General features: G+C 50.7%; 6 protein-coding genes and 1 long non-coding RNA gene across 18 annotated transcripts in view; 3 read left to right on the top strand and 4 right to left on the bottom strand.

The window, feature by feature from the left end:
* Positions 1–4,580, bottom strand: part of TFRC (transferrin receptor) — a 16,352-nt gene extending 11,772 nt beyond the window's left edge. Inside the window, exons 1-4 of one of the 4 annotated variants that reach the window (XM_015637221.2) lie at positions 4,515–4,580; positions 2,964–3,034; positions 762–975; positions 1–177 (exon numbers count right to left, since the gene is read on the bottom strand). The exon at positions 1–177 is cut by the window's left edge and continues 43 nt beyond it. In XM_015637221.2, the coding sequence (XP_015492707.1) occupies positions 1–177; positions 762–975; positions 2,964–2,996 (424 nt within the window). In that variant the 5' untranslated portion in view covers positions 2,997–3,034; positions 4,515–4,580. Of the gene's footprint in view, positions 178–626; positions 726–761; positions 976–1,184; positions 2,844–2,963; positions 4,264–4,514 lie in introns of those variants that run through there. The other 3 variants (XM_015637223.3, XM_033516866.1, XM_015637224.3) reach the window with 3 other exon arrangements.
* A 4,767-nt stretch (positions 4,581–9,347) lies between these two features.
* On the top strand, positions 9,348–21,368 carry SLC51A (solute carrier family 51 subunit alpha). Of its 4 annotated transcripts, XM_015637226.3 has the most exons (10): positions 9,384–9,465; positions 18,113–18,834; positions 19,033–19,127; positions 19,508–19,662; positions 19,779–19,852; positions 19,924–20,082; positions 20,213–20,324; positions 20,426–20,572; positions 20,772–20,877; positions 21,000–21,368. In XM_015637226.3, exons 2-10 carry the CDS (start codon positions 18,800–18,802, stop codon positions 21,134–21,136), a joined length of 1,020 nt encoding a protein of 339 aa, XP_015492712.1. In that variant the 5' UTR covers positions 9,384–9,465; positions 18,113–18,799; the 3' UTR covers positions 21,137–21,368. The 4 variants fall into 4 exon arrangements, 3 of the variants coding, with proteins under 3 accessions (XP_033372759.1, XP_015492712.1, XP_015492713.1); XM_033516868.1 differs by lacking the exon at positions 18,113–18,834 and having other exon boundaries at positions 9,348–9,465; XR_004498802.1 differs by lacking the exon at positions 9,384–9,465 and having other exon boundaries at positions 15,032–18,834; positions 20,426–20,604; positions 21,000–21,115.
* Positions 10,286–13,880, bottom strand: LOC117244891. 2 transcript variants are annotated; one of them, XR_004498804.1, is made up of 2 exons: positions 13,778–13,880; positions 10,286–11,465 (listed from the first exon to the last, which is right to left on the bottom strand). It is a non-coding gene; the product is annotated as an uncharacterized LOC117244891 (long non-coding RNA). The 2 variants fall into 2 exon arrangements; XR_004498803.1 differs by lacking the exon at positions 13,778–13,880 and adding an exon at positions 12,969–13,075.
* A 1,027-nt stretch (positions 21,369–22,395) lies between the features above and the next one.
* Positions 22,396–41,840, bottom strand: PCYT1A (phosphate cytidylyltransferase 1, choline, alpha). Of its 4 annotated transcripts, XM_033516867.1 has the most exons (10): positions 41,786–41,824; positions 38,996–39,251; positions 34,930–35,070; positions 32,103–32,202; positions 30,492–30,608; positions 28,401–28,552; positions 27,539–27,617; positions 26,696–26,838; positions 25,494–25,682; positions 22,396–24,936 (listed from the first exon to the last, which is right to left on the bottom strand). In XM_033516867.1, exons 3-10 carry the CDS (start codon positions 35,044–35,046, stop codon positions 24,730–24,732), a joined length of 1,104 nt encoding a protein of 367 aa, XP_033372758.1. In that variant the 5' UTR covers positions 35,047–35,070; positions 38,996–39,251; positions 41,786–41,824; the 3' UTR covers positions 22,396–24,729. The 4 variants fall into 4 exon arrangements, with proteins under 4 accessions (XP_033372758.1, XP_015492692.1, XP_015492694.1 ...); XM_015637206.2 differs by lacking the exon at positions 38,996–39,251 and having other exon boundaries at positions 41,786–41,840; XM_015637208.2 differs by lacking the exon at positions 41,786–41,824 and having other exon boundaries at positions 39,198–39,219.
* A 2,538-nt stretch (positions 41,841–44,378) lies between these two features.
* TCTEX1D2 (Tctex1 domain containing 2) lies at positions 44,379–49,525 on the bottom strand. The gene is made up of 5 exons (XM_015637205.3): positions 49,396–49,525; positions 48,753–48,886; positions 47,103–47,172; positions 45,438–45,501; positions 44,379–44,830 (listed from the first exon to the last, which is right to left on the bottom strand). Exons 1-5 carry the CDS (start codon positions 49,461–49,463, stop codon positions 44,783–44,785), a joined length of 384 nt encoding a protein of 127 aa, XP_015492691.1. The 5' UTR covers positions 49,464–49,525; the 3' UTR covers positions 44,379–44,782.
* Positions 49,526–53,863: 4,338 nt separating this feature from the next.
* PDCD1 (programmed cell death 1) lies at positions 53,864–59,175 on the top strand. 2 transcript variants are annotated; one of them, XM_015637121.3, is made up of 5 exons: positions 53,864–54,108; positions 56,130–56,462; positions 56,747–56,902; positions 57,468–57,502; positions 58,312–59,175. In XM_015637121.3, the coding sequence occupies exons 1-5, from the start codon at positions 54,000–54,002 to the stop codon at positions 58,528–58,530; spliced, it is 852 nt and encodes a 283-aa protein (XP_015492607.1). In that variant the 5' UTR covers positions 53,864–53,999; the 3' UTR covers positions 58,531–59,175. The 2 variants fall into 2 exon arrangements, with proteins under 2 accessions (XP_015492607.1, XP_015492608.1); XM_015637122.3 differs by having other exon boundaries at positions 53,924–54,108; positions 56,750–56,902.
* Positions 59,176–66,129: 6,954 nt separating this feature from the next.
* The window catches only part of LOC107208585 (receptor-transporting protein 2-like), a 2,464-nt gene continuing 1,035 nt past the window's right edge, over positions 66,130–67,558 (top strand). The window contains exons 1-2 of the mRNA XM_033516853.1: positions 66,130–66,376; positions 67,443–67,558. The exon at positions 67,443–67,558 is cut by the window's right edge and continues 1,035 nt beyond it. Of these exons, the coding sequence (XP_033372744.1) occupies positions 66,231–66,376; positions 67,443–67,558 (262 nt within the window). The 5' untranslated portion in view covers positions 66,130–66,230. The remainder of the gene's footprint in view (positions 66,377–67,442) is intronic.

Here is a 67,558-nt window from a genome sequence, read left to right as displayed (position 1 = left end):
ACATGTTTCTGAGATCAGGCCAGTATAAGATACGTGGTCCAGAAACCTCTTCTTCCTCTGTTCCATCATCTGAGAAGTAAGATGCAGTAGGAGTCATCTCGCAGTTGCCACTTCCATCCAGACACCTGTTAACCCTCTGCATTCGTCCACGATAACTCAAGTAGCCGACCAGAAATCCTGTGGAAAGAATAGGTGTTTTTTTGTGCTGCAGAAAGATGATTGAACCCCACCACACAAGCTTCACAGCTTAAGATGCATGCTCTCACCATTTTTGATGAGCTGGCTTACCCAAGGACAGATAGAAATATGCAGCCTGACATTTTGCCTGAGCTGGCATGTTTTAAGGGCACTGTAAATCTGATCCTGCACTTGGCAGCTCCTCCAGCACCACTTGGGAAGGAGAATGCTCACTTTAGGCCAATGGCATTGTTAAAACCTTAAGAGACAAGTACCAAAGGCTTTACTCATCTGTTGACCTGCATCTCTACAGACGTGTTAGGAGTTAATGGAGGGAAAACCAAAACTTTGACATGGACCAGTTTTCCCTTTAGCTAAGTCACAGTTGCACTATCAAACATCACAATTCTTTGTGCCAATGCCGTACCATAAGTTTGAGCTAGACATACTTGGTGACAAGAGGCTGTGGTCTGGATCCCAGTTGTTGAATTATGTCCCAAAACAATACAGATTCATATCAACAACCTCGGATTACGTTCAATTCCAGAGTCCACTTCATGAAGTTGTCTCCCTCACTTCCTTACCAATCAAAAGGAGGAGAACAGCTGCCATGATTATGAAGCAGAGGTTCTTGCCATTCCTCCGTGGAGGAGGCATGTTGGCATGCAGGTGGTCTGGTCTCCCAATTTCCCCTCCTTCCTCCTCATCAGCGGCCAGCTTCATCTCCACGTGGCTGTTGTCTCCATCCATTTGCCGGGCAATGCTGAAGCGTGTGTATGACGTTGGCTCGCCACCAAACTGTGGAAAGGCAGTCATGTGATGGAAGAGTTGGCTATGCCAGCCTTCAGTCCCTGCTCCTGTGCTCCAGCCCAAACTCTGCTGGTCCATCTGCAGCTGCTCCAGTGCAGTGAGCCTTTGGTCTATCAGTAAATCAAGCTGGATGCTTTAAACACGGTTAAGACTCAGACACACTCAGGCTCTCCAGAATCAATTTAGATTCCACTTACCCTACACAAGTTTGGAGCCACACTGATCAGAGTCTAGCCTGGAGTCTGTTACAGAAATGAAGCAGCCAATGGCATCGGCATTTCCCATGTGACCCCACGGCTGAGGCCGATTCAAGCAGAAACTCCTGGTCTCAGTCAGCAGAGCACAGTTCAGACTTGAATGTGGACAATTTACACTTTGATGAAGACAGGAAAGGGGAAGCAACCGTCCATGGCTGTGCCTTTCAGCCACATCCACTTTGATGTAAATACTCTCATCCAACACCCAGATAATTTTGTATTAAACTCCCTTAAGGCTACCCTTAAATTACACTATTACACATATGGTAGTATTACAGAGCAGCCAGGCTGAAGAGAGATGACCCATGGGCATTATGCTACCTCAGCTAACATGAAAACTGAGGCTACATCTCTTGCACCAACCAACAACTGGCACTGTTTGACAGGTTTTTACCAGTGTCCAAGCAGAGCTTCCAGTCTGGAGCCCACTTTTCTAAACAGGTGCAAGGCACAGCCCAGCCCCCTGCAGAACAGCAGCCTGTGCACAAGGCAGCTGCTCAGATTAACTCAATTCCAGGCATAGCCAGCCACTGGCTGAACCACTCAGCTTCCATTAGAAACGCTGAAATTGCCTGCAGCCATGGTTGTGCTGGGGAGTAGAGTGAAACTGGCTAAAAGGCCAAAGGAATAGCTTTGGGAACAGCACTCTCCTCTATACTGGAGAAGCAGCTGGTAACAAGCTAAACCCTGTTACAACCTCAGCAGCTCATCCACAGTTCTCAGCTCACTCTCAAACTGAGTGTCAGAGCTAGAAGTGAAGAGACCAGTTATCTGCTTGCCCATTTGCTTGGACAAAAGAAACCAATGTTGTTTCAGACCTGCAGCTCCACTCTGACCCACACTACCCACAGTGAAGCGGCTGCCTGCTCGTATTTTGGAAAGGGCAACACCGAAGTCTGTCCTAACACTCCCCCTGCTCATCTGCTCCACAACTTGGCTTCCCTCACATGCCACTTGAGGAGGCATGTCCTAACACAGAAGACATGCTCCAACCCCACATATCCTCTCCATTCTTGTTCAGAGACCAAACCACCACACTTGCAGTCCTAGCCTCGGGTCATTTCACAATCCAACTTCTCTAGGACCTGCAGGCTTGGCTGAACAAGTTCAGAAGTATCTCCTCCTGCACATTTGTTTCAAGCACAGGTTGCTTTCAAAAGGTGGACTTTTGTTTGAATTCCCACCGCCCAAGTAACAATAGAACACATGCTGATTGTCCCAGCAGACATTTGAACGGCTTCCTCAGCAGCACTTCCTTCTGCAACTTTGTTCAAGGCCTGCCCCCCCTTTCTTACCAGCTCTCAGAGATCCAAAACACGATAGCAGTTGATAACCCCACCAACACTGAACTGCTTGAGCCACTTCCTTATCATGGCCAGCTATTTGCAGTGACATTTGTCTCACCACCCACACAGCAGCACCTAACACTGCTTTGGATTCATCATCTTCTCCAATACTGATAAGTAGTGATATTTTTTGAATAAATATAGCTCACTACTCATCAAGTATCTTTCATACACTTCCATCAACACAGCCACCTGTTGCACAGGATAGCTATACTCAATTCTATAATCCATGCATGTTCAAGTAGGTAATGAGCTACAAGTAAAAATATAAAAAGAATATTAGACAATCTCATACACAGATGTTATTGAACCTTTCTTCTGCAGTATCATCAGCCCACCAAGAGACAAAAACCATTGGGATATTATGTCTTACCAAGTTAAAGATTGCTGCCCTGGCATGGTCCATTGCCTTCTGGAAAAATGCAAACCAACTTCACCAAATCCCTAGAAGTTCAGAATATAACAAGTCAGGTTAGGCTGTTCTCCCACCACCACATTACATGGCTGAGGTCAGTTACTGCCACTGGATTTTCTGTACAAACTTCCACATAAGTCACTACATTAGTGAACCTCCATCAACTTGAACACAACCTGAAAGTTCCCACGGCAATTATAAGCTCCAATGAACACATCAACTCTTTCTGTTGAACTCTGGGCAGTGACAGGTGTATAAATGAGGAATACAGTCTCCAATGGCTAACTTCAGCCACGGGTCTTATTAATGGTGGGAACATCTCCATTCAGGGAGTGCTGGCAAGAGGCATTTACTCAACTGTGACAATGAACTCCAGATATCTAGGGTGTCTGGGGTCTGTCTCAATGTCAGGAAGAGTCCAATTGGCAAAAAGAAGTGGCAGAAGCCCAAAAGGCAAAGCAGCACAAACTCCAACCCTGACCAAACACTTTTAACATGAACATCCCTCCTACATGGCTATGTTCTGTACAACTTTGCAAAGGCAATTTCTGTTTTGAAAAGTCTCTGAAAATCACTAAGTGCATCTCTCCAAAATAATTTCAGCAACTTTTAAAATTCTAAGTTCCGTTCTCTGTAAAGGCAAACATATCTGAAAGATGAATTGCAACTGGTTTACTTCTCCATTTCTTCCTGAAAAGGGTCTGCAATTTAGTGAGTGACTAGACAGATGTTGAGGTTGAGAACAAGCAACCCGAGTATGCCCTCAAGCAGCGCTGCTAAGTAATGGCTCTGGTCTTCAGGTGTACGTGGATTAGCTCTACACCTGGGAGTCTGCAAGGTTCTATTCAGAGATCAAAGGTTAGCAGTGGCCATTTCTTCTTTCACCTTTTATTCAGTGCAAGAACACGTGGAGATGAAAAAGCCGACAGATTTGAGAAGCCTTTCCCAAGTGACAACCTGAGGCCGCAGGCCCCCACCAGGGCAGGAGTGGACCGAGCATGTGGAGGGTCTGCCGAAAGGAAACCCGGGAGGGCGCAGGGAAGCACAAAGGGCCTGCGGGCATCGCACCTGGCAGGGATGCTGGCCGAGTACACGATGCCTCCCCGAGGCCCTCCAGCCAGGCCCCAATCTTTCAGAAATAAGGCAAGGAGAAGAGAGAACAGCGATCACGTTTGAGCAGCCGCACCGCGAGGCTGGGCGGCCCCGATATCGCTCACAGGGCCCAGCTGCGGACCGCCAGATAAGCGGTGCGGGCGATACGCGGCCGGCGGCGGGCACGTCTGAGCCGCGGGCGATGCGCGGGGCCGCGCTCCCCTCAAGGTCAGCGGGCACCGCCACATGCGGCGCGGCCGCGTGCCGCCGCCAGGGCCCCTGCGCCCGCCGCCGCTCCTCCGGCTCCGCGCCGCCTCTCCGCGTCCTGCCCTCCCTCCGTCCTGCCCTCCCTCCGTCCTGTCCTGCCCTCCCCGCTCCCCGGCCTGCCGCTCCCGCCGCGGCCCCGTGCCCGCTCACCCGCAGCCGCTCCCCCGCCGCGCCGGGCTCGATCTGCGGCGCCCGTAGTGTCAACGCCTTTCGCGGCCGGCCCAGGCCCGGCCCACGCCGCCTGGAACGCCCCAATCTCCGAGATCGGCAGAGCCGGGCCCCGCCTCCCCGCCCCGCCACTCGGCACACTGCAGTGGGCACGTCCCTCTCCCTGCGGCCGCGGGTCCATGTGCATGGCCGCACTGCCCCCTCAGCCCTGCGCCCTGCCTGCCCGTGCTGCCGACAGCCACGCAGGGGAGCACAGAATCATAGAACAGACCTCCAAGATCATCCAGTGCAACCCAGCACCAGATCCGGGCACCTTTTAAGCACTTGCACGGATCATGACTCCATCACCTCTCTAGGAAACTTATTCCAGTGCCTGACCACCCTAACAGTGAAAAACAATTTTCTAATACCTAATCTGAATCTCCCATTTCAGCTAAAGGTCATTTCCTCTAATCCTCTCACTGTAGGCACGATAGAAGAGACTGGTTCCCTCCTCACTATGACCTGCTTCCTTTATAAAGAATGAAGCTGAATACTTTATAATTTGCCTTTAGATACCCTTGGTACGGTGGAGGAGCCGCTTGCTAAGTGGCATGTGTTTCACTGGGTGCACTCCAAATCCCAGCTTCCCCACAGGAAGGGCTGGAAGTGGGGCAGAGAGATGAGGTTAACAGCTCTTTGTGGGAAGGCATGCTTGTACCGCAGTAGGAGTGGGTCACAGAGTATTCCCATCCTCTCAGCATTTTGAGGGATGAGGACAGGAAAAATATTTTCCTCCCTGGGTGGTGCAAACCAGACACAGAACTTGCTCTGGCTTGGGAAGCTCTCAGCATCCTCAGGTCCCAGCAAGTCACACATGCTCAGGGCTGCCTTTTTAGATCTGAATGGGCAGAGACGCCTGAGGTGCCTTTCCTTGTGTTGCTATTTTATATTATATATTATTGCATGGCAGGTATTATGACTTCCAGCCCCTAACCACAAGAAGTATGGACAGCCCACATCAGGACACAGGCTGCCTGTGGCCCACTGTGAGAGAAGGTCACTGCTTCCAGCCTCAGTCCTTCAGCTCAGAACATCCCTCAAAAGCATGTCACAACTCAGGAATGCTTCAAGGTTCGTGTGTGCACGTGTCCTGCAGTACTGTGCTCATTTGTTCTTTGCTCATTAGAAAAATTAATCAGTAGGCCCGGATTATTGCCTCAAATCCTCTCCCAGGAAAGAAGGATGGGAGCAGAAAGTTTGTCGTTTGGCAGAACACATGATTGCAAAGAGGATTATGTTTGGTGAAAAGCAATACATTCCTGTGCTGATAAAAGGGGGATTAACTAGACCTGAAATTCGGCGTGGACGTCTGGAGACACGTCTGTAAAGCGTCTCTCAGGCCAGATGTGCTGGCAGACCTGCTAGTTCTGTTTACCAGAGGAGGTCTGAGCCAGTGCCCAGGCTCTCTCTTCTCCAGATTCATCCCTCACCAGCTGTGGTGATGCCAGTCATGGGAGGGAAAACTCTTGTCACTTGGCATGTGGCTGGCCCGTGGGACGTAGTGCTGGCTGGTGCCTTGGTGGAAGCCCAAGGTGTAAGAGGGTTCAGAACGAAGTTTAGATCAGTCCTGCAAGCTGGATGCTCTGATCATTTCTCATCCGGACAGCCTGGAAGCAGCCTGCTGCTCAGCAAAGTTTAACCCTGGGAAAGCAGCTCTGCCCTGTATTTTATGTTCCTCCTGGGCTCCCCACACCAAACGCTCACCTTCCTTTACCTGTGCACACCGTGCCAGGCGCAGGGCAGCGATTCCACACCGAGGTCCTGCCAAAGGAGTGACACCTGCAGGAAAGCTCAGGCTCTGGACGTTCCCTGGAGCAATGCCGCAATGCAAGCAAGGAAGGCGGCAGTCGGATTTGTTCCTCCCCGTGGCCTCGGTTCGCTGTGCCTCCCTTCCGGCTATAGCAGGGGAGGTGCTGCGCCGCGCCAGCCCCGACCTGCCCTGGCAGAGACTCGCTGCAGGTGTTTTCCGTTCCCGATCACAACGTGCGTGTGCCGAGCAGTCAGTTCCCCATTTCTACACGTGCCAGGAAAAAGAGAAGAAAGCTGACATTCTACAAACTCAGACATTTTTGCACCTCAGCTGGTGTTGAAAGTGAAATACCTTAGAATGAGGTTTCTTCAAAGGCCATGTTGTTGTACCCGTGAGCAGTGGAGCACCCTTCACCTTGCAAATGACTGGGACTTGGCTGATTATCGGTGCTTGGTGGCTGGTGCCACCTCTCTCAGGGACACCTGCTGTTCACACAGCGGTGCCTCTACTGCTGGTGATGCCGAGCCCAGGTGCTCAGGCTGTCCAGACCAACCAAAAATTTTTTGCTCTCCCAGAGAGCAAAAACTGGGAAATAGATGAAGAGGAAAGAGGATGTAGGATTGGTTACTGCTGACTTCTGATCTGTCTTCCCAGCATCAGGGTGTTCCTCCTCATTGTGGCTTGGCTTGGCTATTTTAGGAGATGTCCTTGTGTCTCCTGAACTCCTGGTGGGCTTGTGAGTCCTCTGACTCGACTCAAATGACTCCACATGCTTTTGTACAATATCTCATGATATGCCAGTGTCCTTCCTCTGGGATTAATGCTGAGAACATGAGATCAAAATGTGGGAAGGAAAACACGGTTTCACTTCAGTTTTGCAGCATGGGGGACCCTTGTGTGACCAGTTGTGTAACCCATGTTAAAAGCAGCCAAAACACATGCAGCTCTGAGGTTAGCTGGTTAGAGAATGGTGCTAGAAATGTCTAGGTTGTGAGTTTGATCCCTACACAGGCCATTCACATAAGAGTTGGATTTGGTGATCCTTGTTGGTCCCTTCCAACTCAGAATACTCTCTTCTTTTCCAGCAGCTTATCATGAACAATGTTGTGAGGTGATTTGAGCACTTCTTTGGTAAGAAATACTGCAACTAACATGACTCTTCAGTCTGGAAGGGATGGAAGAGCTGAGGACCAGGTGCTGGAGTGTGGTGCTAAATTGGATCTGCTGTTGGGCTGAGGCCAAGGGTTGTGGGACATGCAGTGGTCTGTGGGGTCACAGGCACAGGGCTCCCATTGGCAGTGCACTCCATGGAACAGGGGCTGTGGTGCGTTCCCGGCACCCCAGGGTACAGGGCCAGAGAAGCAACAGGCATCTGGGGACAAAAGGAAGACTTTGATCTTCTGCCCTGAATGGCAACTGCTTCCTCTGGATCCCAGCCACTCAGAGGAGTGGCAGTGCCAGCTCCTGCCTTCCTGGGAGCAGGTTTGAGGGATACACTGTGCTCCCTGGTCACCTCATGGGTTGCACCTCATGGGTGCAGTCACCGATTACAGGTCCCAGGAAGCTGAGAAATCTAGTTTTATTTCACTGTCAGAATAATCCCTCTACTACCCTAACCTTCCAGGTTAGGGCTGGCAGGCATGGCTCCCAGGAGAGCCTGCCCTCTCAGCTCCTGTCTCACCAAGCCAAGACTGCAATAGCCAAGAATTTCACAACACCACGAGTACCCCCATCCTCTGGAGGACCATGTGCTTTGGCCTTTGCTGCTGCATTTCTCAATTGCCCTGACAAAAAGTGGGTGAAGTAGTTGGGTATGACCTTTTCAGGAAAAGCCATCATGCTGCCTTGGAGGATGTCATTCCATCCTGCCCTCTCCCAGCAAACACAGCCATGCTTGGGAGCTGTTGCTCCTTGGCCACAGCCCTCACATGTGCTGCCATGCAGGCTGAGGAAGGACAGGGATTGTGACAGGCACTGGCATCTGGGAGAGGATCTGCTGCCTCTTGTCCTGTAGCAAAGAGGCTGTGCAGGAGGTGAGGGAAAAGGCACTTGAGAGGATGGAAACGCAGTGGGTAAAGCTGGCCACGGGTTTGTTGTCCCTTCAAAATAACAGCCATCTTTGCATCCTTCCTGGGGAAGCACCTGGGGCTGGCCTGGCTCTCCACATTTTCCACAGCTGGCCTGGTGCTCCAGCCAGTTAGCTGCAGAGGAGACAGAGCACCAAGTACCTGGAGGAGAGATGTGGGGCTGAGGACTGTGTGGGATCTTGCTCCTATAAAGATGCTGAGCTGGGGTATCCCATGGACCACCCTCTCAAAGGCCTCGGGGATTTTTTTTTGCCTTCCTGCAATGTGGAGGCTCATCTCCCCATCTCTCCCATCACACAAGGAGGGATGTGGATGCAGTGATGCTCCTTACTGCTGCTCTGCTTGCCAGGGGCTGGCATGGAGGCCCAGCAGAGAGGCTCATGCTTGGACACTGCCCCAGTGGGACTAAAACAGTCTGGCTTTTTTAACAGGGCTTCCTTTCTTGCAAACACTGGCTTTCCCTGGGATTTTAACCACCAAGTCCTGGGGACCCCTCTGTGCTCCTTGCACAACCCTACCTTACCTACAGGGAGGAGGGTGGATGGTTATCCCGCTTTATGCCTGCCCAGAGGGCATGGAGAGATGAGGTGATGATCAGAGAGCATTTGAGTGTTGCCTCTCGCCTGGCAGTTACCTCTTTTGGCAAGATGCTGGCCCTCCCCAGATGCAGCTGAGGGGGAGAGCAACAGCACAAGGACATCCCTTGGCGTGCATGGCACTGATACCGCTCCTGCCAACAGCCCCAGTGCCCTGGCAGCCCCATGGCAGCAGCCATGGTCTGTGGGGATGTTGTTGACCTGGAGCCTTCACCCCTGCGGGGTCGGCTCCTGCTATCTTGGCAGCTGCACCGTTTGTCCCTGCTCTGATAGCAGCTCTGCCCCGTGAGCTCTGCTTTTATCTGGGGGTCAGGGCAGCTGTGGCTGTGGCAGGGGGGCTGCGGGGCTGGGGTGCTGCAGCAAGTGTACAAATAAGCTCAGGATGTGAACACAATAGCCAAGGACCGGCCTTTGAAAAGCAGGGGGATGCAGCGTGGCCGCCCTGGGACACATCAAAGGTCTGTCTCACTCTGCACTGCTGAAAAAGCCCGTGTGTTTGATGGCTACCCATGGACTGGCCCCGGCACAAGGGGCCAAGGGTTTGAGCGAGGGGAACTGGAAAGGGAAAGAAAAGCAGCAGGGAGAGAATACAGGAGCTGGGACACAGTCATGTGGATCTCTTCCTCAAAAACGTGGGCCTCTCATGAATTCCCTTGTCTGTTTTGTTCAGGCTCTTGCTGATCTGTATCTGGATTGCAGCGCACAGCCTCTCTTTCTCCTTCTTCAGTGTACCACCAGGCAGGCATTCCAGGTCACTTTTGCTGAGTGCTTCATGTGCAATTTTGCAAGCACTTCTCTTGAATCAGCATTTGCCACAGTTGAAGGCTGTTGGGGTTTTTCCCTTCCAGACTTGGTGGTTAGAGTCCTAGAAATCCACAATTTGTGGTGCTTTCCTCAAGAAGCATATGTGGCCAGCAGGAAAGTTACTGTTACTTAACAGGCTTGGAAACAGCTCTGTGCAATGCCTGGACAGAGCCATGAAAGGACATGAAGGTATGGTGGAAGCGATCTGCTTGGTATGCTGGACATGTCCCTGCCCAGCTGGGTCCTGCAGGGCCTGCTGTACCTCTCTAGCAGGATCTGGTCCTGCAAGAGTCCCTGGATACTCAGTCCTGTGCTCCCAAAAGGACCTGGAAAGCCCAGAAATATTTTGTTTCTGATTTGCTCTGCAGCGTTTGCATGTGCTGCTTTTGGATAAAGAGCCTGAGCCTGCTCAGTGGGAGCTACCCTCTGTTGATAAGGGCAAATGTTGACTTAGAGATTAGAACCGTCCACTGCTTTGTTTTTTTATAATGTGCATTTATTGGCATAAGAGCGGTGCAAAGGACAAAGGAAAAGCACAACATAAAAAAGCCAGTACCCTGTGCAGCATTGCAGGCTCTGAGGGGAAAAAGGTGTCCCTAAGAGGGCTGGATGATAGTTCAGCTCTTAGGAAGAGGCTGCAGCCTGCAGGTGCTTCTGGCCCCAGGCATGTGGGAGCAGCAGGCAAAGCCGTGCCTCCTCTGTGAATTTGTGATTGAAGGGGTCTCATGGCCCTTCTTCTCTTGATGCCATTGTCAGGGTAATTAAATGCTCCCAGGCAGGTGCCAGAGCCTTTTGCAAACTGAGAGTTGGCTTTGTCTTGTTGACCTGCTGGAAATACCTTGTTTTAGGGTGAATTATTCTCTCCTAGCAATATCTGAAAGCAAAGAGGGGGCTTTAATTGGGGCAGGATTTGCACAATGGGGGCTGAACAGGGAGAGCAGGAGCTTTTTCACTACCTGCTAATTGCCTCTTCTCTGCACTGGTGGCAGCTGTGACACCTGTGCCTGCCTGCTGTGTGCCAGCTTTGTGCCATGGGGACCCAGGGGATGCCATGTGCCTCACAGGTTTATTTATGGAGCAGAGGGTGAGATGTGGTGTTCAAACCAAGGTACCTTAATTTGTCTCTGGCAGCCAGGGATGGAATGCTTTCATCACTCAGGTGCTTGACATGGCTCTGGGGTGTTCACGCCTTTCTCTTGGGCTGTTGTGGGTCCCCAGTGGCTGAGCTGAAACCCATGGGCTGCAGTTTGTAGCCAGCCCCCACTGCCAGGCATGGGCAGACAACAGACATGGTCGATATAAAAGTGAGTCTGGACTTGTTTTCCCTGGGACAGTAGAAGCAGGTCAGTGCCTCAAGGGCAAATCCCCTGGGAGGTGCGTGCTTGGAGAAGGCCTGTGGCTCTCCCAGCTCTTGGAACAAGATAAAGCAGCTGCCTCAGCCAAATTGCTGACCTTCCCATGCCTGCTGGTCTGCCCTGCAACAGTGTCCTGTCCCTGGCAGGCACTGTCCCCCCGGTCCCCTTCAAGGGCAAACGTCCATGGTGGGCTATGATGAAGAAAAACTTTGCCTGTTCCCCCTTGTCTTGGCAGGCACCTTTGAGATGCACACATGGCAGGGCTGGGCCCTTACTCACTGGTAAAAGCTAGTTTAACCCTAGGGGGAAAGAAAAAAAATCAGTTTGTATTTTTGTCTGGTCACACTAATGGAAACAACTTCCCCTGCTCTCTTCCTCACTCCTCCAGTGAATAGTGGGCTGTATTTGGTTTTAGCTCCTGACTTTTAGTCATCTGTGGTCTGTAAAGGAAAGGTCAGCAGGGACTGTTTCCAGCACCAGCCTCTCCTTTAGCTCTGCTCAGTATGTCCACGAGAACTGCCCTGGGGGCTGCTGAGCCCTCTGTGCCAGTGCAGGCTCCCTCCTCAGCCTCATGTCATCGCAGAGTTTGCTCAGTGCCATTACCCCTCTCTGGCAGCTTTCTTTGCCTGTGCACATCCCTGTGGCTTTCATGGCAGATAAAAATTTGGAGGTTTTATTTATTACTCAGTGATGGAAAAATGGCACATGGGCCCAGCGTGATGTTCACCTCTCCTAGTGCTGCTCCAGCCCTCCATTCTCTTCCTCATCATAGGAGACTGGGGCTGAAAGGCCTTGTCCCTTTGCTTTATCCCACAGCAGGGACTTGGGGAAGAAGTGACACCCAGGAGAGGCTTGTCCAGGGCTGAGTATTGCTTGGCTGTCAGCAAGAACTGGTGATGCTGGGCCCCTACCACCCCCTGCCTCAGCTCCCTGCACCCCATAGGATGCTGTGCTCACAGGTGTGGATGCCAGCCAGGTGGATAAATATGTCCCACACATATACATCACAAGTTTGGGCACACACATGTGTATATGCACATGTACACCCCTACCCACTCCTGCACCCAACATGAGTGTGCCCACCTCTCCAGGCATGCCCATCCTCTCCCATCCCTCTGCCTCCTTGCCTGCCAAAGCAGGAGGGAGCAGGCAGCAGGTGGGAGTGCTTGCCCAGCACCCTGGTGTGGACCTGGCACTGGTAGATGTGACAGAAAGGAAAGGTGTTTTTCTTGGTTCCCATTGAGCTGCACTTGGGATGCTTTCCCACCTGCGATGGGAGGCAGAACCATCAAGGGACAGCTGAAGAAGTCCCACTGAGGGCTGAAGCTTCCCTGAGCAGGTGGGACTACTCCCTGTGCCTGACTCAAGGGGTTGTGGGTGACCCCATGGGGTGGCCGAGGCTGGTGGGTGGGTGCCATGGAGCTGGGAAGGCTCAGGGTCATCAGGGGAGCAGCACCTCCCTTCCACAAACACACTGTGTCTCTGCCGGCTCTCTGGGAAAATATTTGTCCATCTGACTTTTTAAAACCTCAGCATTTTCACCTGTGAGCTTCTTGCAAGACAGACGAGTATGAAAATAAAGCTCCTGACCAAAGCAAACGCTCACAGCCCACTCGGAGGGTGTGTTAACCTCGTCATTCACCAAAAGCAAACATCAGCAGTGACGTGGCTATTTTAGGTAGCTGTGGTAGAAAAAGGTCCCTCTGTTTTTCAAACAAGGTGCCTTTTCATTCAGAGTTGGGGGTGGCTCTGAGAAACCAGAGGCATGTCACTGGGACACCCACTGGAAATGCAGATGTTACCTTACGGCAGGAAAATACTTCTTTGCGTCCAAAGCCCTGGCACGGAGCGCGGTATTTCCGCAGGATCCCCCCAGCTGGGCTGGGACTGCTGGCCGTTTGTTCGTCCCCTTTGAAGGACACAAAGCCCTCATCATGCTGAGCCCCACAGCTTGGTCACTTCCCTTCTGGCCCAGTGCAGCGCCATCAGACGTGGAGCTGCTGGGAGGAAAAGCAAACAGAAAGGGGGCCAGAAGGACTGGACAGAAGATGGGGGTGTTATCAGGTACCCCATCTGTGAGGCTCTGTTGAAACAGGAGGAGAAGGCTGGGGCCATCAAAGCTTCTCTGATGGCCTCAATCCAGACCATAGAAAGGTTTCATCCAGCTTCCGTTGGGCTTCTTTTGTCTCATGGTGGGTTCCCCTTCCTCCCAAACCAGTGACAGGCCCCACCATCCTCTTCTCTGTCTGGGGGATGACTTGTGGAATGCTGGGCATTGCAGAGGGAAGCCCCCTGCCCTGGGGAGCCCCTTTGGTCATCTGTGGGGCCGGGGGACCCTTGTGTGGGTCAGTACCCCAGGAATGGTTTGGAAGTGTGATTGAAGCTACGGCATGGGCAATGAGTCAGCCTGTGGGGAAAAGCTGTTCCACTCGTGTGTGCACACCCATCCCAGCTCATCATGGTTTATATGCACTGTACAAGATCCTAGATAGTATAGAAAGTCACATACATATTTATAGATGTGTGTGTATATGTTATGTGTGGCTTTTCTATGAATATATGCACATGGTTACATGGTCTCAGCAGTTTTGGGAAGAGGTGTCATGCTGACCTGATCTGCAGCTGGGCTGCTGAGGGCTCACAAGCCAGTTCCCTGTGGGGTGACCCCTTTAGGTGCTCTGGGACAGACACAGTGGCATCCTGGTTGTGCCAGTGTCTCACTTCTCTTCCCAGCCTGGCAGCATGGAGGCCTAATCAGGACGGCAGTGTCCGTGGTGGTAGCTCCCAGATCTGTATGGGCAGGAACAGGAGGGTCTCTGGGCGTGTCGCCAGGGCTGTGAGCAGGATCTGGTCCCCCAGCTGTGGCTGAGCAGCTGTTTCTGAGAGGTGGAGCATGGGGAGATTTTGCCCACACACCCTCTGCAGCACTTCTGCTTCCCGAGAAGGTTAGACATCCGGGGCTGGCTTTTCTGTGAAACAGCGAGCTGTTCTGGTTAGCAAAAATCCCCAGCTCTGCCCTGTGCTCCCCTGTGTGCTGCACTCCCCTGCTCTCACCCCACCATCACTGCCCCTCCTGGGAATGTCCCATCATTCATGGCTGCACAGGAGACTTGAGGGCTGGGGTCTCTGACAGGAATGATCCTTATTGCCTTGTGCTGAGAAAAGGGGATTTTCCCTGCCCAGAAGGGGTAGCTGCAGCTGGAAGGACTCCTACCCCAAACCCCTCTGGGGCCAGCATTTTTCCTGGTGACCTTGAGACAGAGTGGAGGCAGCCAGCTGGCTTCCAGGGCAGTATCCCCCTCATCTGAAATGCCAGCTTGGTCTATGAATAACACCTGGCATGGATCTTTCCCCAAGGAAAAGATTCTTTTTCTCTTGCACAGAGCAATGAGAGACTGAGCCCTCTATACCCTCATGGTGTACTCACACCCCATTTTACAGCTGGGGAAACTGAGGTGTGGTCCCTGACTCTGCCTTGCAGCAGGGTCGTGATGCAGCCCCTTGGGATTGCAGGGCACTGGGAAGTATTTTCCAGCAGCAGAGGACTGGTCCCCACTGGAAAGGGGAGGATTTGTGGGAGGATGTTGCTCTGCCAGGGGGTCCACACTTTCTCCTACCCCAGGTGTGCTGTCAGGGCAGCCAGGGCACCTTCACCTGCCCAGAGAAGGGACCCAGTGGGGCCCAGTGTCTCACTCCCCTGCAGTAGCCTCCCTGCCCTCATCACTCACTGCTCCCTCCTGGCCATATCTCCCAGGAACGGTGGCTGCCACCCCATCAGCTGCGTCCCAGGGCAATCAGTGGGGCACACTTGGGCCTTATCTATGGGCCAGCCATGGGAGGGGCTCCCTGCCATCCTTATCAGTGGGGCTCCAGACCTAGGGCTGAGGGGAGCCAGCCCCATTCCTGCTGTGCTGGGGCCAGGGCTGGGGGTATTGTCACTGTCCCACACTGACCATTGCAGGGGGGTGCTTGAAGTCCTGGGACCCCTCTCCAGCCTGGTAGCCAGTGTTGCTGTGACACTGACAGATTGGCAGGGGTCCAGCCAAGGCCATCGAGCTGGGCAGTTGTGGGTTGTGTTGGAACATTGGTGGCAACAGTCTTACTAGTGCCAGCAGGGTCTACACCCCTCATCCACTACCACCAAACTCAGCAGCAATTTCCTTACCATGGTGATGCTTCCAGGGTTGAGGTGGGCTTAAAAGGGCCAGCACTCTGTAAAAGGCTTTCCTGCCCTTTCACAAGTCTGATAGACCTTAGTGTTTTATTTATTTCTCAAGTTGTGCCCACCCTCCTGCTCCCAGTGTCTCGGCTGCTGGAAAACTGGCAGGGTGGGTGCGCTGACTCTCTCCTAAACCCCAGGAGTGTAGGAAACAGGATCATCTGTGGCCATGCAAAGCATGGGCATCCCTTTGAAGAGGTGCCTGTGGAGTGTGTTTTTCCCCAGAGGTGGGTTCCAGAGATCCCCCCATGCTCTGGGGTGCCAGTGCTCTCAGGGGGCTGCTCCTGCCTGGCTCAGGGACTGGGCAGTGTGGGAAGTCCCTTGGGAGAGGGGGCGTCCTGGCTGCTCTGACCCGCTGAGCAGGGTCTATCCCCCTGTGTCCTGTGACAGCAGTGACCACGGATCACCAAAAGCTCAGGGTGCAGATCTTTATTGTCCACTTGTGTGGCCAGCCCACAGCCTGGGCTGGGTGTGGAGTTCTCACTCCCCAGCATCCAAATCATCCACCGTGGCCTCAGGCTCTGGGTGGGAGAGTATGAGAAGGAATGTGTTTTGGTCTCCTAGCAGCTCCACCAAGGATATAGATGAGTTTTTTTCCCTGCCATGTCCTGGCCATGGGGAAGCTGGTGATGGTCAGCTGGGAGTGCACTGTGCCCACTGAGGTCAGCCCTTCTAGCCATAACCACAGGGAATTAGAGATGGGTGGAAAACTGTCTAAACCCCATACAAATATTTGCATTTTAAGGGCTTTTCCAAGTATTGGGGAATGCTGACACATCAGCAGTGTGGGCGAAGCTGGCATGCTGAGAGGGTCTGCTTGGCTTTATTTTTGAGGGGGAACAGGATTTCCACAGTCAAAAAGTTTTGTTTAAAATAAAATTAAAAAAAAAGCTAAATGAGCAAATGGGGAGAATTTTCAGCACTGCTGCAGATTTCTCTGCCAGCTCCTTGGGGCAAAACAGCCACCCTGATGCTGAGTGGACCACAAACCTTCAAACCACCTCTTGTTCTGGGCTGGTGGGTTTATGGCTCCCATCTCTGTGATCCTTCCTCCTTCCCTGCTGAAAGGGTTTTTGGCAGGAAAGGGAGTTCCTGTGGCTGCTCTGCCCTGGAGCATCCTGAAGGTGTGGGGCTGAGGTAGAACTGGTGGCAGCTTGGCCCATCTATTACCCCCATGGCCATGGCAGGGGATGCTCACCTGCCAGCTTTTGGCATGGTAGCAGCCTATGTGGAGAAGGCTGACTGGGGGACAAGGGTGGCTGTGGACCCTGATGGCTTCAGGACCGTACATCCCAGGCACAGACAGGGGCTGGGATAATGGAGAAGTTGGGGGGACTCTGGTCTATCCCATCCCACTGCATTCCCCCTCTTCACACCCATTTCCGCCAGCTCCTGGGGCAGGTTGAAGCAAGCAAATCACAGGCATGTCCTGTCCTGCTGGCACAGGGAGGGCTCAGCACCTTGGGCTGCAGGGGCCAGAGCCCTCTGTGTCCCCAGGGGACAGCTCTGGGGTGGTGACACTCAGACCCCAGCACAACAGGGTGTGGGTGTGTCCTGGCCCCATGTGGGGTGCTCTTGGGCACGGTGATGGGGCTGGGGCTTGATGCAGGTAGGTCAGTGCTGTGGGTGTCACTGGTGCATCCAACCCCAGTGGGGAGCAGAGGGGAGCGTGCAGCAATGGTGCCCTCCTTGCACACTTGTGCATGTGTGCTGGCACTCACTCATGCAGGGCATCAATGTGTGGGGCTGCCCTCTGCCCTGGGCTTGGGGCCCAGCCATGTTCTGCATCCCCCCCATGGGCTGGCAGGTTGCTCCATCCCCCACATCTGTACCTTGCATCTCGGGACATGCTGTGCTTGGGGAACACAGGGGATCAGGGCTCAGTCAGGCTCAGGTGCTACCTGAGTGGCAAGAAGGATCAGCATGGTGCTGCAGCAGTGACTCAGGGACAGCCAAACCCAGGTGTGCTGAGCAAGAGGATCAGCATGTGCCCCTGTGCTGGCCCTGGGACTATACCAGGCAGGGGAAGAGGCTCCTGCATGCGTCTGGGCAGTGAAGCACGTGTGGCTGTGTGCTGGGGCTGGACCCTGCTTCCCTGGGGCCAGGGATACGTGCAGATCATCCCAGTGCTGATGGACCACAGAGGGATGAGCACTAGGTGGATGAGCAAGACAGCAGAACTGCCATGACATAGCCTGCAGTGACCGTCACATAGAGGCCAGCATGGCAGATGTCACAGGAGCTGATGTGTTCAGCCACAGGCAATGCTGGTGATTCAGAGGTGCCAGGTGGGGACCCCCATTGGTCCCATGCACCCTGTGGGGCCAGGAGCAGCCATGGTGAGGGGTCTGCTTGTGCAAGGTGTGTGTGTGTGTGAGTGCAGAGGGCTGGGTGTGCAGCACGCAGTGTGCCAGGCTAGGTTACAGCATATAGGGCAGGAAAGGGTGTGTACAGTGTGTAGGGACAGGGATATGGGGCTTGGTTAATGGGGCTGAGAGGAGGGGAGCGCCAGGTGTCCATAGGATCTCAGATATGCAGAGTCCTCACAGGACCCCCTCCTCCCCCATCCCATTCCTGTGACAACAGCAGCGTCCCGCTCCTCCAGCAAGGTGCAGAGCACCCATCTGGGGTCCTGGTGCCAGTCTGGCTGCAGCTGAAGCCCCCTGCCAGAGGGGCCAAGGGTAGTCCAAGGAAACCAGTATAAATCCGAACTAATTTTCCTTGAAGGGCTGGGAGAACACCCGGAGCCGTGGACACCCTGGGACCCACCAGGATTCTGGGGTACACTGCTCCCCCTGGCTAAGCCCGCAGCTCCCCACTCAGATTGTTCCCTCCCCAGGCCGGGGTGCTGCTGCTGTCCCGAGGCCAGGGCTCTGAGCTGGGCCAGCCCTGCCCTCTAGTGCCGTGGGAGCTGCTCGGTGCAGGGCTCAGCCCCTGGAGCTGAGCCGCCCAGAGTCCTCCCGGGGCCCTTCGGGCAGAGCGGGGGCTGCCAGGCTTCCCCCCTGCCACCCCGGCACTGCTGCCGAGGGGACACCAGGACACGTCCCGGCCCCTCCGTGGCACCAGCAGCCCGGCAGTGTCACCCCGGCACGGCTGCCCTGCGCCCCAGGCCTCGGGACACGCAGGGCTGCCGCTACGGGTGACAGTCGCCTTCCCGGCACCCCGGGTCGATAACCGGGTGGCCAAAGCACTCGCTGGGCCGGGACGGCACGGGGCCACGCCAATGGGTGCCCGCAGCTGCGGGAGAGGGAGGGAAGCTCTGGAGGCTCTGGTTAAACTGGAACGAGGCGCGGCATCGTCCCGCGGTCCCTGCCCTGGGGACTCTGACCCCGTGGGCCGGCCAGGGGAGCTGAGGCGGGCGGTGACGAGCAGCCCCACAGCCTCTGGGACCGAGCGAGCGAGGAGCCGAACAGGATGGATCCCACTTTGGAGCTGGCAGATGATCCCAGGTGAGTGCTGGAGATCCCCGTGCCGCTTTGCAGCCGGGCAAATCCAACGTTTTGGATCAGAACTTTGGATGATCCCTCTGTAAAGGAAGGGAGGCGCTTGGCGGTGAGGCAAGCCAGCCAGGGGACCGCTCGGACCCTGCGGGGCTGGCTGTCCCCGTGTCCCTGCGGCCCCGGGCAGCATCCCGTTCTGCTCTGCAGGTTCTCCCTCCCTTTGGTGGAGATGCTGATCAAGAACTTCAGCGTGCCGGCAGCCTGTTTCTCCCTGCCGCCCACCTCCCGGCAGCTGCTGCACCGTACGTGGGGGGACGGGGTGGGGAGGACCCTGCTGTTGTCGCTGGCGGGAGCAGGACAGGAATGAAGTGGTAGGGTGACCGTGGCAAGTGCAGGCATGGAACAGTCCCAGAAGTCAGCAACTGGGCTGGTGCCAGGGTCTTAGCCTCCCATCTCATAGTCCTTCCTCGAGGGATGGGGACAGCCCAGGAAGGGCTAGCACTGGGGCAGCTGTCATGGGACAGCAGTGGCACAGAAGGGCCAGCTCTGGCATAGACAGGCATGTCCAGGGCAAGGCACAGAGCTTCCTAAATCTGTGGAGTGCTGGGTCATGGAGCAGCTCCCTGCAGTAGTGGCCCCAGTGGGGACAGGATCAAGACAGCTTCTTACCCCTCCCTCGCAGAGCTGGACATAGCCCAACTCATCATCCTGGGCCTCTGCACCATCATGACACTGCTGTCAGTTGTGATCTATGTGGAAGAGGTTTCGTACCTCTTCCGCAAGATCCGCTGCCCTATCAAGATGAAGACCCTCTGCTGGAGCAGCTCAGCCCCTACGGTGAGCTGGGCTGAGGGGGTGCTGGGGGGCATCACCCTGGGGGTCCAGGGCTACCCAAGGCATGCCAGCCCACAGGAAGGGGGAATGTCAGTGTGCCAAGCACATGTGTCCCCCAGGTTGTGTCAGTGGTCAGCTGCTTCGGCCTGTGGTTCCCACGCTCCATGATGGTGGTGGAGATGGCTACCACAGCGTGAGTATCACCCACCCTTGGACAGGCCACCATGGAGCCCACAGGGCTTGACTTGCCTTCCTCCTCCCCAGGTACTTTGCTGTCTGCTTCTACCTGCTAATGTTGGTCATGGTGGAGGGCTTTGGGGGCAAGGAAGCGGTGCTCAGCACCCTGAAGGATGTGTCCATGGTGGTCAGCACTGGGCCGTGCTGCTGCTGTTGCCCCTGCCTGCCCCGAATCACCATGAGCAGGTGAGGGGGGCTGGGATAAACTTCTGCTTCTGGAGAGCTTTCACCCCCTGCTTCTGCTGGGCTGGAAGAGACATCCCTGGGCAGGGACTTGGAGAGCTCAGTGTGCAATCAGTCTCTCTCGCTATGCCAGGAAAAAGCTTAAACTGATGATCCTGGGGACTTTCCAGTATGCCTTCTTCAGGGCAGTCGCTGTCTTCCTGGGGTTGATCCTGGCTGCCGATGGGAATTACAACCCTGCTGACGTGAGTGCCAGAGCATAGGGATGGGCAGGTTGATGACCTAGACAGGAAACCTCCACCTGAGCTTTGTCAGCCCAGTAACATTTTCTGTGTGTCCTCCCCAGATTTCAGCGGAAAGTGTGGCCCTCTGGATCAACACCTTGGTTGGTGTCTCCACCCTCTTTGGGCTGTGGGCCCTGGGCATCCTCTTCCGGCAGGCCCGGCTGCACCTGGCTGAGCAGAACATGCAGGCCAAGTTCACCTGTTTCCAGGTGAGCCTCTGTCCTGCCCAGCTCCCTCCTAGGTGAGGGGCTCCTGCAGCACAGATGGGGTGAGGCAGCATGAGAGAAGATGGTGGGGCAGGAGCCACTGCTGGGTGAGAGCCCCGCTGGCTGCAGGACAGCGGGGAAGGTGAAGGCTGGGAGCAGAGCAGCAGCACGGCCCTCACCACGGGGGTGCTGGTGGTTGCAGATCCTGCTCCTCCTGACGGCGCTCCAGCCTGCCATCTTCAGCATCCTGGCCAACAGTGGCAGCATCGCTTGCTCACCGCCCTTCTCCTCCAAGGCCAGGTCACAGCGTAAGTCAAGATGGGAGAGCAGCACCACATGTTCCCAGCCAAGCTGCCTCCATCACGTGGCATGGCATGGGGGGTGGGCATGGTGGATGGAGGCACCTTCAAATGACCCTTCTGCTCTTCAGAGATGAATGTGCAGCTGTTGATCCCACAGACCTTCATCCTGGCGGTGCTGACGCGGATGTACTACCGCAAGCAGGATGACAAGCCTGGCTACCATCCCGTCGGCTTCGCACCCGCCGGCACCAACGTCAAGGCGTGAACAGCAAGGAGAGACTGGGGGGGCCAAGGGGCACAGTGGGGTGAGGGGCTGGTCTACCCTGCACACCCTTCTCCTCCCCTGACCCTGGGGAGCTGCTGGCAGCAGAAGAGGCAGAAGGGGAAAGAGCATCTTGGGACAGAATGAAAAAATCCATAAGCCAAGGTGGTCCATGGAGCCACCTCCAGCCTGGAGATTTTTGTCTAGCACTGAGTAAAGATAAATTTTTACTGGAGTCTTGCATTGGTGACTGGGTTCATATTATCTCTGCCTAGGTTGGGTGGGAGATGACTCCATCATCCTCCAGGATGGAGCCCAGATGAACACAGCCATGGCATGGGACTGCTGTGGGATGCCCAACATCCAGCTGTGTCACTGAGCTCTGGCTGCTGCTGGCTGAGGTCCCACAGCCAAGGCAATGGTGATTTCTCCCAGGACATCAGGATGGGTCTGACCTGTCCCTGTGGCCTGTTCTCGATGGCACTGGCTGCTCCTGAAAGCACACAGGGAGCATCCACACCTCCCAGTCAGGCGCCAGGCAAAGGAAATAGCCTTGAAGCACCTTTGTAACACCGGCAATTAGTTAATGCTGTCTTAACCAGACTTGGTCCAGTACCAGTATCTGCTCTAGACATGGGGATTAACATCAGGAGCAAAGATAATTTGCAGAAACCACTGGGTAATCTTTTGACCCCAAGTGTTCATTATAGACACCAGAAACACAACTCAGACCATGGTTTCAAATGAGCAGATCACATGTTTGAAAGTTGCAGCCACTCTCCAATGCTCTTTCTTCTACCACCATCCCTGGTACCTCTCAGTTCTGTCCTGTTGCTCATTTTCTTGGCCATCAGAAAATCCTTCCCCTGGAGCTCACACCCCAGATCTACTGAAGAAGTGAAGTAGGGCTCTTTCACGTGAGTAGATGCCTCTAGATTTGGCAGCATCAGCTCTGCAGGGTTCTTAACTGCATGGTAGTGAAGTTTTGTTTTTCCACTGTTTTTCCATCTTTTACTTCATGTCTCTTCTGAATGCTTCTTTTGAAAACTGAGGGATGGCTCAGAGGTACGCAGGACAGCCCTGAAGCAGCAGCACTGCATGTATCTGTGGGCATGACAGGATCCTGGGGAACCTGGTTCATGTTTTGCTGGAAGATCAAGCTCTTACCTACTCCTGGTAAAACATGACAGTCCTGGAGAAGACTGGTCAAGGAATCCAGCAGGAAAAAAAAACAAAGGAAAAAAAAAAAAAAAAGACTAGACTGGGATTTCAGTGTCCAATTTAATTTCAGTGCAAGGAGGAAGCAGAGATTATTGGTTACAAGAAACAGCTCTGTTATTCCAAGCTACATGTAAAACCACAGCTGGCTTCTTACCAAGCACCCCAGATTTTGCAGAGAGACCAAGTGTGTTAAGGTCTCTGCAGAACAAGCCACCATCCAAAACACCATGGTTACCCAAACTTACAGAACACTGTTGCATAACTTGTGTTTAAAACAGTAGTAAGGCTCTAAAGCAGCCTGGCCTTTGTGAATTGGCTCAGGGAAGCAACCGCAACATCCGTACTGAGGGAAGGGTGAGGAAGGGAAGATAAGGGAAGAGACAATGTGGGTGATACAAAGTAAGTGTTCTACCACTCATAAACCAGAGGATTAATAACTGGATTCTACCATGTGACTGTTATTTGCTCCTTACAGTTTAAAATCCACAGCAGCCAGCCATGCTCCCACAGCTGTGCACATCCCTGCTGAAAGAGGTCCAAGTGGCAGATTAGGGATCCCCAAAACACCCTTTCCCATACTGGTTCTGGCCTCAAGAGAAGCACAGAACCTCTGTCAAGCCCTTTGGGCAGCATGACAAAAGACCATTAAGACAAAAGCTGGAAAGAAGCTGCAGCCTGTTCCTACCACAGGGCCACCATGTGCTCTGGAAGCATCACAACGTGCCGAGCTTGTGGCAGCACTTGATGAGTTTCCTCCTTGCATCTGCTGCTCCCCAAGCCTCACATCCTGCTCTGGAGACCTCCCTGCAGCATTGCTGACAGGGGTCTGAGCTGTCCTCTGTTTCCAGCACCACAGGATACAGGCAACTCAGCCCAGCAGCTCCACCCAGAGACAGTGGGTAACAGAACCAAACCCTGGCAGAAAAGCTCCACAGCTACAAGACAGCAAGGCAAATTTCTCCAGTGCTAGCTGCAGAACAGGGTGCACCAACCTGCTCTGCTCAGCCATGGGGAGTGCAAGTCCCCTTGGGGACCCACAGGCCACAAAGCTCAGTGTGTATCACAGACATGACAGCAGGCACAACTTGGACCATGGACTCAAACGAGCACTGTGTATTTAAATAACCTTAAAAAGCTGCAGTACTCTCTGATGCTCCTTCCACCCTGCCTCATGGAGCAGAGTGAGCAGGCATGGATTTGTGCATGTACTACACAAGCCAGGTAACTGTCACACAGGACTGGGGCCCTTCATCTGTCCAGCTGCACACACTGACACGGGCAGCGAACTGGCTGCTTTGCCCTTAGAGCAGCAACTTCGTGGCACCAGTGTGAAGGACTCCTCCAGCCCCTAGAGCACAGCAACTGAAACACAAACACACACACAGCACAATGCTGAGGGACCATTTGGACAGACACTAAAACGTGTAACACACCACAGACTGGAACAAGGAATTTCTCAAAAGACTACACACATTCATTTCCTACCTGGCCTCTCACACACTCAAGGAAATGCATGACAGCAAGTGCTCTGAAGCAAAGATTCATTCTCTTCTCTCCAACAGCAACTCAGGGCTCAATTTTACCTCAGGATTTAGCAGTCTTGTTAAGATTAGCTGGAAAGGCCTTTCCCCTGCAGCCCCTCCACTGTTTGGAGCCGTGAATGCTGTGCACTTTATGGGGTGTGCCACTCTACAGTGCTGCAAGTCCTTCCCGGGTGTAACTCCTGCGTGCCAAGCTGGTACCCCCTGCCCAGCACGTCCTCACTGCAACACACTGGGAAGCTCAGTTAAGAGCCATGCGAGCACTACAGGTCTGCTGGATAGATTCCTATCGGCTCCAGCCCAGAAGGGATGTCTCTATTTCCTAGAAGCCTCATTACACCACTGCTTTGTGTGTGCTCTCGAGGTCATGCTGGTTGAGGAACTGAGGGGTCTTTCGTTTGGCAATGGCACAGATAGTGCCTGGGGATAGGGGGGATAAAACAGAGGAGCTCAAGGAAAGAAGAAGACAGATGGGTCTTCCCACTCTCCCTCTTGCCTGGAGGCTTAACAAGGGAAAAGAAACCAAAACAAAAGCCACGCTTGAGTGCTATTCTTTGCCCTTTTAACGAATATTTTCTTAAAATATAAAAACCATCTTCACCCTGGAAACCGCTAGAACGTAAACAATAAAAAGGGGACTTAGGGAGAAGAAGGGAGAGGAGGTTTGAATGTGCTTCCAGGCAGCAGCCCTTGCTAAGAGCAACGGGTGCCTCCAAGGCCCTGTGCTCACCATCAGCCCTGTTCCTATGGCTCTCTTGCTCATTTAGAGTTCCCCAGTGGGTCTGGACTTAGGATTCAGTGATTAGCGGCCTGCAGCAAATCCTGGCAGGTAGGTTAATCCTCTTCATCCTCACTGATGTCATAGGTGACTGCAGACTTGTTCCTGGAGCGGTTGGCAGGTGAGGAAGGAGGAGTCTTGGTGGAAAAGGGCCAGCGGAAGGAGGGAGATGGCGAGCGGTCGTGTGTGGGGCTGCTGCTGGGACTCTGCTTTGGGCTGATGGCCTGCAGCATCCGGCCCTTGCCCTCTTTCAGCATGTGTTTCTGGTGAGGGAAGCACGAGGACAGTTAGCATGGATTACACAGTCATGGAAATGGACGCTACTTACAGCCCATGCAGCATTTTCAGTTGTGTCCCTTCAGAACTTCATGCTATTTAAGAGCAGAAAAAGCCCCAGCATCACTCGGCTTTGGAAACTGCACCCAGTGCAATCATCATTAATTTCCAAGAAATGCCTGTGATATTCACCCAAAAGTGCAGGAAAGCCTGGCATAAACAAGTAGCTTCAGACTCAGGCCAATGACAAAGTGACCACCATCCTCTTGGCAGCTCAGTGGTCAGCAGGGCACAAACTGGAGTTTACAGGCCAGCTTGTGGGACAGAGGAGTTTTTCACTCTACAATATAACTGGCATTATCTCCTTGGCAATGGTGAGTAGTCCCTGAAAATAGGCTGCCCAAGCCTGGGACACTTGTCTGGAGACTGGCAGCACACTGAGCACTGCAACAAATGCCAAACCTTTCCTATGCAGACTCTGCAGGAGCCTGTCTGTTAATGTCTCCAAAATTCCCTTTCCCATTTTCCCAGAACAACTCCTTACCAATGCGCCCTCTGGGCCAAACATCTCCAGGAAATTGCCGATGAACTCCCGGGACTTCTCTTCCCACTTCTGAATGAGATCAATACTCTTCTCTTCCACTTTCTGGACAAATTCCTTTGACTTCTCCTCTACATCCTTCACCCTCTTTTTCACCTTGTCCACACGTTCCTGGAGGTGATATTTTTTCTCCTGCACAGAGAGTGGTGGATCAGAATACAGCTCACCAGATTTGAGTGGAGACCATCTCTGCTCTGTGTTACTACACTGAACTGCTGCTTGAGATTCAGCATCCCCATTAGTCTGATGACACTTCTCCTTCACTTCCATGACACTTCTTTCCTAGACTACATGGCAGACACAGTGGGGCTGTGAGACACTCTGTGGCAGGCACTGGCACAGTACACAAAGGAAAACTAAAGCCAGAGATAAGCACTATCTAATAGGAGTGCATGGAAGAAGGAAATATTTATACAGCACACAGATTAGAATGACTTGCTGTAGGTCTCTCTTGCATATCACAACAGCACCAGTCTTTCTGCTGGGTATTTCTAAACAGAGGGAGAGTTATGTGCCAAAGAGAGGCCAAGCAGCTGTTACCTCTCCTGTTTTATTGTTCACAGGCACAGTATCTGAGTGATAAAAAAAATGTTTACAACTTTACTTTCAACATCAAAAATATCTTCTGCCATGTATTCTTTCTGAGGGCTAGAGCTGCACGGCACAGGATCAGGGCATATCCTACTGTCCTACCCAAGCACTGCTGTTCCAGGAAGGGAACAGCACATTGGAAACAGCATCAGATTTTATCCTAACAAATGACTCTACCCTAAGGATGTGGCTGGGGGAAGAGGAGAGGGGTGAGACAGCAGTTGCTATCAAGAAACACTCACTCTTCATTCAAGAAAACACACATTTTGTCACATACCCTCTCCTCAGCTCTTTCAATAGGTAAGACATCATCATGACATCACTGACAAGAAAGCAGTATTAGCAGCCCCCCAGTTTGTCTGAGTAGGTCCCTGAGGTGATTTCAGGAAGTCTAATTTCTACTCCAAGGACACTGGTTTAGTGCCAATGCTTAGCTCTGCAGACAGGCCTTTCACTGGCACACGGCAGGACTGTGCTATCACTAGACAAGACTCTCTTCACACTTTGCAAGATTCTGGCTCCTGCAGCATGTGGTGAGACCCACTTCAACTCACGTTTATGAAGCTGACATTGAGCTCCTTGGCCGTGTAGCCCCGCTGCAGGTTCCGCCTGGCATAGACGTCGTAGTCCCGCACGATGCGCGTGATGATGTCGGATGTGGAGATGCCCTCAGTCCTCTGGGTCGGTGCAAACATGCCTAAAGTTGGGGAAAAGCTTGAGCAGGATACACGGCAAAAAGCTGCTGCCACCTCTATTAGGAAACAATTTATCTTGTCAAGAGCTCACTTCCTAATTATTCCCACATCTTTGTCCTTAAATGTACAATACCAGAGCCATCCTTTCTGGGATGCCTAAGTAAGACCAAAACATGCCAAAAGCCTGTCAAAATACCAGGTATTCTAATGAAAAGGTCCTCACTTTAGCTGTTTTAAATATTGACTGCACACAGAATAGTCTGGGGCAAGGACAGGACAAGGGGTCCTACATTTTAATGGATGGAAATATAATACTCTGATGGCTGAGTTTGGATAGATATAAAAAAGCTGCACCCCCAGTGAATTTTACAGCAAACAGCTAGAGGTGCCCCTCTGCTAAGTTCATTAGACTCCCCATTTGTGAGAATCTCTAAATCAAACTGTAGTATATTTTCAAGAGGTTGCTGTTAATTCAGTCAAAATAACTAGATTGAAATTAGGAATTAATGCTGGACCATGCTTGGGATGGGACATGGAATAGTCCTAGTGTTATGAAGCAGGGCCCAGAGCTGCTTTTTCTGGCCACCAGAGCCTCCTGGACAGACCTTGTTCCCAGAGGGACATAATCTTGCATTACAGAGGTACAGGAAAAACTACAGAAGATTTTGACAGGAAGCCCTGGAGAATCTGAGGGGGACGCACCTGCTTCTTTTATATGCTTATAGACATCATCACTGCCAGCAGAAGAGTAGGGGATGTCATCATGTGCAACAAAGTCGATCTGAAAATTTAAAAAGCAAGTCAACATTTTATCTGGAAAGTGCAGATGTCCTGCTGTTGAAAGATGGTAACTTTCGGCTCAACACCTCCACTCAGGGGTGTGAGAGAGAACAGCAAGACACTTCCCTCTTACAACACAACAGAGTTGTGTTCTCAGTGGCAATTGCCTGTGAATTGTAAGCAATGACAGAGAGGAAAGAAAAGTCTGGGAATAAGGGCACAGCTGCTCTAAACTCCACAGAGAAATGGCTTGTTAACGGCAACAACGGTAAACTAAGCAAGGTCCCCTGGAGACTCCTTCACTTCCCAAAGCTGTTCAACAGATGTTAGAGATTCCTTCCACTTTATCTCACCAACTGATAAAAGGCTTTCAAGACAACTTGTCTGGTCTCCTGTGGCAGGGAAGCCGATGTATATCTAAGCTGCTCCTGCTGTAAGCAGGGAGTTGGACCAGACACCCCCCAGAAATCCCTTCTAACCCATGTAATCCTCTCCCTACTGCATTTCACACCTATCAGTAACCAGCACCGACTTCTCCTGAAATAGTGAGAACCCTCTCAGGCTTTTTCACTGTGTCACAATCTCTACTTTATTTTAGCATTACATGCCAGCTCAGCAACTACACTTCCAAGAAGCTCACAATTCCCATAACCCGGTTCATTCTATATTTAAGGAGCTTCAACAGAAACAGTTTGCTCAGGCAGAGGTCACCCCCAAGGATGAATTCTTGCTGTAAACAGAGAAGCTAATCAAAATTCCAAACAGATCAGATACCACAAATTACCCTGTGCTCTGCCAGGAACTCGGGTGTGAGGGTCCAGGGTGCATTTCTCACCACCTCATCCACGTAACGACAGTGCTGCACAGCATCGTAACGCTCGTTTTCGTTCATTACCGTGAAACCCTTGAAGTTGTGGGTCAGCTCGTCACTGCAGACTGGAGAAACAGGCAGAGAACACTGAGTCTGAGGCACTTACCCCAATGATTTACAGTAAAAGGACCTTGCCCACACCCTGCTGAACCAGACAATGCCAGCAGCTGACAGAGGCTGGTGTTTCAAACCCAGCTTTCCAGCCACAAAGCATCAGGAACTGGGACCTCTGCAGGACACTTCTGGGCAGGCTGTTTGGGGAATTTCTGCCCAAGCTGGGGACCCACACCCCAAGCCTTTAAGGTCTCCAGAGCTTACAGCACTTATCAAGAAAACCAGCCAACACAGAAGACCACTCTTCTGTAAGAAATGGCACCTAGTGGTCTGCTGGGCAGAAATCTGTGCTTAAAGCAATGGATGTCTCAGGCTTGAATCAGGCAATAAGTTTTCTGAAAAAACTTATTGCCTGAACTTCTGATTTCATAAAATGCCATACCACAGCCTATTTCTTGGAAAGATACATTAAAACAAAGGGGGAGTTCACAGGATCAAACTTAATTATTATGTTCTATGAAAAAGTAAATTAAAACCTCTTCATAATCTGCAATGTAAGATATTGAGGAAGGAGTTCTATTTGATTATCAGACTCAAAAGTAAACAAGGCATTACCAGTCTCACTGGTATTGGATATATTTATGTTCTAGACAAACAGATGATAAAGAGTGGGGGAGATTGTTCCCTGCTTGGAGCTAATGTGCTCTTGGGATGTGGCCTGCAGCTTCAGTCCTGGTGCAAGGGGAGCAGTTCATTGCCCTCTTCCTCACCTGTCTCCTAGAGGCACAGAATGTGGTTACACTCCTTGCTATTTTAATATGTTAATAGTTTGACCTGAAGTTATCTTCCTGTTCGTTGTAGTGTTTATGTACATGGGGATGTCTTTCAGCCTTTAAGATTTCTAAGCTCAGGGCAGTTTGTAGGTTGGAGCAACTGTTTCAGCTCTCCTCTCTCTCTTTCCCTCCCAGACACTACTGCAGCACACAAGAAGTGCAGGCATACTACTATTAAAATGCTCTCAGCAATAACTGTGGTAAGGACACAAACCACCCAAGGATGTTATAACTGTTCTATGGCAGGGTGAGAATTGCATTTTGCTTCACAAAGACACTGGGAGTTGAGAAAACTAGTTAAAGGTATTTTCAGTTCTCATACATTGGCATCATTATGCAGCCTGACCAGGGGTCAGCTCCTGACAGACAATCACAGCCTGATGTGCCCTTAGCATGGGTGCAGGGATGGGCAGAGGCACTGCCTGGACAGAGGCCCATGTACTGCAGCAGCCAGAAGAGAGATATCTTTTTTCCTGTTACATTCTTGAAGGAGCCTGGCTGAAACACCTCTGCTAGATCCCTTCAGGCACTCAGCCAGACACTCTTGGCATCATCTAAAGACCTATGACCTAACAGACAAAATGGGGAACTTCTATTTGAAGAAGGAAGGCCTCACTGACTTCCAGGTGTCCAGGCACATGCCCAAGAAACCACCAAGATCTCCACGCTCCCAGTGGGATCTGTCTGGCACTGAGCAATCTCCAGCAGGAAACTGAAGCCTGGAGTGACTTGCAGGGCAATAGAGGTGAAAAAAGCAGCTATGGAGGGACTCATACTTTAGCTGTCTCTTTTATGAGTCAAAAGTAGATGCTCAACTTATCTCTAGTATATTTTGATAGTCAGATGTGCAACTCACCCGTACCTGTCACAAAATAGAGGGGTCAAATTAAAACAACATGATCAAAAATCTTTTCCTTAAGCACTCATTTGGTACAGGATAACTTTCTGCAGACATATCCAATCCTCAACATTTTGCAATAAGACTCCAGCAACATTTAGGATAAGTGTCTGCAGTGAGAGTCACTGAGGCCACAAGACAAAACCCCTGTATGCACAACCACAGACAGAGCTAAACTGTACTCCTGCAACAGCCAAAGTCAACAAGGTCACTCCTTACCTCCAACAATGAGGTATGTGTTTGGGAAGAGGTTCTTTGCTTGCATCAAGGCCCGGGCATGTCCAGAATGGAACAAGTCAAATATTCCATCAGCATAAACTCTGACAGGGCGATCCACTGTGCCAAAGGGACAGAGACAAATGTGAATATGCCTTCCTGGAGAAGCAGCTGCTGCTCATACTCACATTTGAGGACCTTCTGAAAGTAATGGAGGTGTTAGGAGATATTACAGAATGCAGCACCATAATCAGGACAGAACTGTGAAGATAAATGCTTGGCTCTCTGCCTTCCCATGTGGAAACAAATGCATCTGAGCACAGAGCTGAAATACAAATGCATTTAAAAGTGGACTGAAAGCCTACCATGTATCACCCAAACAAGGGAGAGCAAGGGAAATGCAAACCCTGAACATTTCCCTTCTATGGAAATCCAAATGCACAATTAACTTTTTGCTCAACAGTGAGATAGCAGAGGGGACCTGGCTCAAATGTTTCACAGGTGCCTGATTTCCTCCTGCCTGCCAGGTTGGCATCTCAAGACCTTTACAGCATCCTCCTCTGCAGCCTGCTGCCACAGTCTGGTTGAGGGACCAGCATCATTAGCTCCCCCAGACATATACAGTGTGTGGCATTATTCAAAAACACAGATGAACTACTCAAAGAAAAGCAGACACAATTCTGTGTCTGCAAAAGCTTTCTGTATGCCAGAAGAGGGCTGGTCCTAGCAGACCTTTATGAATGTTCATTCACATTCTGCAAAGGGGATGGGATATCTTTATCTTTCCTTTGTACCTACAGCAGCTACAGTTCCTGAGCACAGACACAAACAGCAACAAGGAATTGTGCACTGTATTTTAGTCTTGGCAGGCAGGAGAGCTACCACTGCTGAAATCAGAGACTGTTGTGCCAACTCTGGAGATTTTCATTTGGGAAATTAATGCAGACTGTGAAATACACTGGGTTTTCAGAACCTCTGGCAGGAAACCACAGCCAGGTCTCAATCTGAGCTGGCTCATCTCTCAGTAGCAGCCAGGTAGACAGAAGTGCTGTCTGCACACGTGGTTTGGCAGGAGAGGGCCGTCATCCTTCAGAAGTCTGTTGTGCCTCTGCTTCCCCTTTGGACTTGCAAAGGGGACAGTGTTTCTCCCAGCCTGGTTTAGAGAATAATAGGACACATTCTTGTTGTGGGGCTGGTCTGTGGTGTTTAATGACACTGACTTTAATTCAAACCCAGGCTAGAATGGGACATTCTGGACAAAGACATAAATTGGTTTTACTTGCCTGCTTCAAGTTGCAGAAAATATGACTTTTAAAGTGCTTAACTTTAAGCTACCTCAGATAAAGTACTACAGAAAGTGTGCAGTTCTATGGCTGTCAGTGGCTCAGCTAGAGTTTAAAACAAATATCTGTAGTGCCCTCACACAAACTCGAATTTCAGGTGTACTGACGGGCCAAATTTCCCATGGAAACAGTTATCTAATCACCAAAGCACTCCCTAAGTCATTGGCTGTAAACCTGGTCCAAGGCTTTGTCTCAGAGATATCCCAATCATACCCACACCCCCCAAACCCAAGATTTATACAATTCCCTTCCAGTCTGTGCTCTTACTTACAAGGGGTCCCTCTCATGGCTTCTTCATACGTTACTCTGATGTATGGCTTGCTGTAGTCGATCTCCACTTCATCTGAGAATGGAGCTGGCTCCCTCAGCCCCTAAACAGCCAGCAAAGTTTCACTGTGAGAGTGCAAAAAGCGAGGGCAGTTCATAGTTCACAGGCACTGCCATTGCAGTGTCCTAGTCAACAGGTGACTCATTGTGCCTCTGCACAATTCAGACACATGTATTAAAGACTAATTAGTGCAAAACCTCAAAACAGCCTTGCAGGCTGATTATCCTGAGTTTAGAGAGGAACAGAGTGAGAAAATAAGGGTTTAGAAGACTGTATTTATACTGGACCAAGAAAATCAGAGAATCAGAGCTGCAGCTGCTAAACTCAGACTTTTGACAAACAGCAGTTCACAGTAGCACAAGCCAAGCTTCCAACCTCACTGTCACAACTCCAGCTGTGCCCACTCTGGCAAGACCATCACTCTGCTCTTCCTGAGTGTTTGTGCTGTGATGTACAAACTAACAGCTCCTTGATTTGAGCATATGAACAGAGCAGAAGAGCAATACTAACTGCAGCACTAACTCCCAGGGAATGTGTGTGTTGCCACCATTTCTGAGCCATACAAATGAGAGACTGATCTTCATCTGTGGCAGAATAACTTCAACTGCTGCAAGAAAACTCCTCTAGCCTGCTAGCTTGACCACACAGTACATTTAATCAACAGCTGAAGTCCAGGCATCATTTCTGGTCTGCTCTGAATAGAAATGAAACATCTGCCCTTCCCATTACAAAACAAAAGGCTCAATTTCCTTCTAGCTGGGAGGTGTAAGGCTGCAATGGACATCTTGTTCCTGAGTCAGAACACTAGGAAACAAGCTTGCAAATCATTACAATAGTACCTTCAAGCTGAAAACGGCTAATCTGCAGTTTCCTCTCTGGCTTCCTGTCCCACTGCAGAATCATGGCAGTGTCCAGTACCACTGCAACCACAAAAACCACTGCTGTTCTGGCCAGTGTCGTTCCTTATTAGAGTGCTTATAGTGAAATGCACAGGAAAACAACTACTGACCACTACATGCAAATGAACTGCTACTGCTGAACATCTCCTTTAAGTTACTGAGGGCTCCACGTTTCACACAGTACCTCCTCTACCAGGATCCTTGCTGTCAGATAAGGCCTGCAGATCTTTCATCACTGCCATTAAGTCTAGGACTTCCCTATAAAACCAGATTCTTGGCAGTTTAGTTGACACATACCTGATACAAAGTTAGGAATAAAAGCACATAAAAGCCCTATCAAAATTATCAGAGGAACAGAGAGGCATGTCCTCAGAAGGTCCTGCCAGAGTCCTGCCCTTCTCCTGCAGGGCCAGTGAGGGTCAAAACTCAACCTGATGTGCACAATACAACAGGCTTATGTGTCAACAGGTTTGTTACCACCATCTGCTGCTGAGCTTCAGGGGAACATTCTGCCAACAGCTGCTTAGTTGGGAGTGGAAAGGGCTTCAAGGTAATCTCACAGTTAGGCAACACTACTACTCTCATTATAATAAATAAAACTTTTGCAAAAGGAAATAAAAAATCTTTCACCAGGACTGTGTTTGCCCTGTGGCTAAAAAACAGGCAGGAAGCTCAGAAAGTGGTTAGGTATTACTTGTCTTGTGCTGTTCACAGATGTTTTACTTCTAACAGAGGACAGACATGAACTTGAAGAGCAAGTGACTCCCATGGAATAATAAATAACCTGCACACTTCTCTTTCCTTACTGAAATACATGGGATCTTTCAGAGGGACAGGGTGTGTTTTTGCAACAGTGAAGGATGTAAAGATTCTGTGGGATAAGTTACACAACAGCTCAAGCCTCTCTCCCCAGTGCCTGCCTCCTCAGTTCTCACTGCTGGTGCTGCTCTTACTTCATCACCACTGTCAATGCTGTGTGACAGGGCTGCAGCCCTCCTGAAGAGCAGAACGTTGTCATCGAGGAGGGAAGTTGCAACACATCACCACATTTTGCCAAGGACCATGACCCTGGTATGACATGGCAGGGATGGTAGCTGGCTTTTGACAGAGATAAGAAAAGAACAACTAGAGCACATGTGATGCACAGGACAGCTCCAGGAAGAGGGCAGAGAAGAACTATAAAAAGCCAATTGTCGCAATAATGTGGCAAGGACAAGTTAAAGACAGCCTTTTTCAGTAGCATTAACTGGATCAGACCCCCTTCAGAAAAGATCCCACTGGTTTTAGCTAGTTAAAGCCACCCCAAGGTTGATCTAGAAAATAAATCCTTTTGGTTGTTTGTTGTGTTTTTTTTCTGGACACTCCCAAAGTACCAGCAACAAAAATGCGGTCTCTCTCCAGACCAAGAAAATGGAATGAACAGTGATCTTCCCAGTGCATCAGAGCATGGATTCAACAAATCCATCCTTTCTTCAGGTGCTTACAGGCTTCAGACCCTCCTGCAGTTGTTATGTGCTTCTCTCTCAGTGGGCCACTTAAAACCCTCCTATGAGAAATGCTTACTTCTCCATGGCTCTCTAAATGCATGCCTCTTTGGCTCAGCTTAAGTGACAAGCCGGACACACCACAAAAGCAGCTTAGCAATGCTTGCCTCAGACCTAATTTAAGCCCACGTTGTAAGTATGTTATTAGTATGAACAAAGGAAGATTCCAAACTGGATTTGCAAGAAGGAGAGCTACTGTCATTTGTTTCTTATCCCCTGCCCCCTCTTGTTTCTCTGTCCACAGACAAACCACCACCTGTACTGAGCTGTTACAGCTCAGTGTCCTCATCTCACAGGCTCCCAAAATTCTTATCTCTGCTTACTTACAAGTGAGCGTCGGGACATTTTTGGAGGGATTCCATCCAGCTCTGTTGCCCCATTAGGGCCTGATCCATCTTTTCTTCTCTTTCGGGAATTCAGCCTGGAGGAGGTCGGTGGCTCCATCTTGCCAAGCACGTCCAGAAAGCACTGGAACAAAATGAAGGAGAGGGAAAAAAGAAAAAAAAAATACAAGAGATATTTCTCAGTTCTTCCAAAACAGAATCAGTCAACTGCAGGCACAGTGTACAGAAGGTCAGTGCAAAGACACAGCCACCTCACAAGGGGCTTAGCCAGTTGTATTTGGCATCAGCTGCCAAGACTTGACAAACAGTGCCTGGTGGGAATACTGAATCATTTAATGCAACTCAGAGCTGTTCTGCAGAGAGAAGTGTGCAGCAGTCAGCTGGCTGGAGAGACACTGAAACAAGAGTTGCAATGCAAATTACAAATCATTACTACGAGGTTAATAATGCTATTTTTGCATCTAAAAGGCAACCTAAGGATTATGGCATGCCCAGCTCACATTCAGCCCTCATCCAGCTCTCATTTGGATTCTTTACCTTTTACACCCCCAGGGCACCTGCTGAGTGTGCTGCATCCCTCTACAGTCCTGAAGAGAAAAAGGAAGGTCTATGCAGAAGGATAAGGGCAAGGGAAGGGCTCGTAACTTAAATGAGTTTAAATAGGCTTGCTGTTTGCTTTGTCGTTTGTGTCAGACCAAGCTGCAGCTCCTCAGTGGGGTGAGCCCACCTGGGGATGGCTGCCACCGTGTTCCACTCTTGTCCCTTGTCCCCACTGCAGTGGTGACTCAGCAGATGGTGAAGCAGCTGCTGACACTACATTAGGCCACACTTACTTCTGGCACTTTATATACCAGTTTGCAATTAGTGGTGGTTCAGCTGAACTGCTTCTCTGATGAACAGACAGATATACCACCAATTTGGGACAGAAATGGTGACAGTTATAAGGAAGGAAGCTATTTGTTCTTTGGGCTGGAATCACTGAACCTTTCCAAAAGGGCTGGAGTATTAGTAACTCAGCTGAAGGAAAAACAGAGATTTATACGAAGGCATGACAGTGAATATTCCCTTTCCAGCTGCTGCAGGAGTTAGAAATGGGTGCTAGATTTGCAAAAACTAAAAAGCACCACTATCTCTCTCGTTAACTTGAAGTGTGCCCCTCTCCAGTGTAGGACATGGCACTTCTGGCCTGCTGTTCCGGAGAACAGCATGACCCCTCCACCCAGCAACGATCCTTAGGTGCGTGCCTCAACTCCCTAACAATAAGAGTGGTGGAATTTAAAGAGGTGTGGAATTTAAAACGTCTCCCCACCCACATGCAGTGGGTGTACTGGAATGTTAGGTGGGGCAAGTGCAAGGTGTGACAGAGAGCAGATGCCCCTCTGAATAACCACCTTCTTCAGCAGCAGAGGGGCCCTGCTGAGTGTTCTACTTGGAATGAGCTGGGACTGTCCTCGCTAAGGGCCACTGGCAAAGCCCTGCTGTTTGGCAGGCAAGAAGGGTGTGCTTTGTTAAAGAGCTATTAAGTAGCAGATTTAGTGATCGGTCTTACTCAAGCACACATGACTCAAGATTAAGGAATGCTCCAAAGTAGTAAGTCCAATGCAGTTTAACGAGATGCAAATATCTCTCCCTCCCTCCTACTGAGCATCAGCATGATGATACCTTATGGACAGTTTTAGGGTCAGGCACAGCTGAACTGGTTTGGGGCTACACACATATAAGTATCCCTGGCTGCTCTGCTAGACCTACCACAATGTGTTAAGAACAGGGAAAGAGAATCTTAGGTCAGTAGAGAGCCAAAAAATACTGTGGAGAAGATAAAAGTGAGAGTCAAGAGCAGCCACAAGGACATTCCAGAGCTGTGTGACCCATCCAGCACTTACTCCATAATGCCTGTGAGTCAAGCTTGCCGTTTCCCCCATTCCAGTAATTGAATTACTGTTTCCTGAGAACAAACATATGGGAGGGTGCAAACATAACCTCAGGCAAAAAAAGTTTGGAACCCTCAGGTCCAAGTCTTCAAACATTTAAGCAAACATTTAACTTTCAGGTGAGATCTATAAATGCAGTATAAATAATATATTGCTATAAATGCAGTAGCTTCCAGAGTGCCTCTGTGAAAACACAGGGTATGACAAGTCATTCTTACATTTTGCAAGGTGTCATCTTGCAAGCACACTCTGTGTCAGTCATTTACCACCGTGGTCCTAGCAGAAACCATGAAGTTCCAAAAAAGCAGCAAACATCTGTCTCTGGTTCAAGAAACCCCAGAATCCATGGAAACACGGGGGAAACAGCAACTGATTTTCTTGTTATTTGGTTAAAATAATGTCACTGTGCTTCAAGTCACCTGTTGGTCTCTGACCACTTTCCTTCCCTTGGGAGAGAATTAAAAAGGTCTGTTAATGTGCTGAATGCAGACATTCTGAACCACTGCCCAGCAAAACATCAAAACCTGGGGGTTTGGCGCTGAAGCACAGACACAGCAGCCCCACACACAACCAGGTGAAGCTCTTCCCACAACAGCATGGCCCATCAGAGCAACCAGACTTCACTGCACACAAATACAGTCTCTGCTGAATTACCACCAGCCCCTTGCTGCTGGGTGCAGATCTCATGGCCAGCCAAAGAACTGCAGGTTACAGTACAGGGCAGCACTGTCCCAGCTCAGAAGAAAACTCAAGCTTCTTTCAGCTCCTCCCACACCCAACCATCTGCTCTCCTCCACCCTAACTTTTCCATTTCTCAGGGTATACACAGATAGTTAAATGATGGCAACAACAACTTAAGTGAATGGATTCCAACTTGGGAGATTCTATTATTTGCTGTGCATTAAATCAGCAGCAGTGGTGAGACAGCATCAGCCACACAGCAGCAGCTCTAGCCAATGTACCAAGTGAGAAACCATCTTCAAGGGTGGGATGAAAATAAGCTCTGTCTGCTTACAGACAGATAAGGATACCTTATCTGACCTTACAGGTGAGATGTTGCTGAAGTAGCCTCTGCAGTGCCTGGACAGCTGGGCTGTGCACCTCGTGAGTGACACAGCTCTGTTAATTACTCAAATAAATGCAGAAATGAAACAATAATTTTACCACTGTTCAGAACTTTAAAACCTCTGTCCTGCAGCTAGTGCATTTCTGGGAAGTCCTCCCACCACCAGGCTTGTCTTTATAAAAAATGGGAACACACCACACTTTACCGCAATAAACCTACTAATCTTAGAATGCTTCATTTTGACCCAGGTGACTAAAATAGCATCCCAAACAATTATTTATCACTAGTGGGATCCAGCATCTGTAGCTGAGTTTAACACATGAGGACACAGCTTTGCTTCCCCAAATGCATAAAAAACTGCCTGTTCTAAAATTAATTACATTTGCAGCAGATGGGGAAGAGGAAAGAGAAGATAACTCTCAAAGCTCATTCTGAACACTCCAAGATAGAAACCAGGCATAACCAGAAGAAAGAGCCTTGCTGTAAAATATTAACATTGTTCTATTTTAAGGTGTCACCATCCTGCATTATTGAGTTCATGGCTGAATAAGAGAAACTGCTCGAAAGGAGCAAAGCTGGAAATGCCTCATTTGAAAAAGCCACGGGCATATCACAGCCTCTGCACCACTTTATAAAACACTCAAGGCTTTTCTCCTGAAAGTTATTTCTTTGGTGCATCCTGTATCAAAGAAGGGCCTTGCATCACCTGCCAGCTAGCTCACTGAAAGAGAAACCTGCACAGGCTCTGCGAGGAGCAGTTGACTGCCAGATGGGAAAAGAGTTGCTTTTCCTGTCAGGGAATCACTGAATCCCACTGAAACACAGTCAGTTCTGGGAGGGGAAAAAGGACAAGCATTGATTACTAGAAATTATATATATATATATATATATATATATAGGCAGGGAAGGAATTTAAAACTTCTCCCTTAGTGTCAGTTAACTACACCATCATCAGAGTTGTAATTTAACCACAACACCAAAGTTCACACCTCTGGCAGGTGGAAGATGTCAGAATAGGCCCAGCAAATCTTCCTGCTTAGCCAAAGCTTTACCTCACTTTATGTCTGCACCTTTATGGACAGTGCTGCCATTTTTTAGTCTTGGTGGAATCAGAACTCCAGCATCACACTACACCAGAGAAGCAGGTCAGATCTTTCTGCACTCTAAGCACACTGATGGCATGAGGACCTGGCCCATCTGCCTTTTTTTTGATGTCCTGAAGAGCTTCTTGGAGAGTAGTAACTGCAAACCTACATCAGTAGCAGGATTTCTTCTGCCATTTCTGCTGCTTTTCACTTGCAGATTTACCTGTGAAGCAAAATAAATGCTGCTACTTAAACTGAAAACCAGCTTGCTGTAACAACTCAGTAAATGCTCCAGCCCAAGGCTGTCTCAATTCCCAGCAGGGACCCAAAACACAAGATTGGAAGCTGGACCAGCGAGGCCCTGGGCCACCCATAGCTCCCTGGGTGGCACCGCCTGCTCCAAGGCTGTCCTATCGTCCCTCTGAACCTGGGAGGCGTTGACACAGTCAGATGTGACTGTCATGTGCTGCTTTGCCTACAAGATCATTGCACTTTACAGGAACAAGATACTTCTCTCCTGCTGACTCATCTGCAGGCAACACTACTAAACTTTGCACTCTGCCAGCTGTCTGCAGAGAATTGCCTTGACACATGGACAGCATGTAAGGCAGAGCCTCAGGGAAACGGGAGAAGTCCTGTCACTTCAGATAAGTCCCTTGCCAGGCTATAAAGTATCAAAGAGACCCTGCATTCTTCTGCATTCCTTGACCATAAATCGAAGAGAATCCTTTTCCCCCTGTTCTCCCTCATCTGCAACCTCCAGTCTCCAATTAACCTTACTGGTGTATCCCTGTGGAGATCTGTGGAGACAGAGACCTGGGAGAGGTTAATCACAGAAGACTCATCATGGATCTCTCTTCTATCAGTGCTTAAAAATCTTGCCCAGTCTCCAAGGCAACTTCATGCCCAGCCCAGCCTTGCCAGGCCCAGCTCTGTCCCAGTCTCCAGATGCAGAGCATTTGCCTGGAAACAGAGTGCTGCTGGCTATGACCCAGCCTGCTCACCTCCAGACAGACTCTGACGCTCCCCACAGTCAGCATCTGCTCTACCTGGATGATCGAGCCCTTGAGCCCCTTAGAAAGGTTATTGCAGGATCTGGCACAATCACATTCACTTGTAAAACACAGGCAGCTTCAGCTACTTTGGATCAAGATCAACAAAAGCAGCTGTCCCACAGTATGTTAAAATCCACACGAACATAGGAAAGGATTCCTGTTCAGCCAGTGCCACACATTGGTCCAACAGCATCCACACCTTTGCTATACCTGCTAAAACAACCCCCCAGGCCTTGCATCCCCTACTGGCACTGGTAACACTCAGAGCCTGAGCATACACAAGCTCTGGTATCCATGTCCTGCAATCAAAGGAAAGATGCTGCTTCTTACCAACAAAGTCCCAAACAGCTTAACATAATTTGTCCTAACCACAACAGAAAACAGTTCAGTGTGGTCACCTAGATAGTGTTGCTAAGTAATACACACATAAAAAAGAGAAACTGCTGTCAAGACCTCTGTGAACTCACAGCCCTTCTGGGTACCTCCAGGCACTCAATGTCTCAACATGTGACAGCCTCTGCTGGGTGAGTGAAGCAGCAGAAAAAGTTTATGCAGAATACCAGAAAAGATACTGTCAGGGATAATGAAGTATGATGATAGGTGGCCATTCTGACCTGACTTCTGCACTGTTTCGTTTTTAGCAACAGAGCTTTTTGAGACTGGAGGTGTAAACCTCCTTTAGCAGGTTTACAGACCAATACCAATTCCTTACTGAAAGAGTTATTGTTTGTGGCTCGTGGTAGAGTGATTTCAAGACTGTTACGACCCAGATCTTGCAGTGAGAAACTTCTAAATCAGGAATTTTAATAAGTGTATATATGGCAAATATCTTCAGGAAATAATGCCTGGGTATTTGTCATCTGAATTTCAAAACCAAATACATTGGCAGTCCTCAGACCCTGGGGTCCTGCAGATGGAAACCCAGCATTACCTGTTTCTGACCACCCCAACCTCTGCCACGGTCCTGGTGCGGCAGCATCCCAGGGTGGGGACAGAGACGTCACCTGCAGCTTCCTGCACCTCCCTCCACAGCGAGTGAGGACTACAGAGGAGCACCACAGCTCTCAGAATTCCTGAGGACTTCAAGTCCAATTACAAAACAATTAATCAGTGCAGCCAGGACTTCGGTGGACACAAAAAGCGGGTTAGAGGACATGTGCGCCTACGCAGCGGCTGGGTCACACCTTTCCTTGCCGCAGCCAGGGTCATCTCCTCACTGTCGTCCCTAGGCCTTGACTGTCCCCTGGGCGGGGGGATGTTCCCCGGAACCCCCACGCTCCAAGCGCTCAGGATGCACTACAAAAGTTTCCCATTGGCCTGTCTACCTCTGTCTTCTCTCAGCTGCCAGTCCTGCCATCTCGGAGGATCACGCCCGAGCCCCGGCCTCTGCCCAAGCCCCCACAAAGGGGACGCAGCACATCAGGACCACCCCAGCAGACACTGCCCTCCTGCCCAAAGCCAGCGCTCCACGTCCCGCCCGGCCAACACCTCCCGAAGCCCCCAGCCTGTGCCACGGCCACCGCCCTGCGAGAGGGGCCTGGGGAGGGACCCCTGACCGGGGAGCGTGCGGTGCCCTCATGTGCCGCCAGTCCGAACCCACTCAACAGCCCCGGTTCCGTGACAGGCACCGCTCCGCTCCCTGTCCGCTGCACCCACAGCCCCCTCAGTGACAGCCCCCCGCTCCCTCCGGACGCCCCCCTACCGGCGCGCCGCTCCGCAGCCCAGCCCGGTGAGTCCGGCCCCGGCCCCGCCGCCGCTCCGGCCCCGCCCCGCTCCCGCCGACGCCAGCGGGGCGCGGGCGGAGCCGCTGCGTGTCCGCCCGGAACCACGGGAAGGGACCGGGCCGCCGCGGGGAAGCCGCGTCCCGGGAATCCGCCCCTGGAACCTCCGTTCCGGCTCGCGACGGTCCTGCCCCGCGGCTCTTGGCGTCACAGCCTGAGCTGGAAGGGACCCACGAGGATCATCGAGTCCAACTCCAGGCCCTGCACAGCACCATCCACAAGAGTCACACCAAGTGCCTGAGAGCCTTGTCCAAAGGCTTTTTGAGCTCTGCCAGGCTTGGTGCCATCACCACTTCCCTGGGGAGCCCGGTCAGTGCCCAGCCACCCTCTGGGGAAAGAACTTTTTCCTGATAGCCAACCTGAACCCCCAGGACACAGCTTCAGAGCACTCCCTGGGGTCTGTCACTGTCACCACAGAGATCAGTGCCTGCCCCTCTGCTTCCCAACGTGAGGAGGGGAGACTGTGATGAAGTCTCTCCTGGATCATCCAGGGTATGGATGTATCCAGTGTGAATTCCCGAGGCTCTGGAAGGAGAGAGCTGCCCTGCGTGTCCACATCGTGCAGTGCTTCAGCAGTGGCTCAATCTTTCTCCAGGGAAAATACAGCATCCCTTACCTGTCCCGTGCCACAGCCACGTGCCACTGAATGATTGCAGACTCAAATCTACTCACCTGCTTTGTACAACACCTTTGTGAAGAAGCCATTAAACCCCTCCAAAATGGAGCAAGTGCAAGGTGAAACGTTGTGATTTAGAAGCCACCGACTTTATAAAAGCTTCAAAACTAGTCTGAGGTTATATGTACCATGCCCTGGAAAATGTTATGTGGATGGTTTTGCTGTTCCCCAAAGTCACACTTCAAGGTTGTGCACAAAATGAGCAGTGCTGTTGCATCTCTCTGCAGGTTCCTTAATGGATGACAGCCACAAGCAGCAACAAAGCAGTCAGGGAAGTCACCCTCTATTTCCCACCAGAGGAAAAGGAGAGGAAGGCTCATAATCAAAATATTTCAAACTAATAGAGAGCCAGCAGTGTGCTGCCTCCAGCACTGTAGCTGAAAGAGGGATTCTAGGTGATGCATCCTAACTTTTTAGCTCCCCAGCTTCCACGAGCTGCATGGGGAGGGTGTGTTCTTCTATAACAGTTGGTGAGGGTGGGGTTCAGGGTTCACCTCACCCCACTTTGGCACTCTAAAAACCATTCATCCCACTGGAATGGTTCAGCTGTGCTTGCTCTGCCAGCAGAGAGAGAACAGGCATCAACACCATCTTACAGTGGGCATGCTAAGATGCACTGTTGTCAGGAACCCACCTCGTCCTCTAAGTTTTGGGCAGATGAGAAGCTTTAACATTCTTCTGCAGATCTACTGCAATCTTTCAGAGGCTGGAGTCCTAGCAAAGTTGGTCTCCAAACATCCACCCTCATATTCCAAAACAATTACAGAGAGATTGAGAAATCAGTGCCGGATGTGCTGAAGAGCTTGAGGAGCAATGATCACTCACAGCATCCACGGGTGCCAAATTGCACCGAACCAAGGAGCAGTTACTGCAGGGAGGAGTGGCAGTCATGGGGTGTGTGGGCTGCTGGCCTGACCTAATGTCCTAAATACCTCGACTTTCCATCAGTTAATACTATTTGTCTTGGTTTGAAAAGACAGGTGTCCGCTAAGGATGGCGGGAGCTTCTTTTGAAATGGAAAATGTAAACCCCCTCCCTCCAAATTATTATAATTTTGAAATTAAGGGGCTCTTAGGCAACAGATATGGGAGTAGGAAAAACAGTTCTTTACTAGTATATATAAAAAACCCTCACAACTTAATAGGAAAATTAAAATAAAATGCAGTAGTACAAAAAAACACTGACAGAGTCAGAATACTACCTGATGTCCTGTTGCTCAAGAGTGTTGGTAGCAGTCTGATTGAACAGTGGCTGCAGTCTCCTTACAGTGACATGTGGTTCTGTTGAAATAACAATCCTGTAGCAGGGTGTAGTTTTCTTCTGAAGGTTCAGTAGTGATGAATAACAATCTGGTCTTCCTCTGGGAATCCAGTGGAAAAAGGCTGACTGGTGTTCCAAGTCTCTCAGATTATATCCAGGTAGGAATGCTTGGTTCCTCCTCCCCCTGGGTGGAGCATCTCACAACGGGATGATGTAATTTTATCAGTCATGCAGTGAGACTCAATGGCCCATTAACAGAAGATATCACCTGGAGTTATGAGGGATGGGTCATGAAAGAGATAAAGAACACTGCCCCACCTGGTTTTAACAGATGGTAATAGAATACATACTTTTGGTTACGTCTTGCATTGCAACCTTAAACACCATCTCATGTGACATAACTGGGATTCATAGCCCAATTGTTGTGGGAGTCATAGGAACAAATCTGGATAACCAGAATCAGAGATCAGCTTTATGGATTAATTTACAAAGAATTGTCAAAATCCTCACCTGAGAAATGCAGACAAGCTATCCAGGATAGTGCAGTAGAGTGGAAAACAATGCCACAGGAGAAGAAATATTAAATACATATATTTATTATGCTTTTTTCTTATAAATATTTCATTAATTTCATAGAAATAAAAATAAAAGTAACAGAACCCTCTTGAGACAGAAGTTGAGTTTGTCTTAGAAGCAATGGCTATTGGCAATACACTTTTAGGACAAAACCAACACCATATAAAAAAACAAAGGGCCATTTAAATAAAGGACATAATAATAATATTAATATTGTTCTTAAAGCTGTATCAATATCCACAAGGAAGAGGGAATATTGTAGTGTGTAGAAGAGGAGTAGGACATGCTTTGTAGAGCTGTTGTGTTATGTACTAAAGGAAGAATATGATGCTTTTATGCACTTAAATAAAAAATACTCCAAAGCATTCTTCCCAGTGTCCATCCTTCTGTGCAATGTTTGTCACCTTCAATAGTAGAAGCAGCCAAATGCAGCCACCACACAAAACAGGCTGTCCTGGGGAAAACAGAAAGACTATGTTAGTCAAGGCAAGCTTTTTGCTAGTCTAGTGGAACAGGCAAATCTCAGGGAACATTTAGACCAGAGCAACACTGTATGGTAATATATTGCAACTTTCTGTCTTTTATTTAAGTTTCTTATTCACCTCACTTGTGGGGTAACCCAGGTCAGTGCATCTGAATGCCAGAAGTGCCTCAATTTCCTCCATCCACATACCCACAGTTTAAAATAAAATAAAATAAAAATTAAGTAAAACCTTGACTTTGGCTCAGTCCTGGATTTCAGCCATGCTCCATGATTGCAGTTCAGCAGAGTATGTAAGAAAAAACTGTCTCTTGTGCTTTCTCTCCCCACCAGGAAAATGGTGTGACTACAATGACTTTTGTACTGTACTATGTTACTTACTCAGGAGAGAACTTTTACTATGTTGACTGTTATATCTAAGTATGTTTTGTGAATAAGGATGTAAGTCAGGCTGTTTCAATAATCTTGATTTCTTCCTTCTAGTAGTTGTTTCTTTTCTGCTCCATATTTAAGGTCACTCTGCCTCTCATACAAAATCAAGTACACTTGCACTTCCCACGGGAATCCAGCCCATACTTACGTTCATGAACACGTCGTGAGCACAGCTGTCAGTGTCAGCGTCCCAGAAACATCGTGCAGCCATGCTAGACAAAGGAGTCAGACAGGGACATTACCCAGAGTTCACCTGTAATGGCCTAAGTGATCACAGGTAATTCCCTTGAAAACCAAAGTGAGCTTCCTTTAAAGGTAATGGAATTGAGAAGTGTGCTCCTGAATCCCAAGCCTCGTTTTCTACTGCTGAAGTCTACCACATGCTGTAATCCTCTCTGTATGTGCTCCACCTTCAAACCCATCAACTCTCAACCCTGCCACCTTCACTGTGTGGCAGGTCTTGAAACCTCATTGCTATGGTGCTTAAGAAACTTTGACTTGTGGCCTATGCATATCAGTGGCTAATTTAGCTTATTTGTTCTTGTCCTTCACCTCCTGCACCCTCATGGTACACACTCCCAACTTATTTATAGGGAGTTATCGTATTCCTTGGCAGATGCTGTGCTACGAGACCACGACCTCTTCAAGTCTTTTCATATCTATACCCTCTGTTCCCTGATCATCCTGATGGACTTCTACACCCAAGCCTGACCCTGAGGACAAACAACCAGACCATAACAGGATATTGCATATGAGACCTTGCTACTGCATTGTCTAAAGGCAGTGACATTCCCTTTGCTGCAAGTGTCCCACTCCCTGCCTGCCCCAGTCCACCTCAGCTGACAGGATTCCTTTTAGGGCACAGTCCCATCATAATGTATCACTGACTGTACTGAGGTGTATTTTGCATTAAGGATGTTAGTGATTGTGCTTCAGTCTTGCCTCCTGTCTGTTGCAGGATTTCCCCAAGTGCTCTGTCAGCCTGTGTGGCTGGACTTCCCATTGTGATCAGACCACCTGAACCTTGAACTGTTCACCCTGGTACGATGCTTCTGGAGCAGTCTGCCTGCAGACAGACATTCCTGACAAAAACCTGAGCAGCAGGTACAGATATTCCACTCTGACCTCCAGAACAGGGAGGCAGCAGGTCTGTTTACAGCTCTGCTGCACTTATCTTCTGCTGGAGTAACAATAATAAAGATAAGCCCAGCAGATAAAGCACATAAACCTTGTGAGCTGCTCCCTTTTGTCTCCTCCCTACCCACAAGTAAAGCTACAGCCCACTACTGCAGCCAAGAAGAATTCTTTTGTCTGGCTGCAAGCATCTGGAGCTGACTGCAAGTATTCAGCACCCACACGGGAATCCAGGCTTGGTTCCCATGACAGTATTGCAGGGGGATTATAGAAATTGAAACTTCTGAAAAATGTAAATGAAGTGCTTATGGAAGGTTTTCTGGCTTTAGACAGTAGTGAGTTACTATGGCTTTTGTGCTCCAGCAGGGCCTTGGGAATGGATGTGGGGTGTACCCTAATTCATCATGAATACAACACGAAATGCTTCTGCCACACTCCTCAAAAATGATTTTCAGCATTTCAGCTTGCTAAGAACCACCATAGGGCGAATTATCACTGGCTAATTCAACCAGTCACAACCTAAGCACTCAAGTTGCCACTAAGAGAAAAGTGATTTACACTTTATCATCTGCAGACAGACCTTTGTAGCTAGGGAAGTTGTAAGCAGCTTCCAAATGAAAAAAACACACCAAAACCCAAAAAACATGACAGAAATATAATTAGAAGATGCAAAACTTACTTCACTCCTTCTCCTCTTTGCTCTCCAATGACAACCTGGACCACCATCTTGTATCTGTCAAATCCTTCCTCTGGAAAGAGTAAAAAATAATAGTGAGAGCTGTAACTTTTTAAAAATATGAGCCCAAAACACGACCCTGAAAGCTAAAGATTTCAGGATATAATGCAAGTGTCTGTACGAGCCTATGCAAGTAGCCAAGCGGACAGACTGCTTTGCAAAGCTTCCTTTTCCTAGTATGGAGTACCATGGTTTTGCTGGAGTTGAAGGCTTACCAAGGTAAGTTGGCATCCATCAAAAGATGCATCTAAGGCACAAGACACCCCTGAGCAGCCACTCTGTGTGTCAGCATTCTGCTTTGACAACTTTCAAGAACTGGCCATACGGATGGAATGTAAATAAGGCTGCTGGTGGACAAAATGCAATTTGAAAAAAAACTGTCTTATTTTAAAACTGTTTTGATGCAAAGGTATTGTGAGATTCTTCTGCCACACAGGTGTTTCCTTTGCTTCTGAGTGGTATAAAAGGCCACACAATAGCTGTGTCTTCAGAGACATGCTTTTGTTTCACAACAGTAAAGAAGTACCTCTGGGGCACAGGCCAGATCTAATCAGGCCATGGCAATGTTCCAGAAGCCAAATCAGAACAAGCATGTTTAAAATCAAATATAGAACCCAATGCCTGTCTTCAACAAAGCAGTGTCCTGGGAGGACTCAGCACCCTGTTTCCACTGGAGGCTGAACAGAGTAGGCTGGCTCTGTTAACATCCAACACATCAATGCTTATCAGAGATGCCAGCTGATAAGAGTGGCCACCCCAGGCCAGCCTCACTTCAGGCTGCTGCCACTGTGCTTACACATTGCTGAAGCCAATCCCCGTGCAGAGGAGCTCAGCATGGACACGTGCAGGGACTACAGCTGCTGCTGGCTTTAAAGCAGATGTCTAATTCTGGGAGAAGCACAAACCCACGGCTCCTGCCGAGGGTGACCGTGTGGCTGTGCCACCACCTCAGGCCAGCCCAGCAGATGGAGCACCAGCCTGTCCCCAGGAGGAAGGGAAAAAAAGTGTCTGTGCCAGTACACACCTCCATATACTTGCTCCAGCACGGAACTCAGGAAACACCTGCTGGTGCCTGCATTTTCTTCTTGAACTCAAAAATGTTGGAGAGCATCCTGTGCAGCAGCATGACCTTTTTGCAGTGCTGTAAGGCTGTAGTCACACCCCTCCTTGGCTGACTGCTCCTCTTCCCCTTCCCTGTGCCCCCTGAACCTTGTTCTGATCTCCACTGCTATTCCAGCTCTGATCTAACGTGCAGCAGAAAGAAGAGCAGGAATGGTTCTGTTTATGGAAGCAAGAAGCTATGAAGCATGACTTCTTTCTTCTCTCTAATGAAGCTTTTTCCCCCTGCAGACACTCCAAGGCTGACATCACACACCTGCCAAGCTATACAAAAACAAATCTTGTCTGCTTGAATTGGATCTCCAGTTCCTCAGGCAAGGAATGTGCTTATATAGGACAGATTGCCTCATACCAGCAGACCTGAGTCAGTGAACGGGGAAGGAATTAGTTTCAAGAATAAAGGAAGAAAGAGGGATCTTGTTGAAAGGGAGAGGACATAGCAAGAAAAGAAATTACATCCCCAGCAAACCTTACCTTTCAGTCTGTCTTTTATTATCTCTGATAAAGACTTTGTAAGCTCAGGCATTTCTTCTGGGACGTACTGTACATTGGCCAGCTTCTCCTTCAGTATCGCATGGATGCATTCTTTTACTGTGGACGATTTAAATCTATCATGGGAAAAAAAAAAAAAAAAAAAAAAAAAAAGGTGCAACAGAAAGCCCAGAAAGTTCACACAATGCATAGAAACATACATAATGCCGCTTAGGAAAATGTAGCTTTCATGTACTAGAGAAAAATGACAGATGACAAGCCACGGGGAAAAAAAAGCCCCACTAAAATGGAGATATTGCCAAAAGCCAATCTATCTATATTGCTAAGAGCCATCTATCAATGGGGTGAAACCAGCCCCACTGAAGTTGTCCCTCCAGCAGCACAGTATCCCCCACTTGAGTGGGTGTCAAAGCTGGTCTGGGAGCCCGGTGCCCTCCAGCCCCCAAACTCTCGGTGCTCCCCATTCCCAACACCCGCCACTGCCTCACGCCAGCCCCTCATGCCCAGGGACGCCCTTTCCGACATTCCCACCGCAGCTCCCACCTTCCCGGGGCCCAAGCGCCCCAGTCCAAAGTCCCTCATGGCGCTAGCCCGCATCCCCCCGCTCTTTCCCCGGCGGCCTCACCGGTGCTGGAGGCCGGGCCGCAGGCTGTACGTGTTCTCGGCCCCTTCGTCCGGGCCCAGCTCGCCCATGGCCCCCGCAGGCCCCGGCGTTGGTTACCGGGACAACCGCGGCCGCTTCCGCCGCTGCCGCCGCCCGGCCTGGCGTCAGCGCCCCGCCCCGCGCTGCCGGGCCGCCGCTGTGGGCCCTGCTGCCGCCTGTGCTGCGTGCCCGCGGCCTCGGATATCCTCCTGTGGGGAGGGGGAACGTAAATAGATAAATAAATCAAAAGGTCGGGTTTTTGCAATGAGAAGACTTGTACAGTGAAGTAGTTGGTAAATAAGTGCTGAATGATTGGGGTAATATTTGCAGGCTATTTTAGTAAGTGTAATAATTGTAGTTTTTACAGTGGATTGTAGAGGATGCTGAGGTGCTGGAGCAAGTCCAGAGATGGGCGGTGGAGCTGGGGAAGGTAGTCATGGAAAGGGTGATTAATACTGGTATGGACTGCCTAGGGAGGTGGTGGAGTCACTGTCCCTGGAGGTGTTGAAAGAAGGACTGGACATGGTACTTAGTGCCATTCTGTAGTTGTCACGGTGGTGTTCAGTCACAGTTTGGATGTGGTGCTCTCAGAGATCTTCCCCAACATGACTGAGTCTGTGATTATGTAACTAAAAGGGTTTGAAGAGGTTGCTGCCTGGGCTGTGGCTGGAGGTGTGATGGGGGGAGAGTGGGCTAAGCCTGGCTGCACTGGATGCTCCCCTGGTGCCCCCTCCTGCCCCAAACCAGCCAGCAGCCACAGCCCCTGCACTCGGCCTTGCCCAGGGCGTGGAGGGCTCTCTTCCTGCCTCTGTACCACAAATCCCAGACACCAGGGAGGAGATGCCAGCCTTGCTCCTTTCCTCCAGCAACTTCTTAAATTCTCCATAAAGACCTAAAATTCTTGCTCCCCAAAATCCTAGCCCTTGTGCCCTCTCCCCTGCCCATAGCTGCTGTGTGTCCCAGGGAAGGCTGCATGTGCTGCAGCCCCTGCTGAGAAGCTGACATTCTATTTCCTCTGCAGTTTATCTCGAAGCAGCGATCTTTGAGATCGATTGTGTTTCCCACGTGCAGCGGATGACACGGCTGAGAAAGGTCCCTGTGTGCCTTACCTAGCTCCGAATGGAAACAGTGTGAAGGCACAGCCAGCGCTGCTGTGGAGTGTTGCTGCTGCCATGGACGAGAGGCTGGAGGGGGCCGTGAACTGAGACAGGGCTGGGCGTGCCTGGAGGTGCCCCTCGAGTGCAGGAGGTGTGAGGTTGTACCAGGAGGAAAGGGGTACCACTGCCAGATTTTTGCTTGGGATGCACAAGCCCATCCCAACTGGTGTTAGATCCTGCCCCAACTTGCTCTGAGCATGGATAGGTTGCTGAGACCCTGAGCAGCAGCAGCAGCTCCTAGTTTGCACAGACTTTCCCAGCACCTCTTGCTAGGGATGGACCATCGGAATCCTTAGAGCCCCTGGGCTGGGTGTCAGCTCTGCCCGCCAGCAGGAACATTCACTGCCATACTGGAGGTGACATTGGTCCCTTGCCATACCCATGTGGCACCTTCCCATCACAGTCATCATTGCTCTGCCCAGGCCCTGCAGGGTTCTGCTTGTTGAAGGAACAGTTTCGTGTCTCTGTTCCATCCCTCTACTTGCTCACTGCTTACCGCTGCTTACTCACACCCACAGGACGCTGCTTGTCCCCACAGGGTCAGATATTGCTGCTCATGCAAATCATTTGCGGAGACCTTCATAATTTCTGAGAAGTATCTGAAAGACCTCAAGACTCTCTGTGTTTATTTGCAAACGCTATTAACCGTTTCCTCTTCTCACCCCAGCCACTTGGCTCCTGCCTGGGTCAGACCCACATATGTGAAATCAGTTAAACCATTGTGGGAAGGATCTTTGGAACGTGTGGGCTTCTCTTCCTCAGCATCTTTTTGTGGCAGTTTGTGTTTCCCCTTTCGCTTGGGAAGCTATGCTTTCCCTGGACTTCAAGGTCATGCAGCTCTGGGCTTTAGTCAGCTCCATCAGAGATGTTTGATTACAGCTTTCTTTTTCTTCCAGTTTTTCAGTGCTCCTTAAATACCCCAGATGCTTTTAAGCTATTTTGGGGCTGACACTCAACCATTTGAGGTGAGTGCTCAGGTGATAGCTGTGTGCCCAACAGTGATGACTGCAGAAGACCAGGCCCTCCTCTGGGTCACAGCTGTGTTGATGGAACTCACCAGCTTCTGGCTGGAGAAAAAACATGACATTTTTGCTCCAATGAACTGGTGTGACAAGTGCTTGCTGAAGTTGCTGTTTCTTAGTTTTCAAGAACAAACTGTCTTCTCACTTATTTCTGCTTATCCTTCCTTTTTAGACTTAGTTTTCATCTTTTGGTGGCCAAATAGAAAAGGACTGTTCTATGCAATTTGCCATGCTCCAGCTCACAGAAAGAATTTATATTTTTTTTAAGCACCAAAGGACCTTTTGATGACCATGTCAGCAAAACCCAAGATGTACTATCAACCTCACTGGGCTGGAGGGGATTTACTGGCATGAGCAGGGAGCTGCATCTTGGTTGGAACCAGGCTGTTTTCCTTCATGCTGGAGAACTTGGTGGAGAAGCCAGGGTGAGCTGTGCTGGTCCAGCAGGGTACAGAAGGGTTCAAAGTCTGCCTGAAGCCCCAGGGCTGCTGTGGGGCTGGGGCTGGGCTCCTTTGCAATGCTGACACCTGAGGCTGGCACTGCTGCTCACCTCACTTTCCTCCACGGCAGCTTCCTAGCAGCTTGATATTTTCTTTTATTCTTTTCATCATTGTGTTGGTTTTTTTTCAGAGAAAAGAGCATCTTGCCGTTGTTGGTTTCTCATGGACACAGCAGCCTCCCCGCCCTGGTTACCAGGTTATACCTATTTCAAGTGCACTGGAAAGTGTGAGCAATTTGTGCTATGATTCTAATCAGCCCTCTGCTGCTGCTGCATGGGGTGGGGAGGATGAGCCAGTTTTTCCTGCCTATCCCTGGCTCACTGAGCTGTGATCTTGGTGGTGATACTGATGACATCTTCCACCTCTAGAAACCAAAACGTGTGGCAAGTGCCAAACAAGCCTCCCCACACCTGGCCCAAGTGCCTGGTGTCACCATTTGGGGACATAAAGCCTCAAGGTGAAAAAGCCTCCTTGCTCTCAGCTTCTTTGTTTCCTGGAGTTCAGTTTAGTGTAGTTTAGTTTGGGGGCTTTTTTTAGTGGCAATCCAGGAAATTATGGTGGAAGAGGTGACATCCAAGTCAAAACCCATGTGCACCCTTGCACGTGGTGGAGAGCATTCCCTTTGCCACCCATCCAGGCAGCATGGTGGCCCCTGGCCAGGTGGCACAGAGAGGTGACAAGGTGGGCATGGCACCTTGCTCTGCAGCTTAAGCAGTGCCTGCAGCTCGTGAGAAAGGAGTGATGCTGCAATGCCGGGGGAGACTGGAAAAGAGGACCAAGACAGGCTGGACTGAGCCACCCTCCCAGGGTGAGCCCTGTCTGCCTCAGCTCTGAACCCCTTTCTTGGCCATCCCAGTTTGTCCATCCTGGTGGTATTGGGTTAGTGTCTGTGCTTGATGGTCTTAGAGGTCTTTACCAATCGCAATGATTCTATGATTTCATGATTCTATGAAATCAGGGGTGACTGCCCCAGCCCACTCACCTGCCAGGGACATGTTTAAAAGTGAGAGGTGAGCTTGCTTTCCAGCCCCACAGCTTGGAAAAATAATGAAGTCATCATTAGAATCACATCCTTCTCCCCAGTTATTATTTTTCCCCTGACACTTTCCAAAACTGTGGGGCAATGGGCTGTGTTCTAGAGAAGCGGAGGAGCGTGCTTTCACCTTTGGTTATTTCCTATGCCAGTATTAGTCAGTGTGGTGAGCGGGGAGTATGGGTGGCAAAAAATTACAGAAGTCTTCTGCAAATGTCACCCCAATAACAGCACCCGGGCCCTGGCACCTGTCCTAGCTCAAATCTGAGAAGAGACACACCTAAGGATGCAAAACTCATCCTCCCTCCCTCCCCCTCCTCCTCATCTCCCATCCCATGCTCCTGGTGGGAGCAGCCCTTGGTGCCCCATGGCTGCTCAGACCCTATCTACCCACTGCCACATGTCCCACAACCCCACTGCCTTGGGCATCCAGTGGGAACACCTGTGGATGCTTGGGAACCCAAGACTGCTTTTACTTATGAGCTTCCAGGCTCAGAGCTGAGAACATGTCCTTTTTGGTCCCTGCCTCCTCCATCCCTGGGAGCTTTCCCCAAAAGGATGCAGGCTCAGAGGTGCCTGTCCCACTGCTTGGCAGCTGGGTACCTGTGTGGGAACATGCCAGCAGCGCACAGGGAGGGGAAGGGCCCAGGTCTGGCTCAGCTGATCCTTGCCTCCATGGGGAGGAAGCTGGGGGTGGGAGGCAGCCCGGGTTTCCCTCTGGGGCAGAGATAGGTACGTTTCATTTCCACCCAGCCCTCGCTGTGCACGACAGAGAACAGGCTGCTGCTGTGGGGAAGGAAGCACAGAGAGAGCCGGGAGCGGCACATCACACACGGCACAGCACCTGCCTGGGCAGGGGACAGAGCAGCTCACCATGGCTCCACGTGCCTCAAAGAAGACATGGGGCAGTGTGGAGGTGGCCCTGGCTGACTTCTGTGCCATCCTGCTCTGCTGTGGGCCCATGCTGACCTGCTGCCACTGGGGTAGGTACAGGAGTGTGGTGTGCTCACTGGCATGGCCATGTCGTTTGTGACTGGTGGAAAATGTCTAAGGGCTGGGAGCTTTGTACTTGAAAATTAGCTCTGGCATCAAGAAGGCAGAAAACCCAAAGTTTTTGGATATATGCAGCTGAAGCAAAGGACTTGGGAATTCCTGGGGCAGAAATGGGATTAAAGGATGAAGAAGGGGACAGGTCCCCAGCCCACAGTGCTGACACCAGAGCTGTGTTGTGATACAGTGATGGTGGTTGGAGTTTGGTGTTGAGTTTATAGGTTTGCCAGTGGGGTGTGGGGTTTTCTTTCTAGCTCTCATAGCTTCAGTCTGCACCTTTGGGTTGCAACTCCTGGTTTGGGCTTGATCCTGAGGGATCCAGTGTCTCCTTGTTCTGGGTGAACTTTCTGGGAAGAGAGGTTGAAGGGAAGGTGCGAATCTGGGCAGGATGAGTGAGAGCTCTTGTGAAGCTGTGTCTCCCCTACCCTCCAGCACACTGTTTCTTTGGGAGATTCATGTATTTTTTGCCTTGAGGGTGGGCAGAGGGCTGGATGTCCCTTGGAGCAGATGTAACCTCTGGAGCGGGGAAGATACAGGAATACATGTAAACCCAACATCTACTTTCAGAAGTCTTCTGAATGCTTCATTCATTGTTGGCAGTGGCACTAGTAGGAAATAAAGTGCCGAACCTGCGAAATAAATAAAGCACTGAACCTGTAAAATATTTCCTATTAAAGACAAGAAATCTAAAACACGGCAAAAATTCCGTCCTTTGGTGTGGACACCACCACAGCCAGTGCTGTCTGTGGGAACTGGGACACTTTTCTCCCTCCCTCCTCTTATTTGGTCTCATCCCTTATTTCTCAGCCCAGTTTTCCATCTGATGTTGTATTTATTCACAAAATTTCCAGGTTCCTTTTCTGGTTGGTGATGCTGAGATTATGGTCATATGGCCAGAGTTGGAGGGATGGGAGGGACTTTCTGACACTGCCTGTGAGCCCTGGGTCTGCTATCAGTGGTGATTTCTGAAAAGGGAAGGTAAATTTCCTTTGACAGGGACTTTTCAAAGCCATGATGGTTTGAATAGTTTGGTTAGGTGACCCCTGTGAAAAATGCTTCTTCCCATTTTTCATTGCTCAGAACAGAAATTAATGCAACACCTGCCATGTTCTGCTGTGTGGGACTGGCTGAAGCAGGACATTGTGAGCCTGGCCCATGTTTGCAGCATTCCCACCATGCAGGACAGGTGAACCCACCAGGATAATGGGCAGGGAAATGAGGTGAAGCAGCAGGGCTGGTGCTAAAGCAGAGCAGCCTGTGGCTGTGGCTGACTGGATTCTGTGTTGGGAACAGCCTGGCAAGCCCAGCTGGAACCCCAGGACCCTGGCTGCCCACATGCACATAAGGAAGGGACAGGCCCCTGGTAAGGGATGGCACTGTAAGCTCCAGGTTGTTCTGCCCTGTCAGGTGGTCTCAGGCTGGAGATGACAAATATTGTCCCATGGGCAGCCCCTGCCTGCCCTGAGCTCCCAGCATGGTGTAGTGGGGAGAGCCAGAGCATTCCAGCAGGCAGCCAGGCATGTGATGGGCTGCACCACAGGATACTGCTTCAACCTGGGACTCTGTCCCTCTGCTCACTTTCAGAGTCAGCCTCAGCTGGAGAGAAGATGACTCAGACATGAAAATACAGCATATATTTAAAAATAATACAACCCCCAAAGTCTGTTTTCCCTGGTACAGGTGTTCAGTGTTGATTTTAGGTAGCCCAGAGCATAATTTGGTCTGCTGAAACCATTTCACAATATAGTTACTATCTCGGAGAGTCCCTCTCCAGCCAGCAGGCACACATTTGGAATGGGAATGGAATGGACACAGGCTGATGTACCTGCCCATGTCCCAGAGTGGTGATGTGGACTGGGCTTGCATCCCTGGCACCCACACAGGGATATGGCTGTTTCTGAGCCCTGTGCCTGCTGTAACCATGTCTGCTTCTTGTTTCCTCTCTCCCAAATAGTGACCATCTACCCAGCAAAGCTGACTCTCCCTGAAGGTGACAAAGCCAACTTCTTCTGCAATATCTCCATGGAGAATGACACTGGTGCAGAGTACAGTCTCAATTGGTACAAGGAGACCAACCACAGCCAAGCTCAAAAAACTGCTGGGATCAGCCGATACAAGCCCATGACAGAGACAGAGAAGTACCGGCTCATCAACCACGCTCCTGTCTTTGAGATTGAGATCCTGAACCTCCACCAGAATGACTCAGGCTCCTACTTCTGTGGATTGATCACGTTCTTTAGGCCTGATAAAGTGATGGAGAGCAAACGGTCGCAGCTGATAGTCACAGGTCAGCCTGGGGGACTGAGCTGATGGGATGGGTCCCAAGCTCGTTGTAGCTCCAGGCCTTAAGGCAGGCAGTAACTTGCTGGCAGAGGGCCTGACATGGGTCAGGAGAGCACAGTCCTGCCCTGTCCCATCTCCTTTGCACCCTGGAGGAGTAGTGGGACTATGACAGCCTACCTGGCACTCAGCCATTTCTAAGGACAGCCCTCATGTTCCCCTCCTGCCTTTCACAAGGACTGTAGAGGCCATGTTACATTCCTGACCTGCTGTTTTGTTCCCCAAACGAAGCAGCAGCCCCCAAGAGGAATGCCACTGACAAGCAGGAGATGGAGGAAGGCAACCCCCCAGAGCACATCAAGGCCATGCTCCTGGGCATCCTCCTGCTGGCTGGAGTGGTTGCGCTGCTGATCTTTGGCTACCTCACCTTGATGTACAGGAGAGGAGGTATGATTCCCCTGAAGGCCATGCAAACCCAGTGTGGGACCTGAGGTCAGCCAGGTATCTGCTGCTGCCTGGGGTACATGGACTGGTTCAATGTGCTAAACTCAGCTTTGGAATACCCCTGTGGGACAGATATCTCTATGCCTGGGGGAGAGGGGTGCTTTGAGCTCTGCTTGCCTTTTGCAGAGCCCCTAGACTATGTGTAGTGGCTCTACAGCACTCGTTAGTGTGGTGCCTTAATGGTGCACTTGAATCCCTCCCATGTACCTTGTCCAGGTACCTTTGGAGCACCTCACCATGCTGCAGCTCAGGGCATTGCCTCAGACATGCCACAGGCACCCAGGGACTCTCACAGAGAATTCTGCTGCACTCCACTAATCCAAATTAAACCCTAGACTGTGAGCTGGTTTCTCACTTGTCCTTGTAATGCTCAGGGTGTTTGACCCTGTGGACAAGGAGGATGTGTAGTAAAAAGATTGTGGTGTCCAGCGCTCTTTAGGGCAAGGGTGGGACTGGGACAGCTTACATGGCGCACAAACATCCTCTAACCAAGTGTTTTACTTTGCAGATGTGCAGAAACCACCAAGTGAGAACATGCCAGCGGTGAGTTTTCCACCTCTGTCACTCTGCTGTGCTGCAGGAGAGCACTGTGGCATTGCTGGGCTGAGGAGGGTGCTGGGCCTTCCTTTATCAGCTCTTCACAAGCGTCTCACTTCTGTCTTTTCTGCTGCTGCTTGATCTTTTCTGCACATCTACAGCTCCTTTTCTGCACCTGCAGCAGCACAGCCTCATCACAAAATCAAAATAAAACAACCCAAGATAGGATGAGACTCTCTAGTCCAATTCCTCTTCAAAGCAGGCTTATCTTTAACAGTGGATTGTGTTGCTATAGAAAATGGGAGGATGTTTCCCTCCAGTATATCAAGCTAAAATTTATTTTGCTACAGCTGGTGCCTGTTTTTTTCTCACTTTAGCCAGGCACCTGTAGGAGGGATCTGTCTCCATCTTCTCTCCAACCCCATTCATTAGATGGCTGAAGGCAGTGATTTCCCTTTGCTCTCTGATTTCTGGGCTGAGCAAACTCAGCCCTAGGCTCTTCTCTTGCACACCACCCTACCTTGAAGCCCCATGAGAGGTGGGAAAAGGGTTCCTAACACAGCCCTGTCTTTCATGGCTGGGCATGTAGAGAGTCCAGCCTGCCTGCAGAGGCAGAGAGCTGAGACCCCAAGGCTCATGATGTGGTTCCTTTCGGAATGTTCTACCCCAGGTCTGTGCATCTTTCTGCTGTGCATCATTCTCACCCTCCCAGGATGCTTCAGAGCTGATTTTGGCACTTGCTGTAAGAAGGGGCTTGTGCTGGGGATGGTGGGTACCTCTGGATGTTGAACCACCACGATGGGATTACCTTGCAGAAAGAAGAGAAAGCCCCCGTGGTGTCCATATCCACTGTGGACTATGGTGTGCTGGAGTTTCAGAGCGACCAACACACCCCAGTGCCTCCCAAGACTCGGCTGGTTGAGCAGACTGAATATGCCACCATCATCTTCCCCGAGGAGAAACCTGTCACACCAGAGCGCAGCAAGAGGCACCTGGATGAGCAGACTCGACAGCTGCCATCACAGCCCTGCTGAGGGTCAGGGTCCCTCCTCACCAGTGTGTGGGCATGAACAGGCTGCCTCAGCCCCTTGCTCTGGGAAAAATCCAGCATTATCAGGACTAAAGCAACAGAGATGCTGCTGCTGGAGTTGATATTGAACAGTCCTGGCCATGGTGTTATTGTGGCCATGGAGTGAGTACCACAGGATGAGGAAGGTCCCTGCTGTGCTCCATGTGCTGCCTCTTCATTCAGGGCAGGGAGGATGGGCCGGGGCAGAGCAGTGATGCCAACAGGTCTGTCCCAGAGGTGATTTACATTATGCCTCGGTTTTCTACCTCCACCCAGTTCTCTCTGGAGTGGCCATGCTGCTTCCCTGCCCCATGTCTGAACCAGGTATCAAAGCATGACTGTTGAAGAAGATGCTGGAGGTCAGAACTGGAGTGAATCCTGTGAGATGCCGCGCATGGGAGCCCAAGGCTTCTTGCAAGCTTCTCCTTGCTTGGAGCAGAGGCTGACCTATGTTCTGCTATTCAGAAATCCCTGGGAAGCAGGCAGCTGGTTTTTTGCCTGTCCCCAGGCATTTTCCTCCTGCATGAGGGTTTAATCTACCCTTGTGTTCCTCCATCCCTGAGTGGGAGTCAGATCTGGCCATGGGGGTGAATAAAGAGTTTTGATCCGAGGAGTTTGTTGACTCGTGATGGCAAGTGCGTGGGCAGGCAAATAACGGCTCTTGCAGTGCAGGGCAGAGCTGGGAGGTGGCAGCATCTGTTGTGGTTCCTGGGCCTCTCCGTGAGATATGCAAGCTGCTCTTCCACAAAGCTGCTCTTTAGAATTTAGAGAGGTTGATGCTCATTTTCTCATTGCCCCTGTCTGAGCTGGTCACCCAGGCATGGCTGCAAACCAAGACTCCCCCTTAATGAGGCTTGTCTCAGGGCACTCACCCAGTCCATGGGGATGAGCATCCCTGCTGTGCCAGGGGTCTGGCTGCCATCAGCCAGGGCAAAGCTCACAGTGTGGTGCTCGTTCAGCTTTTTTGGCTTCAAACTTCCACTTTCTCTCTTGAAAGAAATGTGCTACCTGCCAGAAACCAGAGCGGAAAGAAGTGACAGCTGCTCGAGAGAAGAGAAACCCCAGTAAGGAGTGGCTTTGGAGGCAGCAGAGACTTGCCAGGAGAGTGTGAAACTCAGTGAAAACTGAGAAGAGTCGCTTGCATCTCACACTTTGGCAGCACTGTCAGCAGGTGTCTTCTTCCCTTAACCCCAGTAAAACCAGTGCAGCCTTGTGGGAGCCAACCTGGGCACTGGGGGAAAGGGTGAGGCAAGCCAGGCACCATATCCTGTATTCTGTGGGGACTGGAAAGTCCATGAGAAACTTCCAGAGGGGACTAGATGAGATAAATATCCATTTGGGATAGCTTACGCCTTTCTTCAGGGTAGGACAGTGGATGTGCTGCCCACTTTGGCCTGCAGTGGTGAAGGCTCCCAGTAGCCTCCATGGGCAGTGCCATAACTCCAATGCCATTCACTGACACCAGTTCATGGTTCAGCCCATCAGGGCTTTTTACCAGCAGGAGTCCAGCTCCTTGCCCCAGCTGCTCTGTCAGAGACCTGCTGCGGACAGCAGAGTGCAGAAAACTGAGGCAGGAGGCAGCTTCAGCAGGAAAATGGGAGCTCAGTGACAGTTTTGCATTTTGCTTTCCCTTCAGACATGACACTGACATTGTTGAGAGGGTGGACCCTGCTTCATATTTTCCATCCTACCTCTCAGGCAGCAGAGGTACCAGATCTTCAGCACTTCCTGCACTCCCTGGCTGCAGCTATGACTCCTCCAGCTGCAGTTGGGGCTGAGTCCTTTCCTCTCTGGTTGGATGGTGGTCTGCAGCTGACCAGAGGCTCCTGAGCCATCCAGTGGGGTTGGAGGTGTAGCAAAAGCATCTCCCACTGTCATTTGGGATGGGAGAGCATCCAGCCTGCAGCAGTGCCTGTGCCCCTCTCCATCAGCCTGGCTGCAATCCTGCCCCTTGCAGGGAGGAAGGCTGGGAAGATGCATGGGGTGAGTGGTGGGCAAGCTCCAGGCTGCCAGAAACCATCTTCCATCCCTTCTTGGAGCACTAACAGACATGAGCTATACTCCCCTGCACCTGGCTTGGCACTGGCTGTGCTGGCTGAGCATCCCCAAACCAAGCAGTGCCCTGAGCTGGGTATCAGACCCCATACCCCAACCTCCTTCTTGGGAATGGGGAGTCGAGTGTGTTTGCGTGCTCTTCATGCACACATATGCAAACACACACAAATGCTCATGAGCACACAGATGTGCAAACAACTCACCAGACAAATCTGAGTGCACACCCCCAGATTTGCACAGTTACTGTACCAAATACCACCTCCCCACAGACACACATCCCCTCAGGCCCCCCATCTGTGTGCCACAGCTTCTGTTGTGCTGGGGTGCCGGACCAGCCAAGGGGGAGGCTCTGGGTGCTGGAGCTGCTGTGTTTCCTGTACAGTCTGGTCTGGCAGTTAAAGCAACCACTTCCGACCACGGGCACTCAGCGCTCACCCGAGGAGTGGCTGCCACCACCTCAGTGCCAAAATGCTTCATCATCCCCCTGAGACCACACACCAACTGAGACCTCTGGACAGCCTCACCCTGGTCCCACACTAGGGTCTTGATGATAGGGAATGGCCAGAGCCCTCTGGGAGACCTCAGAGAGCTGTGACTGATCCCTCTCAGCAACTGCAGAAAGCTGGATGTGTGGCAACATGCCTGGGCCATACCTAAGCAAGTCATCTCCTACATGGTGCTTGAGAGCCAGCCTGGCTCCTTATACACCCCAGCCTTGATTAAAAGAGGTTGGGAAACAACATGTGAGCAAGCACCTCTTCAGGAAACATGAACTCAATAAACCATGTCTTGGGAGAACTAGGTAGGCAGATGAAGATGGAAAAGAAATCCTTTCCTGCACTTTGCAGCCATGCCTTTGAGGAAAGCCATGCCATGGACCAGCAAGGCACCATTCCTGAACACTAGGATACTGATGCTGAGGGGAGAAGGGGTGGTCAGGCTGTAGGACAGTAGGGTCAGTTTCAAGGGAGCACTGTCCTGTCACTGGGATGTCTTGGAGGTTTTTGGTTAGGAGAGGTTGGATTGGGGGTGATGCATCAGGTGTGTGGGTTATTTGTCCCCTGGGTTAATGGGATGGCTTGTGGGTGGGACTGATCTGTCCGGAACTGGGGTGTGGGAGCATTGCCGTGGCCTCAAGTGTCTGGGAAAGTAACTGTTGTTCCTGGAAGAGAAGGCCTGGAGGGAGCTGGTGGGTGCTGTGGTTGGTGGTAGGAAGGGTGGGCTGCTGCGCAGACTGCCTGGTCCTCTAACCATGGCCAGCCTGCACAGCTCTGGTGTGTCCTGAAGGGTCTGGGTCCACAACATCTCTTCCAACCTGTCCCACCAAGAGTCTCACCCTACCTGTCACTGAGCTGTTGTAGCCTTACAGAGCATCTTTGTTTCCTCCTACCGCACTCATTCCACTTTCTCTAGTTTTGCTTTGAGTGGTCTCCAGGGTTTCTTCTCCTCTCTCTTCTTCCCTTTGGTGGGATGTGATGCTCAGTGAAGGAGCTGGCGGTCCCCCTGGTGCCTGGGGCTTGGAGGGCCAGGCAGGAGTCCTTTGTTTGCCTGCTTCTCTGTCCCAAGACCAAATCCACTGCCCACGCACTGGAGCAGAGCCTTGTTGGAGGGGGTTGAGCTTGCTCCTTACACCTGCGGGGACCATCACAAGGCTCACCAGGTTGACAAGGAGCCTAAGCCCATGTGGGGTAATACCCGCCCAAACCTTCACATCCATTTTCCCCATTAAATCTCTCTCCATTGCTCAGCCTCCCTCTCCATGCCAGAAGTCCAGGATGATGGGGCAATGTGCCCTCTTTACAGCCCAGTTTGGGCATAGCCCTGTTTCCAGAGGAACTGATCCTCCTTTCCTCAAATCCACCCTTAGACAGGTGGACCCTTCTGCTCCAAGGGCTCAGCTGTGCAGACAATCCAGCATGGAAGGGAACCTGTAACCATTGCTTGTCCCTAGATCTGGTGGGTTTCACCATGATGGGCTGACAACTATTCACTGTCAACTGCATCAAGGTTGGAGGGGGACTAAGGCACAGGGAGCTGTCATGGAACAATGTCCCAGGAGGATATGAATGCTCAATTCACCATCTGCTTCATGGAAGCAGAAAAAAGAAAATCTGGGAAATTCTAGATGAGTCAACCTGCTTCAGTACTCAGAAAACTGCTGGAACAAATTACCACCAAGTGACAAACACTGACAGGGCAGTGCTGGGGCTGAGAACACAGATTTAGCAGGAACTTGTGTCAAACCATCCTCATTTTCTCTTCATTAGCATGTCACACTGGGTACCACAGGGAAAGCGGGAGGGATGCTATCTTTGTGATGCCTTACATTACATTCTCATAAGCAAATGAGGAAATGGAAAATTCTGCCACTGTGGGTGGATGGATTCTCAAGAAGCTCAATCCCATGAGCATTTATCAATAGCTCGTGCAGCAGACACATCCAACAGATTTTCTGGGGAAGCCTGGCTCACATGAAAACAAGATGCTATTGAAGGAGGGTTTAGGGGCTGTTTGGGTGGAGGGTTAGAAAATGAGTTCACCCTGATGACATGGAGAAAAGAGCAAAAATTTCCTGAAAAAATGAATGATGGAAAATAATTGGGTGTGTTCAGCACAGGAAAAAATGAGGGAAGTCTTCAGAGTGGGAAAAAGCCTCAGTATGAAGCAAGCTGTGAGAAATGTTTAGGGTTCTGCCCTGTCGGTTAGATGTCAGTTCATCTGTCCTGCAAACCTTGATGTGCCCAAGGATGCAGCATCCCCACTGCTGAGAGGATGTTCCTCTCTGCAGTCCTGCCTGAGGTCTGGTGTTGAATGTCTCTTCATGCTCCTCCCAGGGACTGCTGGCAGGATGGAGCCACCAGGGTATGGTGTGACCCGTGGCAAAGGAAGGGATGGATGTCTCAGCAGGAATGCGGCACATGTGGGCTGAGGATGGTCCTTATGGGCAATGTAGGCACTTTGTCCCTTGGCTGGAAGAGCGGGGAATGTGGAGGCTGGCACACTGGAATAGTGAGAGATGAAGAGGAGGAGAAAGAACTTTGGGAAACCTTCCTGCACACACAGACGCGGCTCACCCAGTCAAGTCAAAAATAATTTCATGCTGTGCAAAAACAGCAGGGAAATCACCACCCAGGCTGCACTTTGAGTGCTTCCTTCATGCATCCCACAGAGAAGCCATGGCCAGTGTGCTGGAATGAAGAGGATTGGCAGAGTCTGACCCTGGCAAGGGCTGCCAGCCCACTGACGTCATGCTGTGTGCAGGACAGAGCTTGTTCCCAGAGCTTGTTCCCACTCCCTGCTGAGGCCAGGCTGTGGGGAGATCCTGTAGGAACAGCTTTTGTTTCCAGGCAGGTACTGATAAGCCTGGTAGAAAGGTGCTTGGGCAGAGCCAGGAGGTGTGTGTGAAATGGAACAGGATGTCAAAGCAATTTTGTCTCTGTGGGTTGTTCAGGAAAGTCCCTTTAGTAAAAGCAAGTCAAAAGTTTTAATAGAGGGACCAGCACTTGGCTGTCTCAGAGATGACTGTGAGGGCTCAGCACATTGTGGGTCATGATTTGAGTTGTGTTACCATGACGTAACAGGGCACTGGTTTCCATCACAGTCAGGTTTTGAAGGCAGGGACCTGTTCCTGTGCCAGGTATGCCACGGTATTCTCACTGAGCAGTGTGCCAGAAGAGCAGTGTTTTGGTCCCTGGGGTGGGAAGTGTGGGGAGTGGTGCCTATCCTGAGGGGAGAATCCCTCTGCCCTGTGTCAGCAGCCTCGAGGAGGAAGAGCTGAAACCACAGATCCCCCAGATGAAGTGATCGGTTTGCTCGGGTGAATATGAGAGCGTCAAGAGACAAGGCTGTGTCCCCGAGGGGCTCCTCCTCCTCCTCAAAATAACTGGAGGTGTTTAACACAGGCATGCCCTAGCTGTGAAGGGAAGGTGTCAAAACCTTTAGGTCTTTCCTGCATTCAACCCCCCCAAGGTGAATCTTGGACAATAACACAGAAGGGGTCAAGGGGACAGGCAGATGCTGCAGGGTGGGGGCTCCATCCTGGTCACTGTGCTGCTGGCTGGGTCCCTGTCCCATGGGCCATGGTGCCAGCTGTGAAGCCAACCCTTTCCCTACTTAGCTCCCACCTTCTGCACCATGAGATTTGCAGCCCTGAAGACCCCTCTGTGGCAGGGTACATGAAGGGGTTTTCTATAATGAACCTATAGATATGGGGGCCCCAGGGAAAGGAATGAGAGGAGGCTGGGAAGATCTGCTGCTTCATCTCTTCCTGCTCATGCACCAGCCCTGAGCCAGGGGTGTCCCCAAGCTCCCATCTGTGAACATTGAAAACACTGGTGGGATGATCCCTCCTTCACTGTCCTGCCTGTAGTTCACTGCCCCAGCCCCAGCAGGACCCAAGGAAGCCATGACAGTGGTCTCAGCATGGGGGTGACTCAGGGTCTGTCCATAGGATAGGGCTTTCTACCTCATCATAAACCTCCTGAAGACCTTGTCTAGGCTTTTCTGCTTCCAAGCTCTTTCTTTCCTTCCAGTCCTGCTCCAGATGATGGTATCAAGGTGTAATTGAGAGCAGAAGGAACCTCATAGAAGGAAAATGTGGAAGTTGAAGGTTTGGTCTGCCCTGGAATCTCATCACAGGAGGGGCAGTGCACATTGTGAAGGTGTTATAGGGCTCTTGGTACAAACGACTTGATGGCTTTTCCCTTCCAGCAGCAAAGATCAGAGCCTTCCTGCCAGGTTGTGGTTCCTGGGATTTACCTGCATGGACTGCCTGGACCTAAACCTGCCTTATCAAGATCCTTCTCCAACTCAAGACCTGTTATCATTTGATATCTTATCTAACCTGCTCTCTGTCCTGCATTGTTCTCCACGGGATTTCCTGGGGGGCTTGTGCACCCCAGGAGGGGTGATCTGGGAGGCAGAGGGCTGCAGGCAGCCCCAGCCCTGCTGTTTATACCTCACCTGTGTGCTCTCAGCTCAGAGCACGCCTCATCTCTTTTGGTTTTACTTACCATGTTGTTCTCCCCAACTTTCCACCCTGCAGTTTCATGTTAGGCCTTTTTCTGCTCAAATTGGCTGAAAGTCGATAAAAATAGCCCATGGTTGGTGGCAGCTATTGAGAGAGAGAAGGTTATCTTGGAGCTTTATCAGCTGCTGAGTCCTGCATTTTCAATGGGTTTCACTTTCATTATTCCTAAGCTGGGCAAATCTCTCAAAGTTCTCCCCACTGCCATGAATGTGATGGGCATGGGCAGCCTGGCAGGGGGTTTTGTTTCCAGTCTTTCTGCCTATGGACAAAGCAGCATTGTGGCTTTCCAAGCTCAGGGGTTCACCTATATATATTGAGGAAACCCACCTTGTCCTTGTTTTAGGAGCCATTTCACCTGGCCAAGATCTGGTGCAGTGTCAGCAGAGACTGTTGACCCAGAGATTGGGATGGGGCGGTGCTGATCATGCAGGAGCAAAGGTTCCCCTCTCCATGCACAAAAACATTGTACAAAGAGGAAAAGTATACAGAAAAGGCAGATGCACATGTGTATTAGCATTGAGAAGCTGCAAGCTTGACTTACAGGCTTGGTCACTACCTCTTCCCCAGCTTCAAGTGGAACCATGACCACGTGGCAGGGCATTTTTGCAGTGAAGATTGAAGAAATGCACATAACAGATCCTTGGACACTTGTAGAGGATGAGTCCCTTCAGGTGCAGGACTGCAGGCCTGGCTGGAAGGAGTTTGTGCAGCACCATGCTCTTGGGAGGTAGGGGGCTGCTGGCAGTCCCACTTGGAGTGGGATCAGGGTTGATGGGTTGCCATGTGGACCTTTCCCATTTTCAAAATTTGCTTGCAGGAAACTGGTTTTTGAGCAAAAGGGGGAGTTTGGAGGTGGATGAGGCTGTGAAGGGTTTCTTAATTTTTGTTTGAATCTCAGTTGGTTATTGCCAAACCAGAAAACGTGGTAATTGGAGGGGAGAATAGTTCAACAACACCATAGGGCCAAAGGGCAGATGTTATTTGGCTAGAATGTCTCTATGTTGTTGTCAGGATGAAAAGAGCTCCTTCAGCAAGTAGGGGGAGTTATATCTCACTAGAATCAAATCTTCTGGGTTTGCACCCAGAGGATGAGGAGAGAGAGAACCACTGTGTGCTGGGACATGGGACAATGCTTCAGCAGCTCCTGCACCTGCCCTAGGCTGTGGCACCTTGGGCAGAGAGAGGCTGTGGCTTCTGCATTGCTGATGAAAAGCCCTATCCCAAACATTCCCACCCTGGGCATTGTTCAAACACCCTGCCTGAGCAGCATCAAATGGAGACCTTGGTTGCCAGGTCCCATGCAGATTGTGCAAGATGAAGAGCTGTGGGCTGCACACCTTTTGGCTCTTCAAGATGTATCTTCACCTGCCCTGTACCTTCCACCCACACCTTCCTTCTAATTTGCTTCTTTTTATTCTGTTACCCAGTCTTGGTTTGGATGCTAGCTTTCTGCTGAGCTGTGATGAGCCAGCATGGGTGAGGGGCTGGAATCCCACATAGGGACCTGATGGTTCCCGCCCCAAGGGCCCCTGCTTTTGGCAGTGGAGCCAGGATCCCAGCAGACAGCCTGGCTTCTGAAATCTTTAATGCTGGGGCCAGCCCTCAGCTCACATATGTGGTAAACTTCCCAGACTGGCAACATGCTGTTAGGGGGAGGACAGTTAGGTGTAAAACTTGCATGACCGAGGTAAGTCCATCGTCTGTGTTAACCCTCATCCCTACTGACTGTGCTGAAAGGCTCTGGCTCAGTGTGGGGCACCTGGGATGAGCTGGTCTCCTCTTTGCCCTGACAGGTTTGAGTGCTCCCAGTGTTTTAATAAGTGGTCTTCTGCCAAAGTGCACATCCTATTCCACATGTGCCACTCCCAAGGCTGGGGCACAGTGTGGATGAGAATCTTTCGCCAGAAAT

Source organism: Parus major, chromosome 9 (genome assembly GCF_001522545.3).
Source record: "Parus major isolate Abel chromosome 9, Parus_major1.1, whole genome shotgun sequence".
NCBI lineage: Eukaryota > Metazoa > Chordata > Aves > Passeriformes > Paridae > Parus > Parus major.
This window is presented reverse-complemented; position numbering and strand designations above follow the sequence as displayed.

Coding starts and splice junctions, on each gene's coding strand:
- PCYT1A (XM_015637206.2), bottom strand. CDS start 35,046: ATGGAGCCACCGACCTCCTCCAGGCTGAATTCCCGAAAGAGAAGAAAA. Junction 28,553..30,491: donor CACATACCTCATTGTTGGAG/GTAAGGAGTGAC, acceptor CTGTTTCTCCAG/TCTGCAGTGACGAGCTGACC. Junction 25,683..26,695: donor TCAATGTCAGCTTCATAAAC/GTGAGTTGAAGT, acceptor CTCTCTGTGCAG/GAGAAAAAATATCACCTCCA.
- SLC51A (XM_015637226.3), top strand. CDS start 18,800: ATGGATCCCACTTTGGAGCTGGCAGATGATCCCAG. Junction 19,853..19,923: donor GTGGAGATGGCTACCACAGC/GTGAGTATCACC, acceptor CCTCCTCCCCAG/GTACTTTGCTGTCTGCTTCT. Junction 20,573..20,771: donor CCAAGTTCACCTGTTTCCAG/GTGAGCCTCTGT, acceptor TGGTGGTTGCAG/ATCCTGCTCCTCCTGACGGC.
- TCTEX1D2 (XM_015637205.3), bottom strand. CDS start 49,463: ATGGGCGAGCTGGGCCCGGACGAAGGGGCCGAGAACACGTACAGCCTG. Junction 47,173..48,752: donor AATAAAAGACAGACTGAAAG/GTAAGGTTTGCT, acceptor TACTCTTTCCAG/AGGAAGGATTTGACAGATAC. Junction 45,502..47,102: donor CAAAGAGGAGAAGGAGTGAA/GTAAGTTTTGCA, acceptor TCCTTTGTCTAG/CATGGCTGCACGATGTTTCT.
- PDCD1 (XM_015637121.3), top strand. CDS start 54,000: ATGGCTCCACGTGCCTCAAAGAAGACATGGGGCAGTGTGGAGGTGGCC. Junction 56,903..57,467: donor CTTGATGTACAGGAGAGGAG/GTATGATTCCCC, acceptor TTTACTTTGCAG/ATGTGCAGAAACCACCAAGT. Junction 57,503..58,311: donor CAAGTGAGAACATGCCAGCG/GTGAGTTTTCCA, acceptor ATTACCTTGCAG/AAAGAAGAGAAAGCCCCCGT.